The following is a 70,859-nucleotide window of genomic DNA, read 5'->3' as shown; positions in this document are numbered from 1 at the left end:
GAATCACAGACACACAGACACAGGTCAAAGGGGGGAAGGACATTCCCCTGGCAGCCTCAGCCACGGCTCCTGCTCTGCTGGCACAAGGGGCTGTGCTCTCATGGATGGACTCCACAGCATCCAGGACAACAGGAGCTGGTTCTCACATGCTGTCACAGACACATTTTATGAGAAATCCTTTCATTAGGATCTTTTCTCTTGAGAAGCTGGGAAGCTTCACCTTCCCCATGTTTCGCTGCTATAGAATGATTTGGAGAATTGTTTGCCCAGTGTGTGAAATTGTTTTTACTTGATGACCAATGACAGCCACCTGTGTCGAGGCTGTGAGCAGCCACAAGATTTTATCATTCCTTTCCTTTCTATTCCTTTCAAGCCTTCTGACGTCTCCTTTCTTCTATTCTTTAGTGTAGTTTTAATATATAATTTTCTTTTAATACCATATATATCATAAAATAATAAATCAACCTTCTGAAACATCGAGTGAAGATTCTCATCTCTTCCCTTGTCCTGAGACCCTTGCAAACACCACCACACATGCCCAGCTCCAGACTGGCTGGGATTGAGGAGCTAAATCCACTGCCCTCAGCACTGCATGAGACTGCAAGTGCAGAGCCCTGCAGAGTTCTGACAAGAAGTTCCTGCCCTGCATTTCCAAATGGCCATCAGGCACAGCCAGTGCCCTGCCCTGCAGGGAAAACCAGCTGCTTCCAGGGAAAACACAGGGCACAAATGTTCTGCTGTGGCCCTCTGTCCCAGACTCTCAGCCATGCAGAGCCCTGGACCTCACAGCAGCACTCCTGGGAATGGAAGGAACAACCACTGACCCTCATCTGGGAGAGAACAGCTCAGATTAATGCAAATATTTCCCAATTATGTGAAAGGGCTCAGTGCCTCGGACACTCGGCTGCAATTCCTGAAAGAATCCAAGCAAGGCGAGATCAAGGAGTCCTGGTCTGTTGGGCAACATCAGCCAGAGAACAAACCCAAGGAGTCACTGAGGGGCACCAGGGCACTGGGAGGCACTCAGGACATCCTGGTGGAGCAGCTTAACTGTGCCCAAGGGTGATGGTGGCAGAGAGGAAGCTGTGGAATGGCCTTGCACACACTTCCCACAGCTTTGTGCTCCTCTGTTTCCTGATCCCCACCTTCACCTGCACGAGGATGCACGTGCCCAAGCCAGCTGAGATGGTTTTGGTTCAGCCAGGCTCTCCCAACATCCCCTCTGCTAAAATTCACTTGATATTTTTGCTGTTTATTTGCCATCTGGGGGCTTTTAATGTCCCCTGAAACAGTCTGCAAATGTAAATCCCGCTGTTAGGATTGTTGAAAGAAATCAAAATATAGGATTGTTGAAAGAAATCAAAATAAAAAAGAAAAAAAAAATAATAATAAAGAAAAATCAGAAGGAAAGCATAAAAAGTGAGAGGCAACGAAATATCTCCCAGACGGAAAAGGAAGAGTAAAACTGCAACAGTGGGTTGCAAAAGCAAAATCCATTGAACTTCACAATCCTAGCAACACATCCCTTTGTTTATGAACCATTTGAAGCAAGTTCTACCCTGCAAACTCCATGGGGAACCTTGATTTCTCTAGCCAAATTAACTAATTTTCCTAACACACACTAAAATCTGCCCATTTGATCTGTCACTCAAAGCCTGTCCTCCAAGTACATAAAAACACCCCGGAGTTTTGATGCCACAGCAGCCCATAAGGATAGTGACAGCATCCCCAGCAAACTGGGCTGTACCAGGTGTGTTCCCCACCTCTCTTCCAGGAGGGGCACCAAGACCTCAACTGTGCAGGAAATTAAAAATTAAATACATTAAAATATACATTTAATTACAGTAAATACAATGAAATACATTAAAATATTCAAATTAAAATATAAAAAATTAAATAAATTTAAAATCACATAAACAAACCCATTTTTATATATTAAACAGATTATATATTTATACCATGTATAAAATAATGGTCATTTAAAGTCCTGAGTAGACTGAGGGAACCCCTGGCACCCAGGTGCTGTTTCTTCCTCTGCCCCCAGGTACTGAATAACTTCAGCTACAGCTGGAAAAACCCACACAGATGATCCATGAACACAGGCTGGGCCAGGGCTTTACATGGAGCAAAATCTGGCTGTAAATAAATGGAATCACAGATTCATTTAGGCTGGAAAAGACCTTTAAGGTCATCGAGTCCAGCTGTAAATCCAAGAGGCACAGGAGCCCCACAGCTCTCACAGGATAAGGTCAAATCAAAGATTTTTTTCTACCCCATTTTTCCTATGCAATGTCTATTTACTAACCTTTGAGAATTTCATTTCTTTGATTCCAGATAAATGTCTGTGCATCCCTGAGCTGCTCCAAACTGCCTCAAACAGCCCTGGAACCCACACTGGGGCAAGAGCTGCTATGGGCAGGAGGTAACCTCCATCCTCTGCCCCAAAGGGGAAAACCCTGTGCTGTTCCTGCTCCACAGACTCAGAGCAGTCTTCATCCAGCTCCTCCCTGGAGCTACAGGGTGTCCTCTATCCCCTCATGAGGGAGAGATTCAGAATTTCAATTTGATGCCCCACTGGGTAGGCTCCATCCCATTGCTTTACAAAAAATAAGGGAAAAAACCTGGAGAAAGAAGAAATGATGCTTTGAGTGGTCCAGTGCAGTAGACTGACTTTGTGACAGGAGAATTATGGTCCAATTTGTGTTTTATGGGATGTGAAACCCAACAGGTTCAGAGCTGCTTTCCCATCTTCACATGAGACCCCCAGCAGCTTCGAAGCTGTTTGCTTTCTCTAGGAAAGCTTTTGTCCACCAGGACCAGATGGGGATCTCAAACCTCATTTGCAGTGAAGATAAAATGCCAGAGACAACATGAAGCAATAACCTAAATGGAAATGCTGATGATGGTTTGGGTGTTAAATATTCACAATATCACTGCTGTCACTTCATTGTCAAAGTCTGCAGGCCCAGACAGACAGACAGACAGGGAGTACACAGAGCTGTAAGACAGCCTGGCAAACTTTTTCTTTTATAATTTCCATTTGGGTTTATAATGTTCCAATTGTTCATGAATTATTTTTATACCAGTGTTTTCCCCAGCTCCTAAGACATGACTAACTACAGAAGAGGCCTGATAAAAGCTGAATTATTTTGATATTAGGAAAAATTAATCCCTGTAAGAGTGGTTAGAGGCCCTGGCACAGAGAATCTGTGATCCCTGGAAGTGCCAAGGCCAGGCTGGACAGGGCTTGGAGCACCCTGGGACAGTGGAAGGTGTCCCTGCCATGGCAGGAGTACTGGAATCAGTTGATTTTAAGGTTCCTTCCACCCTAAACCATTCCATGATTCTGGTGAAATGCTCTGCTGCATTCACCTGTCTTTGGGTGCTCTGAAATTTTGGATTAAATGAAATTTTGGATTAAATCTACATAGATTTAATCCAAAAAAATGCACAAAAAGTTCTGCCAGCTTTCAAGAGCAGTTCCCAGTGGCAGCTCTGCCTCTCACAGGGTGCAGCTCAGCACAGCTCCCCTCTCCAGAGTCTGGGTGGGACACTCCCTAATACATTTTACAGCTTCATGATTTTTTAATGATGATTATTTTATGGGCTCTCAGGTAAAGCTGCTGCTCACCTGTTGGAAAGCCCAGGTGCCTGCTGGCAGAACCTTGCAGGCACTGAGTGCCACCAGCCCAGACAGTGTCCCCTGCTCCTGGCTGAGCACCACAGCAGGGAAAATCCCCCAGGCACAACTCCTGGGAGAGCTGCTCTGCTCCCTGCTTGTGGGGCCCCTGCTGCACAAACACACGGGCTGAACAAAGAGATCATTAAGAAGAAGAGGAGGGGAGCAGGCTCCTGCTTGTACAGCCAAAAGGAGCAGCCTGGGGAGGGCAGGTGCTGCCCTTCACAGCCACCCCAGCCTGGCTGAGCTCAACAGGCACAGAGGAGAAGGGGAGGCTGCAAATCCCTTCCAGTTCTGAATGGTCAGGAATATAAATTCTCATTTATACTAAAGGCTTCTTAGCTTGGCAAAGTGATTTAAAAGGGTGGTGGTGGAAGGGGGGATCATGCTCATACTGATCATGGTCATGCTGATCAGAGCAGGTGAGCTCATACCAGGTTATTTCTCTGCAGGACTGTGATCCTGCCCAGGCCACCAAAGTTCAATGCTGGGAGCTGCCAACCTTGTTCTGTTAATTCTCTGGTGTTGGAGTTCTGGTTACTGAGAATTTCAGACTCTCTGTGCTGCCAGGCTCTGACCCCATGAGAACACTGCATTGACCTGAGGCTGTGGAGAAGCTTCCAGAATGGAATGGCAGAACTGGGATTGTGGGTGTGGAGTTTGGATAGAACTGTGTGATAGCTCAGGGTGGAAAACTCAGAGTTTAAGAATATAATAAAGATGGAGGTTTTAGGGCAGAGGCTGGTCCTTCTTCTTCACCTTCTTCTTCACCTTCTTCTCCATGGGTTTGGGTGGTTTTGTGTAATTGGATAAAAATCCCCATTGCAGGCACAGGTGGTTGGTTATTGGGTTAAAAGTAAAAATAATTGAGGTGTCATTTCTTAATTGGACAGTTTATGCTTAAAAGGCCTCGTAGAGAGAGAGACAGGGCTCCATTTTTAGTTTGTTAGGGTGAAGTGCTGCAGAACTCAGGGTTTGTGAGGCTGTGACAGAGATAAGAACTGAGAAACATCTGAGTCCCAACAAGAAATACCCTCCAGCACATTTAATCCTGACCTTGGCATAAAGAAGCAAAGAATCCTCACTCTGGGAGCCACAGCCAAGGCAGGATGCAGGTGGCTCCTTACAGGAGCAGCACCCTCCCAGAGCTGTGGGCAGAGCAATCCTCACTCTGCTCTTCTCCAAACAAGGGGAATGGATCATTTACTTCAGTACTGGGCACTTGCTCCAGTTACTCCCTTTTATTCTATACAAGCAAAATTGTTTTCCTCAGTTCTCCTGGTGCACCTGTGCTCTGCTGTCCCCACCCTGTGTCACACCTGGCTCTGCTCTCTCTTCTCCCCCTGCCTTTCTCTCCAGGTGTCCCAGGGGCTCCTCTCCTGTGTGACATGGGGACCACCAAGGGCAATGTGCACTTCTGCTGATCCAGGACACTCAGAGCAGGGAGCTGCTGCTGTGCAGGTTGAAAAGGCAAAGGAGCAGTGCTGGTGGTGCAGACACAGCTCAGAGCAGGGAATCACAGCTCCAAAGCCAACAGCACTGATCCAGCACAGCCCCAAGAGCAGCTCCTGCTCCCTCACTGCACCCACAGCCCCTTCCCTGCAGAGCCAGAGGGATCAGCTGAGAGCAGGGATACATTTCCAAAGGCAGCATCTCCCTGGGCAGGGGACAGCCCAAAGTGGGTGACACTCGTGGCCAGGAGCTTGGGAAGCCATGGCCAGCTCCAGAACAGCAAACAGAACCTGGGCATCCTGGGCACCAAGGAGTTTCACTGATGAAAACAGGCATTATCTGCCTCAGCTTCTGCATCCTTGCCACACAAACAATTGCACTTTCTCCCACTCCCAGCAGAGCTCCAATGAGCCCCTCAGAGCAGCTCCTGTTCAATTCCAGTATCACCTCCCAGTCTCATCCTCATTCCCTCTGAGCAACATTCAGGCACACAGTGCCCCAGCTTGTTCCCCTGCAATGCAATTTTATTTAAAAGCTGCAGGTTCTGGTGCTCCCACCAGTGCCCATCCCATGTGTTTCACCTTGCCCTGGAGCAGGGACAAGCTGAGGTTCTGTCCCATCATTATCCCCAGCTTTCCTCAGGGGCCATGCACATCCCTCTCCCTCCCATGGGCATGGATTTGGGAATTTTGCAGCAGGAATGAAAAAAAAAAAAAAATTTGGATTTTCCTTTGCAAAGTCTCCTTCTCACCCTGCCTTTGCCAGGATCTGCTGAGATTCAGCCTCTGAGTTTTTCTTGGGGAAGGCAGGGGGGAAGCATTTGTTTCCCAGTTCCAGATTTTCTCCTGCACTTACATGTTTGTCCATGAAAAAAAAAAAAAGTCCTCTATTGTAAAACTTGTCAAATGAGACCACCCAAGTGGCCAGAGGGAGGGAATTGGGAAGGAGGAAGAAATGCCTTGAAAACCATTTTCTTTTTGATGGTTTAGAAAGGGAATTGAATGTTATTGTCTCACTTTAAATATGTTCTTTATGAGGAGGTCATGTAGCAGGCACATAATTTTCTAATTACAACCATGCAGATAACATGGAAACAAAATATATGGAGATTTTCCAAAACAGAGGACGCCTTTTCAAACAATATACTGTACAGTTCATCTTCCAAGGCCCAAAATAAAGCAGAGAGCTTTGCTCAGGAGGAACTAGATCCAGTTGTAAGCTGCTAATCACTTCCTTTTACCCACTGTTTTATTGTCAGCAGAAAACCTAGACTCAGTCAGCCACCAGATAATAACTGGAAAGTGCTGTCTGAGCTTTGGTGGAGGTTTCTCAGGTGCCATCCTGGAGGAGCCTCCCTAAACCCACTGACAGCACAGGAGGAATTCATCCCCACTGTAACCCCTCCAAAATCCAAGGAGCTTTCCCAGCAAAACTTGCATGAAGGGAATTGCAGGATCACACCCCATTAAATGGGCAGGAAATGAGGCTTAAGTGAAAATTACTGTTCCTTTTCAAATATCTCTGGGAAAGGGGGGACCAGGTGGGATCAGCAGCTCCTGCAATCCCCTCGCTCCAGCTGCAGCACAGCCCCAGCTTGGTGTCTCCCAGCTTCTCCCAGGGGTGCTGAGATTTCTGGCCCTAGCTTGGGGTGAGGTGGCTCTGACAAAGTGATTTCAGCATTTATTATAAAAAAGAAAAGCTGCAATCAAGGGGGCTCTGGGCTGAGCAGGAGCGCTCCTGTCGAGGATGGAGCAGTGCCAGCAATGGCCCCGATGTCCCAGGTGGAGCAGCACAGCTTCCCTGGGTCAGAATCCCCTTTTTATCCTGGTTTTTGTCCCTTTGGATTGGTTTCTGTTTGGATCCTTCATTTGCATGGAGGTTTAAAGCCCTTGATTGGCCATTACAGCTCTGTCCAGGCTGGCTCGTCTCGCTTGGGGGCTGCTGCACTTTACCGAGGTGCAATTTCTTATAATTGCTCTTTTAACCCCTTTTACAATATGATAACCAAACTAACAGTACATGCTTCACTATTTTACAACAGTTTCTAACCTGTTTTTAACAGCTCCAGCATCTTCCCAGCTGAATCAAGGTGGGGATGAGGAGGGGTCACTGTCACTCTGATATTTTATGAAAAATCCCTTTGCCAGGAATTTTCTCCTGAGGAGCTGAGAAGCCTCAGCAAAGCAATGTAAACAATAATTATCTGATTGCTCAGAATGTGGTTTGGAGGTTGCTCACCAACAGGTGCATCTTTGATTGGTTCCATGTGAATTGTTTTTTATTAATGACCAATCCCAGTCCAGCTGTGTCAGACTCTCTGGTCAGTCTCAGGTTTTTTATTATCTTTCTTTTCTAGCCTTCTGATGTCTCCTTTCTCTTTCTTTAGTATAGTATTATTTTAATATAATATATCATAATGTAATATATCAGCCTTCTGAGAACTTGGAGTCAATTCTCATCTCTCATCTTATCCTGGGGACCACAACAACACCACAACAATTAGTAACCACAGGTCCCAGCAGGGAAACCCTCCACATCCCCTCTCCCACACACCTGGGGTGGAGTTTGTGCAGCAGCAGCCAGGGGTGGCTGCCTTCCCACCAGTTTTGCTGGGATTGACTTTCCCCACTGTCTGTCTGGTGTTCCAGCTGCCCAGACTGGGTCAGAGAGGTGTCCCCCTGCAGGGTCACAGCCATCATCCTGGCTGGCAGGGTCACAGCCATCATCCTGGCTGGCAGGCTCAGTGTGCCCTGGGCAGGATCCCAGGATTGTGTCACTGCAGTGCCAATTCCTTCGTGGGGATGGAAAACTGTGGGGAAAGGGGGGTCTCAAGGTGCCCTTCCTGGTCTTCTCCACCTGCTGAGGATGGAGGAGGGATGAGGATGCATTTGGGTGCAAAATGGGCTCATAAATTATCTCTGGGGTTTTATCCCTTCCCACTAAGAAAAGCACCCTGGGGTGCACATCCATCTCTGGGAGGAACAGCAGAGTCTCACCTCACCAGCAGTCCCTGAACGCCAGGAAGGAGCAGGACAGCTGCTGACCAGCCCGGGGCTGCAGCATCCCCAGGACACACCGGGTTTGTCATTCACAGCTCTCCAGAACACATTTTCCCAGCAGACAAAACCCTTCAAGTGCCACTCTGGCTCCATCCAGCTGGATTTGACCATAATGAGTGATCAGGGTTTTGCAAAGAGGGTAATTTAAATGTGTTTACACTGCCACCAACCCCCCTGCTCTGTTTGCCCAAGATGCTGGGGATAAGGGGATGTGTCTCTGCTCTCTTTGTAGTTGAAGTAACACAGTAGCAGATAATTGAGTGGATCACTTCTGGCCTAAACTGTCCAGCTTGCAGTCCTGGATAACGAGAAATTAGCATGGAGTGAAAGGGATGAGGGTGGCCTGGATTTCCAGCTCCCTACACTGGAAAAAATCTCATTTTGGGAGATGCCTCTCAGTTTCTTTACTGTGTAAAAAGCAAATCCATCCTTCTCCTTGCCCACATCTGTTCCTGATGCTCAGGACTGCAAATTTAATATACACAACAGTTGAAGCAGCTGGGGACCAAGTACAAAATAACCCTTTATGGCCTGTAGTAACCAACCTACCTGGAGCAACCAATGCCCCACGGCTCTTGCTGGTTCCAGTTACAGCCCTGAGTCAAGTCCAAGCCACCTGAGTTTCCTTGTGGCCTTTTCTTTTCTTTAGAAATTTTCAGCAGGAATATGATTTCATAAGTTTGCTCCAGGGTGAAAAATTTAAAAAACAAATGAACAAATAAAAAAAAAAAGGGGGGGGGGGGGGAAACCACACTGAAGGAAGTAAAAGGAACCCACGTGGAATAAGGAAATAAAAAGAGCAGCAAAGGACAGAGGGGGAAAGGCAGGAGTGACCCCAAAGCAAACCACTCCTTTTGTTGAATTGTTTTCTGTCCCAGCCTGCCCAGCAAGAAATGTCCCTTTTGAAAGGAGCAGGGCTGGAATTCACACCTGGGAGCTGGACCTGCTGCTCCTGCCCTGGGGAAGGCCACAAAGGCCGAGTCAGCTCGGATCAGTGTCAGTGCAGAGGGGCAATAAAGGGACCTGAGCCCTTCCCTTTCCACTGCACTGCTCCAGAAGAAAGCTGTGTTTGTTCGAGGTGGGCTGGATGGGATTTGGGGGGAGTGGTTTCTTTGTTTTGGGGTTTTGGGTTCTTTTGTGGCTTTTTAATGTTTTGGGGGATTTTGTTTCTGTTGTGGTTTTTGTTTGTTTTTGTTTTGGGTTTTGTTGGGGGTTTTTTTAAGTATCCACTTTGTATCTATTTCTATCCCCAAAAGGGGGAGGAATTCTGCAAATCCACATGAAAGCTTCCCTGGGAAGCTGCGAGGAGCTGTGCTGGGAGGGGGGGCTCAGCCCCCTTGGGCAGGAGCACAACCCACCAGGATGCTCCAGCAAACCCATGCCCAAAAATCACCTTCACAGCTCAAGGGGCTCAGCTGCTGCCTGGCTCAGTGATCCCTCCCAGACACCACCAAACCTGCTGCCTAACCCAGGAGTGGAACCATGCCTGATGCTCCACTGAACATTTCACTGCCCTTTTTGGGCTCAGCCCTGCTGCCCATCTCAAGTTCAGAGCCAGGCACACAGAGAAAACAGGTGATTTTCAGGGATCCACCGAGCTGGAACCCCTCCAGGGTGAATTATCAGGTGCACCCCACGGCAGGATGTGTCTCAGGATCCATCATTTCCTCCTGATCCTGTACAGAAAACAACAAGACCCCCCCAAATCCCATCCAGAGGCAGCACTTGGAGTGGAGTCATTGTCCCAGCCCTAATCAGCTGCAGGAATTAATGACCCATCGATGCTGTAATGCCTGTCCTTAGCTTGGGACATTTGAAGCCCAGCATCTTCCTCATTCTGCACATTTCCTTCCACCACCAGCAATTCTAATGAGGTCAAAAATTATTTTCCTTCCTCTGCTCTAATCTCCTCGAAGAACAAAAAGAAGTATGAAAAGAAAACACAATATTTATTGTAAATCAGTGACTTCTGCATTAAAATGATCAAAGTGTGTTTGCTGCACACTTGAAGTTCAGATGCAAAGGGATTTCCAACTTAAATAAATAAAAGATTGTTTTTCTGTAATGCAAATTGTGAGGCACAGAGTCGTCAGACACGCTCTGCACAAGGCCTGGCCCGCTCCTGCACCCCACATATTTTGCATGGATGATGCTCTTCATCTTTTCAAAAGCTCCACCAGGGCATGCTAATGTGAGCCAAGGGGGAAACTGGACTCTACTTGATGTCTGATTACAATGTGCAGCTTAATAATATAATTTCTCAGCTCAGATATTGATCCTTGGGAGCGAAGCAGTGTTGGGAATAGAGCAGAGCAGGGGGTGGAGAAATCTCTGCTGCCTGTTTTCTCATCTAACAACTCCCCAAAGAGACAGAGCCTTGCCCATCCCACGTAGCCAGGCATGACAAGAGATCAAAACCCGCTGGGGACACGCTCTGTGCCTTTCAGGTAACTTATACTATTATTAATGATCATAAAAGAAGCTATCAAGGTATTTTACATTCCTTTCATCTGGCAAGCCTGTGAGCACGTTTATTAATTGAGGAAGCCTCACTTTTCTGCAAGGTAGACTTTAATATTTCTTCAGTACAAGCAGGAAGCAGCAGCACGGGGGTGGCTCTGCCCCCAGGCAGGGCACGGCAGAGCCACCACAGGGTGACATCAGCCTCCTGGAGCAGGGACAGGGACTGTCCTGCCCCCCAAATCGGGGACAACACCCTGCTCTGCACAGCCAAAGCCCAGGCAGGAGAGCACACCTGAACCCAGCCTGCTCAGGCGCCAGGCTGGGCTGGTGAGAGCTGAACAGAGCTGCTGGAATGTGGAAAATAATCCTTATTCCTGAATAAAAGAGGCCTTGTGCCACCTGGCAGTGCCCTCCCTCAGGTGCCACCCTGCCACTGCCAGCAGCCAAGGCACAGGGATGCAGCTCCCCGGGGCTGTTCACTTCTCAGGGACAGCCAGCCCCAGCTGGGAATGCTTCCCACGTGGCACTGGCACTCCAGCCAAGGTGATGTTTTCCCTCTGTGTGTTTTCAGAAGTTGTTCTGGTTAACCCCACGACCAACACAGCTACTTGTGTGTCAGGAGCACTCACTCATCTCCAGGAGACATCTGGACCCTGGAATCGCCAGGGAAAATCCCCACTGGAGATTAGGGACATTCACAAATCCATGTGTCCAAGGGCAGGAAGGGGATTAGAGCATCAAAGTGAATAATTAGGGCAGTTTCTGGAAAAAGAGCAGCTCCAATTCAAGGGATGTGAAAATGGAAGTTGAACCTGAAATATTTGCGGCGGCCTCTTGGATGCTGTGAGAAGCAGCACATGTTTGGCTGTGTGTGAGTGAGCACTCCTGCTAAGTGTGGGAGGCAAAACGTGTGCTTGAGTGTTTGCAGAATGCAGAACTCAATCTAAAGCTGCTGGGTAACAGGGGGGTCAAAATCTGAGGGGAGTAAGTTCACTCACCCTGCACAGCTTCAAGTGAACCAGTGAACCAAGAGCCACCAAGAAAAGGCAAAGTTCAGCCACAACACAGCTCAAGCTCACTTGTACAAGCCCAAACTTTGTCAGAACTACACCAGGCTTTTTGTTCCTTGCCAAAACCAGGAGCAGCCAGCACAGCTCCAGCCCTGGCCAAGGAACTCTCTGCAGAACTTGGATCCAGACTAAAACTGCTCCAGATTTCAGGAGTCCTCTGTGGTTCAGAGCCCCACAGCAGCCTTGCACTGACCTGCACAGTCTGTGACAGCCTCGAGGTGTGCTGTGTGCTCCCTTTTTAGGTGACCACCTCAAGCTGAGCATTTTTAAGTCAGCTACAGCATCACCTGCTGAGTTCCAGCTGGCAGGATCAGCATGGACTCGGCTCAGCAGGATGCTGTTTGTTTAGCTGGAAGTCCAGAAAACATCTTCTCCTTATGCATCTGGGTAAATGGCTGTATTAAAGTTTAATTTTTCTCAAACAGAACAAAAATAGACACTCATATACAAATTAGCCCTTGCTTTATGTATATTGTATACCCTGTAATTAGCAGGTAACATTCACTCTTTAAGAAAAAAAAAAAATTGTTATGCTAAATAGGAGGATTTTTGCTTAATTACAGGCTAATCCTATTTCCTCAGAACATGTGATATTTTCTTATCTCCCCAGCTGGAAAAGGCATAGTTGAATGGGGGTATGCTTGTGTTCCATCCCATGTCATACAGATTCCAAGGGATCTCCATTTTCTGTGGGGCTGGAAAACAGGAGGGCAAGCTCCAAATCCTTCCAGCTCCTGGGGAAAAGAGGCACCTTGGCTTGGCCAGTTGTGTCCCCTCTGAGGCACCAAAGGTTGGCATCTTCAGTCCAGGCACACACAGCGAGTTTGGGCAGCCACAGAGGATTTTCATGGACACCTCCACGACACTTCAAGGTTAAACAAACATCCTACTCCATGTCCTTTATTGCTCCAAAGGCACTGGGAATTCTAACTAAACCTGACAAAGTGAGGCTGGGAGTGCCAAATAATGGAAGAGAGGAAGCAAGGCCCAGAGAAGCCAAGCACCAAACCCCGTGCAGGATCAGCAGAGGGGCTGCAAACAACGCCCAGCCCCGGCTGCCACCACTGGACTCGGTGGCTTTTGTGTTTCTCTTTCCATTATGCATACCCTTCCCTTTTCCCTTAATGATTTAGTGATGTTTGTTCCCTCACACTGCGTGCAGACCTTGCAGATCAAAATAGCCAGTCATCTAAAAAAAATTCCTTCTCCTTTGTTCTTCAAAGAAACCAAATAATCTCAATCCTTTGAGAGAACTCAAAGGGTGAAGGCAAAGCATCAGGACTGATGAGAACAATAGCAGAGCATCCCCCGACGGACCAGCATCTCCAGTGCTGTGTGGTTATTAAAAAAAAAAATCATAATTCCTTGTAGTGAAAATTCCTGGGTCAATTACTTGTTGCCACAGGGAGATTTCCTAGGAATTTTATTGTTATTATCAGCGTTGGGTGATTATCTGTAGCAAAACAAAGGTGAATTTTGATGTGAGGAGATGCAAGGTTTGGTAAATCTTAAACAACAGAAAGTAGAAGGGGGTGGAGTGATGGCAGATCAAAGTCCCTGTGATTCCTGAAAGGTTTTGGGGCCAGTGCTGGACATCCACTGCTGCTTTCAGGGGTCTGAAGTGTTTTTTCCTCACTTTGGAAGGTTAAACAGTGGGAAAAGAGCAATTGGTCTTATAGCCACAACATGTAATGAAGGTGCAGGGTCTCACTGCCCCTTCCTCACTCCTGGAGGAATTCCTCACTCCTTTCCCTGGTGGGAAAGGAAAACCCTTCAGTGCCCAGGGGACATGAAAATCATGGTTTTCCAAAGCACACCCCAGACTGTCATTTTGGGAAGGACACACATCTCTCTGGCTCTGCACCCCATTCCAAAGCATCACTTTCCTCCAGTTTGGCTTTTGCCCACCACATTTTGGACCCCTTCACCCTCCAGTGATGGGAGAGGCTGTGCCCACACCTCAGACCTCAGCTCCAGCTCCCAGAAAAAACAGGAACAAGTGCAAAGTGAAGTGAGAGATGCTCCTGCAGATCGATTCCCCCTCCACAGAGAGCCTTTGGATCCAAATACAAACCACCTATAATTAATTCCCTTTTCCTACAGGTTTGCACACAGGGAGCAGCTTCCTCCAGGATGTGGCAGGGGCAGAGGCTGATTTGCTTTTTCTTTGTGACCAAAGGCAAAAGGAAATGTCAGAGAGGGACAAGGCTGAAGCACTTCCCACACGCTGGACTGGTGCCTTCCTTTGACAAAAGTAGAACAGTAATTCCATTTGTCTTTAAAAAAAATGAACAACAATATAAAACACACTATCTTCCCCCCTCTGGTGTGAATTGCTGTGGATTTTCTGAATTGCTGTGGATTTTCTGAATTGCTGTGGGTTTCCCAAGAAGCTGCAGCAGAAATGCTCCAGTTCACACCTGAGATGTGCAGGAGGGGCCATGCCTGCACTCAGAGCATTTTCTCAGGCTCTGACAACCCCACTGAAGGGTTTGAGGGTCCCAACCCCCCTGGTCTGAGGGACAGCCCAGCCTGTTCAGCTCCTCTGCTGGGCCAGCTGCCCCACCACACAGGGATGGACAATTTTGGAGTTTGGGCTTTGGCTCTGTTGGTGCTGCCACCACACAGGACTAACACTTTTCCCAGCAACTCCATCCTAATCCCCCACTCCTGCTCAGAACAGAATTTACACATCTGAGTGACATCCCAGGGGATCCTGGGGTGCCTGCAGTTACTCACAGAAGCAGAGGCAAGCTGGAGGAAGGAATGGCTCCCACTGAACTGGCTGCCTGGAGAGAATTAATCCAGTAAATGCATGTTCTGGAAAAGATACCCTGGGATATGAGGGCTGATAGGAAATGCTACCTGGGTGTCCAACAGGAGGCTGAAATGTGTCTATCAAGCCAGTGGCTTTTGATCACCAGCAGTCACTGGTCATTTACACATCACAGGAGGATGCTCAACTCCACAAGGTGCAGTCAGCCCAAAAGGAAGGAGGATCAGCTGAGTATTTGTGTCTTAAATATGTGCAGTGATTAAATAAACACCAGAAAATAGCCCAGTCAGCCTCCCAAGGGCAGCAGCACCTTACACTCAGACAAGTCACAGATTTCACACAGCTTTCAGCCCCACTGCTCACCAGAGCTGTTTTCATCCCTCCTGTCAGAGCAATCTCACTCCCAAACCCATCCTGCAGGATCTCCCCTGTGCTGTTCACAGCTGGGCAGTGCTGTGGGGACACATTTAGGGTCTAGGGATGGCATCCTCACCCTTCAGCCCACACTTCAGCAGCACAAGCACCTGCAGCTCACAGAGCAGGACCCAGACTGGGGCTGTGGGGAGGAGGAGAAGCTTTCCTGCCCCTCCCCAGTGCCAGGACAGCCAGGGAAGGGTGTGAAACACAGATTTGCTTTGCTTACACACCCAGAACTCAGTGCCACGGGAGGGATTTTTAGAGTGTGTGGTTAAAAGCAGCCTCAGAGCAACATAATTTAAGGTTCAATCAGGGAGCAGGTGACTCAGAGGAAGGCAGAGCCCTCGGGCTGCTCTTGCACCAGCGCCTGGCACCGCAGCTGCTCTGGGCACACAACCAGGGGACGGGCTGGGCTGGGAGGGACCTTGAGAGGTCATTTAGACACCTTCCACTGTCCCAGGCTGCTCCAAACCTGGCCTTGGGCACTGCCAGGGACCCATGGCAGCCACAGCTGCTCTGGGCACCCTGTGCCAGGGCCTGCCCACCCTCCCAGGGAAGGATTTCTCCCTAAAATCCCATCCAAACCCACACTCTGTCAGTTTGAAGCCATTCCCCTTGTCCTGTCTCTTGCACAAAATCCCTCCCCATCTCTCTCAGAGCCCCTTTATGTGTTGGGAAATGTCCAATATGAAATCCTGGGCTCTCTTGGATCCTTGCAAGTCCAGAGCTCAGCTGAGCTGTTCCCAAAACCTTTTGTTTAAGTTTTCAACCTGGTCCCAATTTTGAGTCGAACTCTGTTTGAGCTGATTTATAGTTCAGCATTAAACAACAACAACAACAACAACAACGACAACAACAACAACAACTGTTCTTTAAAATGGCAAAGTTGGCCATAATTTATGTGAGGCCAGATGGAACTTGTTGTTTTCAATTAAGTTTCAGCTGGATTTTGTAATTTTAGGGGTTTTTTTGTTCGGAGCAAAACATGAAAGAAGGAATGGAAAGCATCAATTAATTCACACCAAATTTAATGGGAGGGTAGTTATACAAATGTCTGGGAGCAGAGCAGTGTCCTTCCAGGTACATCCAGCTGCAAATGGAAGACAACAGTCCCTGGATTTCTCTCCCAGTGCCAGACCTGACTCTGTGGTCCCTTGGATCGAGTGTGCCATACACAAAGCTGCATCCAAGACATTTTAACACCATCTTGTAGCTACTTTCCTTGAGATCCTGGTATTTTAATAGCCAGGATTAGCTCACAGCAAAAGCTGAACCTTTGACATTTCTTCCTTGCAAGCAACTCACAAATTGATGCTAATATTTGGCTGTGCTCAGCAGAGACCCAGTCAATACTTACAAAACTCCCTCCTCCCTGAGGTTCCAAGGCTGGGTATTTTGGTTTGGTGTTTTTTTTTGGTTTTTTGTTGTTTTTTTGTTTTTTTTTTTTTACAGGGGAGAATATCTGGAACCTTTTAATGGATTAAAAATAAGTTGCAGTTGATCATTTGTTTGCGAGACAGAAAAGGCTTCAAAGATGCACAAGCGGATTAGGCGGGAGCGGCGGGATGATTCACAAGCTGATCCAGGCCACCAGGCAGGAAGCGTCTCAAATGACTTGTTCCTTTGTGCCCGCTTCAAAGCACCCCCGAATGACTGGCAGCCCCTCTCCGGGGACACGGAGGTGGCAGCAGTGACAGTGCCAGCAGCGAGGTGTGTGTGGTTTGGGCAGGGAGAAGGGAGTTTGCGCTGTGCCTGCAGTTCATGGGGAAACTCGTGCCAAAATGTGTTTTACAGCCATAACCTTCCCCTCGTGCTGTTTTCCTGCCTTGCTTTTCTTTCTTTGTCTTCTCATCCCTGCTTTATCTTCTCTTTTTTTGGGCTGGGCAGAGGAAGAGTCTGTGTGTCAGAGCCTGCAGCCTGACCGAGTGTCCCCTCTTGTCCCTGCCCTGTGCCCAGGCTCCTGAGCCAAGGAATGCCATCCCACAGGGACCAGGGGTGCCTGGTGCTGAGGGAGGGGGCAGCTGGGGGTCACCTGCAGGATTTATGGCCCACTAAAGACAATGGGAAGAACAACCCTGACAGAACTGGGCTGTGCATGAAGCCTTGGGCTGACCCATGCAGGAAATTCTGAGTAAAGGGTGGGAAGAGACAATTGTGAGTTGTAAAATTGCAGCTGGACCCACAGTTGCTCCCCTTTTCTACCTTTTTACTCTTATTCTGAAGATTCTGGGGGTAAAAAGGAGCTGTCTGCAGCACCAGTCCTCCAAACCTGGGTGGGGCTGAGCAATAGTGAAGGTCTGGGGTGGTTCCCAATTGCAGCTGCCCAAGGGGCTGTGGCTCAGGAGAGGGTCCTGCCCCTCCAAGGGGCACCTCCTGCCTCAGTGCTGGCATTTCAAAACCTGAAGGCAGGTCAAACTTCCCATCACTTGAATTTTCCCAAAGACATCACATCCCTGGAAATATTCAAGGCCAGGCTGGATGGGACTCTGGGCAGCCTGATCGAGTGGAAGATGTCATGGGGGTGGAACAAATGATCTTTAAGGCCACCCCAACCCAAACCAGGCTGTAATGCTGTGAAACTTGTACTCAAAGGCTGCCAAGGAAAAGATGGACCACAGGTCAAGAGGCAGAGAGCTCAGTAGATCCTGGAGGCCAAGGATTAAGCCCATTGATCTTTGCAGAAAGGCTGCAGGAGATGAAGGCTGCCCACATTAATTCCAGGCAGATGCACAGGCAGCAGCCACATGCACCATGTGGCAGCAAAACCTCCAGAGTTCATGGCAAAGGATGGCAAGGATTTAAGGGAGTAAACGGTGAAATTAGCTGGGGAAACTCTGCATAAAGAGAGGAGAGATACTGCATATTCACGTGTGGGATCATTATACTACAGAGATTTTCAATGCCATCTCATAAGGAACACTGAAAAAGACCTTACAAGAGACTAAAAAAAAATCCCACACCTCTTAATATCCTGCACTTTTAACCAAAGGCTTAACTTGCACAGAAAGCAATGCTTTTCATATTTAAATCCCATCAGCACGATGGCAGGCCAGGAGGAAATGTATCCAGGCTTTGGAGCCCAGCTCTGAAGGGGGAACATATGAAAATGGGGTCAGCTGGGAAAAGAGGCTGACAGACATCCCAGGGTGGCCACCAGTTGAGTGTCTGGCTGTGAAAGGCAGAAGTCACTCTGCTTTGCTGAGTCTCCTTCCTCCTGACCTGGGGCTGGTGCTCCAGATGCCCCAGGAAAGAGCAGGAGCTGCTCCTCCATCCCCAGGAGAGCCAGACCCGAGCCCTGGGCTTTCAGATGGTTTGTGGCACAGCTGGGTGCAGCTTCAAAAGCGATGGGAGGTCCTGGAGGGCCAGGAATGTTGTTTCCTGTGCCATCCCAAGGGATTTCTGCCCCAGACAGGGCACACAGGGGGCTGTGGTCCCAGCCTGGCCCTCCTGCTGCCCTGGTGAAGGTGCCCATGCAAAGCCAGCACAGGAGCCAGCAGGTCCCTGTGCCTGCCCCTCTTGGATCCCTATCCCAGTGTTCTCCTGCATTTTGGACTCCATCCCTGCCCCTCTTGGATCCTTATTCCAAGTGCTCTCCTGAATTTTGGCACTCCATCCCTGCTTGGATCCTTGCTCTCAGTGATCCCTCCTGCATTTTGGCACTCCATCCCTGCTCCTCTTGGATCCTTATCCCAAATGCTCTCCTGAATTTTGGACTCCATCCCTGCCCCTCTTGGATCCTTATCCCAAGTGCTCTCCTGAATTTTGGCACTCCATCCCTGCCCCTCTTGGATCCTTATCCCAAATGCTCTCCTGAATTTTGGCACTCCATCCCTGCTTGGATCCTTGCTCTCAGTGATCCCTCCTGCATTTTGGCACTCCATCCCTGCCCCTCTTGGATCCTTATCCCAAATGCTCTCCTGAATTTTGGCACTCCATCCCTGCCCCTCATGGATCCTTATCCCAAATGCTCTCCTGAATTTTGGCACTCCATCCCTGCCCCTCTTGGATCCTTATCCCAAATGCTCTCCTGAGTTTTGGCACTCCATCCCTGCTTGGATCCCTGCTCTCAGTGATCCCTCCTGCATTTTGGCACTCCATCCCTGCTCCTCTTGGATTTTTATCCCAATGCTCTCCTGTATTTTGGCACTCCATCCCTGCTCCTCTTGGATTTTTATCCCAGTGCTCTCTCCTGTATTTTGGCACTCCATCCCTGCTCCTCTTGGATTTTTATCCCAATGCTCTCCTGTGTTTTGGCACTCCAGCACACAGGCAGCTTCCAGCTACTGGAGCTGTGGCTGCTTTCATTTGCTGCCAGAGAAAACTCTGAGCCCGCAGCCCTGACCAACCATCAGGCCTGCAGCTCCCAGCCCTCAGAGGCCTTTCAAAGCAGCTCTTTCTTTTGAGTTTGGGGAAACCACTGGCTCTGGTGAGATCTGCTGCTTCCCTTTGGGTCTGGGGTGTTTCCTCACGTGTGCACACCCCCTCTGCTCGTGCAGATGGACTCACACGTCACCCCTTGGCAGGGAGTTGGCAGAGGGCTGTCCCACCCCCCAGCCCTGCTTTGGGACCCTCCTCAGCAGATTTGTCACAGCCAGGAGGATGGCCAGGCTGGAGATGGACACATGGTCACATCCTGCCTCAGCTCACACACAGACTGACACACACCTCCCTCCCCCAGCCACGGGTCAGCAAGGGGACCTGTCTCTGACGTGTCTCCAAAGTTTACCTTTCCTACCAAGGCTGAAAGCATGGCATCTTAATTAGATGGGAAAAGTACATCAAGCTCATTAACTAATTATGAGGGAAAGTCCCTACAGCAGATGCCTGGATTGCCTAAAGTACTGCTTACTCTTAACTGCTAACTTTGAAAAGGATTCTGCTATTAAAGCATTATTTTGTTCCAAAAGCACAACAAAGTCATTTATTTTTTATCATGCCTCTCCAATCTAATCCCTTACAGCTTTTACAAAGCATTGTGTGGGAGAGGCAGGGGCTGGGGGCACAGGAAACCATGCTCAGAGATTGCTGGGACCCTCCCCAGTGGCACCAGCTGCCTTTGGAGGGACAATCCTGTGCCTGACACTTCAGCTGCCTTCCACTGGTGCCTCTACAGCCCTGTCAGGAGCAAAATATTAAATGACCAGAGGGATGAGGGCTGGACTTACCAAGCACCAAGAAGAAACTCAGCCAATAACCTGCCTGTGATCAGCAGGAGACTGTCCTCCTTTCCTTTCTAGTGGGAGCTGATAAAGCAGGGGAAGGAGATGGATCTTGTGGCTACTCCTCATTGCACCAGATAAGGACATGGAGCAGAAATGCCCTTTCTATCTCTGAGCACCCATCCCTGCTCCTGCAGCAGCTGGGAGGCACTGCTGGGGTGCTGGGCTGCACTTAGAGGTGGGATACAGGGGAGAAATCCTTCCCTGGCAGGGTGGGAGGCCCTGGTTCAGGTGCCCAGAGCAGCTGGGGCTGCCATAGATCCCTGGCAGGCTGGACAGGGCTGGGAGCACCCTGGGACAGTGGGAGGTGTCCCTGCCATGGATCTTTAATGTCCCCTCCATCTCAAACCCTTCACCCCAATAACATTTCCTCCCCACTAACTCCCAATGCGAACCAAAGAAATTTCAGAGAACTGCAAAAAAGGACACAAATCTTGCAACAGCCCAACCCAAGCTTCCCAAAGCCTGAGGAACCCCAAATTCCCCCTGAGGAGCAGCAGCTGGAGCTCACCAGTACCCCTTAGGAAGGAGGCAGTGCTCTCCATGATCACCCCTACACAGGAGAGCTCTCCAGGTGTCTGTTCCCCAAACTACAGACAGCAAACCCTAAATAACTTTCCCCCTCCCCTCTCGAGGCTGAAGGAATGCCCCAAAATATTTCTAATTGTGCAATCTCAGCTGTCAGACGACCTCAGCAACAGAACATGGCCAGATTCAGAGGAAATTCTTTGCCTAAACCTATCATTAACTCTTCCCCCCACACCCCCCGACCCATTTTAAACAAACAAACAAACAAACAAATGAAAGACCCTACGACCCTGTAGGGGTGTTGCTGTTGTTTTCCTTTCCCTGGAAAGGATTTTCCTTTCCCTGGAGGATTTCATGGCTGGGGGAGCCCAGCTCTCTGAGGGTGCTGTGGAAGCCACCCTGCCCATCCCTGCGCTCCCTCCCGGGAGCATTGTCAGCCTGCAGAGCCATAAATCGCCTGCAGGACAGGAACCTGGAGAGCAAAGCCGTGTAACTCAAACAGGCTCAAAGCAAAGGAGTCCCTTTAGTGTGAGGGTGGTCTGTGTAAAGTTAGGAGACACCTGCTAGCAAGCCCTGAGACACAAGCATCTGTGTAAACTTGCCCCCTCCCTGTGCCCGCAGCCCTTCGAAGGTGTTGAATGAAGGAGTTCTCATGAAAAAGGCTCTGTTTGGGGCGGCTCTGAGGCTCCCATGCACCTCAGCAAAACAGAGGCAGGGCTGTGCAGCCCTGGGATGGATTACCAGGGAGCACAGGGAGGCCCATTAATTCTGGTGACACGCTGATCTGGGGCTTGGGCTGGGTGTTGGGGTGATAAGAGCCCGCTCTGTGCGAGGGGCTGGGGCAGCACAACAAAACCCAGGGGATCTGGGGGAACCAGAGAGGGAGGGGGAGCCCCAGTGAGCAGATCCTGAGGGCTCAGAGCTTGGGGGGGGATCAGCCTCACATCCCTGCGCATCCCTGGGACAGGAGTGGGTTGGCAGCAGAGATTTTTACCATCCCAGCTGTGGTCCTTCACCCCCTCGGATCAGCAGCCAGCAGGATTTGAGCACTGATTTATTTTTAATTGGGAAGTAAAAGCTAAACAGTGAACCCTCTATACACAAGGCCATCACACCTTCTTATGAATTAAACAGTGGAAATGCTTGAGCGCTGGCAAAGCTGAAATCTGGAAATACCAATATTTCACCAAAGAGGTTTTTAATATGCAGAAGTGTCATACACATTGCTCTGAAGTTCCTAGCTGTAGGTGAAATCTTCTCATCATCAACTCTCAATATAATATGTGCTTATCTTAAAGGACATTTACTTTCCTGTGCTTACGGCCTGTATTTGAATTGTCAAATGACACTTTGCTGAAATTATTAAAACCTAGAGGTCACAGGGAGCCCAACTTGAAAGCAGGAACACACATTCTTTGGTCTGAGCAAAAGTGCATATTTGGAATTTTAAATGCAAATTTTTTTTGGAGGAAGAATCGCTTTTCTGGCAGCCTAGCACAGATGGAACATTTGAAAGAAGGTTCTGCTTTAATTTTTGACAAGTGCTGTGAATAGACACCCTGCTCTGCTGGGAGAGGGGAGGGATGGGGCAGAGCCCCAGCCCCAACAGGAGCCTGGTGGGGGTGAGTGGGGGTCTCACCCTCACCCAGCCCTCTCTGGTGGGCGTTTTACAGCAGGTTAGAGCACACCAGACTGCAGCTGAGCTGGCAGCTTGGTGCCTTGGGGAGAGAGGCACGACAGGGAGGGCTCTGGGGGTGCTGGGTGCTGTCCCCCCCAGCCTCCAACCTCTGGCTCTTGTCCCTACCCCAGCAGAGAGCAAGGCTCTGGCTGCTGGGATACCCAGGCTCTGGATTCTGGGCTCTGGATTCTGGGGTACCCAGGCTCTGGATTCTGGGGTACCCAGGCTCTGGATTTTGGGATATCCAGGCTCTGATTTCTGGGCTCTGGATTCTGTGGTACCCAGGCTCTGGATTCTGTGGTACCCAGGCTCTGGATTCTGGGGTACCCAGGCTCTGGCTCCTGGGGTACCCAGGCTCTGGATTCTGGGGTACCCAGGCTCTGGATTCTGGGATATCCAGGCTCTGGATTTTGGGATACCCGGGCTCTGGCTGCTGGGATCCCTGCACAGTTCAAGCTGAAGGAAGGCAGGCAGTGTCTGGCTAATATACCCTGACTCCAGGAATGTTTTGTTTCTGAGGGATAAGGCTTATCTCTTCCCCTTGCTCCTACTTCCTTTTAGAGTTCTCAGTGAACAGAGAGGGAAGTAAAGATGTTCAACATCTCTCTCCAAAAAATCCCCCAGTCAAGCACCTCACGTGTTTTGCAGAGTAACCATAACCTCCCTGTTGTGTAAGGCTCTCCTGAGGATGAGCCATGGTGCACTCCAGGACATGCCTCCCTGTGAGGCCAGGCCATGCCAAAAACACTCAGACAAGGAGCAGGGAGGTGGCAGCTTGGGAGGGGAAGAGAAGCCACCGTGCCCAGGTGCAGAGCCAGGTGGGTGCCTCTGTGGGGAGCTCATCCTGCCCGAGCTGTGAGGATCTGGAAACAAAATCCCCTGGGGCTTTGCAGGGCAGAGCTTTCCTGACACCTCTCAGCTACCCCTGGGCTGTTTTTTGGCCCATATTGCACCAAAGCTTCAGAAAATGCTTTTATTCTGCAGAGCTGCAGGGAAGAACAGGAGCAGTACCACAGGAATGATGCTGCCCCTCCAGCCTCCTGCCCATCCTGGAGCTCCCTTTGCACAGAGGGAACACTGGGGTGGGAAGAGCTTCCACAGGGCAGCCCATCAAGGGCTTGGCCCGTGGTCACCAGCTGGGAGCAGCAAACAAACAGCAGGGGCCAGCAGCCCCCTGAAGCCTGAAGTGCCTCCCTGCCTGATCAACCAGATCCCATCTGCAGGGTCATCCCTGCTTGTCCTCTCCTGGGTGAAGGGGTTGGAATTTGAGCTGAGCTTTGCTAAACACCTGATGAAAAGGTAGAAGACTCAGCTTCCTACAGCCCTGAGATGAGTCTGGTGCTTCTGCTCCTCACTGACAGGATCCATGAGGGGAGCTCAGTGACAAAAACCTGCTGCAACCCCAACCCCAGCACCTGCAGGTGAACAGCAACAATGCAGAGGTCACTCTGAGGAGGAGGGGGTGGAGGAAACTGCACCTGCTGGCAGAGCAAGGCTGGGAAGAAATCTCCTCCCATGAAGTTTTCCCCTTCCAGCACAAGCAGAGGTTTGAGGTGTGCAGGCTCACAGCTGGTGGCAGAGGGCAGTGACACCATCATCACTGCACTTTCCAGAGCAAACAGAGCCCACACTGACAGCCAGGTTGCTCACCTCTGCCCAGGTATTTCACCTAGCCAGCCTGAACCCTTTCACACAGAAGTGCTCACAGCCTCCCCTTCATTTCCCTGGGAGTCCAAACTCTTCTCCTCTGACCTGACTTAACTATGCCATGCTCCATCCTGGTGCCTGCCCAGAGAGGGGGACACTGCCTGGCAGCTCCTCACCCCCCTCTCCATCAGCACAGCTCCTCAGCCCCTTCCCATCCCTCCTGGAGAGCTCCTTGGTGCTGATCTGAAGTTTGGATGCAGTGTTGTTTTTATATATAAATGACATTATGACAAATGATGAAGGATTAAATTACACTTCAATCAAATCATGCCAAACCAGTAGGGATTGAGGTCCCAGTGGAAAGTATACATGGAGTTCCTCAGCTTCCTGATTTGAATGACTTTGTTCTTCTTCCAGAGAAAAGGGGAGGGGGGGGGGGACGAAGGAGAAGAGAGGGAAAAGGGAGAGGAAGGGGGGATTTGGCCTAAAATGAAACATTTTCCTTTTAAGTTGAACATTTGAAAATGGCTGGGAGGAAAGAGCTGAAACACTGTAATGGCTGATACTGAAGAACAGCCTGGGACTTTTGCTTTTCGAGAACAGAAGGCAGGGAGAGAGCTGTGGTGTGAAAAAGGCAACGCTGTGTGCCTTGAAGGGGAAGGTGTTTGCAGCAGCCCACCTCCTGCAGACACTGAGAGCCCCCTGCAAGGCACTAACCCAATTAGCTTTGCTAGAGCTGTGCCGTGCAAAGGCAAAGGACTGACAGTGGTTTTGGTAAAGGCTAAAGACAGCTTCCCTCTGCCTTGCACTCCATCGGAGGCGCTTTGTTATCTTTGTGCTACCACATCTTGCAAAGGTTGGCTCCAGAGCCTCCAGCTCTGCAGCTCTGTCCAGCCAGAACCTCTCTGCTCACTCTCTGCACTGTTGTGAAGAAATCCTGCAGGAGCAGCCACTCCAAGGATGAGCTTGGAGAGAGACAGACAGACAGATGGACAGCCAGGCAGACACTGCGCTCTAGGGTTTGCTTTAAGCACTTTGCCCTGAAAGCTGTATTCAATACAAGCCACCTCGAGCTGATTTCTGGGTGCAAATTCACAGAATTCACACCAATCTTGGGTGTTGTGTCCAACAGAGCCTGTCAGTGATCAGGCATGAGGGTATCAGGCTCAGGGAAGTGGTGGAGCCACCACAGAAGTGCTCAAGAGGCATCTGGGTGCACCTGGGGTTATGGCTGAGGTGCTGGATGATGGTGGGACTGGATGATCCTGAAGGTCTCTTCCCACTGTGATGATTCTGTGATAGTGGAAGCCCAAAGAAGTCAAGCAGAAGACACCAGAGTCCCCCGTGGATTGATAGTTGCCACTGAGGAACAATGGGGTTGATTCAGGTGTGGCACAGTCCAAGCTGGCATCAGTCTGATGAGCTCAGGGCAGCTCAAAGCCTCCCCAGCAGAGGAGAACAACATTCCTGTGAGTGCTGAGGGCTGTGGCTCCACGCCTCCACAGCTCCAGAGCCTATGAACCACAGGGCCAGAGAGGGTACAAGACCTTTCCCCACCTCCCCATTGGATTATTTCTGTCCTCAAACAACACACACGACCTGCATGTGGTGTCTGTGATGGACAATTCCTCTCTGGTCACATTATTACATTATTGCAATAATCTAATCTTGCCAAAATTAAAGGCAAAGGGAGAACTCCAGCAGGTCTAAAATGCCACTCTGAGGGCAGGACAAGGCAAATTCCACAGAGAAAAGAGCAGAGCCCACAAAAACACACATGTGCACACTTCTACAAGCATGCTCAGGCACACACTCCTGCACCTGAACAGGATAAAATCAGATCATCCCTTTCCCAAAATCCTTTTGCTACAATTTTTTTCCTCATAGTAAAAGGCTTTGCAAAGTATTTTAAAGAACAATCCAGCAATAATTCCCAGGAAATCATTTGTTACCTGTGTTTAACGTCCGATCTGCTCACATGGCAGCTCAACTTTCTGACACAGAAATCCAGGAGAACACTTGGAGAAATCAAGACCCAAATTGGTTCAGCCTCTGAGGATAATAACGACTTAGAAATATGTATAAATTTAAGTGGTTTTGAATAAGGACAGCGTTTCAAAAAGCACTCGAATTGTTACTTTGAAATAAGCCATTATTTTCTGCTTTTTTAAATTCCAGTCTTTAATAGGGGATGAGACCCAGACTGCCAAGAACCAAGGAGAGGTTTTGATGCAAATGAAAAGCGGCATTTAAGAAGTGCAAGTATCCCATAATAGAGCCCACACCACATTGCCAGCTCCCAGGCCTGCCTGGAGCATCCAGGGATCCATCCAGCCTGGGACACCAGAGCAGGGGGATTTAGAGGCCCCCTGACCTGGTTTGTGCTGGTGAGGCCTCAGGGCTCACACCACAGCCCCACATTCAACTGTTTCCAGTCAAAAAACACAGAAATTCCAACCTGGAGTCAGATGCAGACATTCATGGGCAGATGTGGCCATGCAGGGAAGGGATGAGCTCCTGAAGGCTCCTTGAACTGGATTTATTGATCCTACTCCTGCCCAACGTGGGTAGGCTCTGTGTTTCAGTGGGAATGATAGGAAGGGCCAAACTTGGAGAAAAAATCCTCTGGCAAAGAATGATCTGGAACCATCACTGGGATGAACACAAGTGATTCACACACCCACCAAGGAGCTGGGGATCTCCACACTCAAACCCTCCATGGACACCCACTCCTGGCAGTGCCAGAGCTCCCCAAGCCACTGCTTGGTGGGTAAGAGGGGAAGAAGCAGTTCTTGGAGAAGGCAGCAGCAGGAGCCAGGCGCTCCCTGTCCTCCCCACGCAGAGGGAAAGGAGCAGGACGTGCCTTCCTCAGCCCCAGCCATGCCAGAGGCTCCTCCTGGGTGCCCAGGACACAGCTCTGCCCTGGCAGGAGCTGAGGTGCTGGGGATGAGCTGGCAGGCAGGGGGTGAACCATGGAACCATGCAGGTTGGAGAGAACTTCAGGATCATCGAGTCCAACCAGGACCCAGAACCACCACTAACCAGGTGCCATATCCACCTGATTTTTGAACACTTCCAGGAGTGGTGACTCCATCAGTGACTCTGTGGTGACTCTACCTCCAGGGGTGGTTGCTATCTACCTTGGGTTCCAGGCTGTTCCATGCTTTACAACCCTTCCCATGAATAATTTTTTGTAAATCTCCAACCCTGGTGCATCCCCAGAGGATGAGGCTGCCCCTCATGCCAGGGGCAAGTGGGAGGGGGGAAGGTGGGAGCAGGGAGGGGCCTGGCACAACAGGGGAGTGACAGAGCAGGAGCTGGCCCTGGACAAAAGGCCCAATTAAAGTGTCCTCCTGCAAACAAACATCCCCACAGCCCAACTTTTTCAAAGATGGCTCAGGAAAGAAAAGGGCCACGGGATCGGCGGGATCAGCCTAAGTCATGTACATCTATTTAACAAGAAAACTCATTGATAAGCAAACCACCTGATGCTTGCACAGCAGAAAAGAAAACACCTGGTTCTGCCTGTGGGTTGATAAGCCAATATCTTTAATCTTTTTTTTTTCTCTTGATGACTGAAGTACACACTCTGTGCGGCCCTATGCTCCAGCCACATTGGTAATAGTAACAAAGCTTTGATGTCCCCCTCATTCAACAGAATGTTGTTTAGTTCAAAGCGAAGAACAGAGGCAATTCTTTGCTTTTAAATTATTAGCTCCCTAAGTCTTCTGTAATGATATAGTTTGACTGAAGTGTGCAGTTTATTAACTACATAAAGACGATATTATTAGAGCGGAGAAAGGCAGCCGAAAGTTTTGCCTTTCAGCTCAGCAGCAGGGGTTTTTGATACTTTGATCTCAATCAATGCTAAATGTCTTTGTGAGATAGAGGGAGCAGCAGAAATTACCTTTGGCACCATGACTACATCAATTATTTAGTTCTTTTTCTTATAAATTAAAGTGTTCTTCAACTTTTACCCCAATTTTTTCTTCCTCTTCCTCCTCTTCTTTTTTTTTTTTTCTTTTCCCTTCAGTTATTGGGAGGGGGGGGAAGCTGACTGGGGAGAAGTCTGGCTGTGAGTATTAATAAAAATTCCACTGACCTTTCCCAGTCCTGGTCTGGGAGGGTCTTCTCTGTGTGAGGAGGTGGATTAATGGGAACAACAACAGCAGAAGGGGGGCTCAGGGTAATGTGCTGTTTAATCAAATGACTGTGTAGGCTCTTATTCCAAATTTGTCTATATTTCCTTTTTTTATTTTGTTTTCCCCTCGGTCTTTTCCAGTATTGCTATGGAAAAATGGGACACCTGACAAGAAAGATGGAGGGAGACTATTTACAAGAGCAAGTGGTAACAGGACAAAGGGAATGGCTTCCCACTGCCAGAGGGCAGGGTTAGATGGATATTGGGAAAATGTCCTTCCCTGTGAGGGTGGGGACGCCTTGGCACAGGTTTTCCAGAGAAGCTGAGGCTGCCCCATCCCTGGAAGTGCCCAAGGCCAGGTTGGAGCACCCTGGGACAGTGGAAGGTGTCCCTGTGGGACTGGATGGGCTTTAAGGTCCCTTCCAACCCAAACCATTCCATGATTCCAGGACTCCTGAGGCTGAAAGCAGAGCTTGCAGAGAGGCAGACCTCAGCCCTGGGGCTGCAGCAGCTGCCTGCACTCTGGTGCTGGATGCAGGAGCTCTCATTAAGGCCACTGGTGTCAGGTGATCCCACCCAGAGCTGTCACCAAACCCTACCCACACAGAACTCTCGTCCAGCCTGGAGCTCATCCCCTAAAGCCAAAAATAAACCATTCCCACAGCTGATTCATCCCATCCCAAGAGGAGTGACAGACTCCTTCCCTGGGACAGAGGGAATCCAGCATGATGGGACTGGAGGTGAGCGAGGATAACGTAGCTCAGTGCTTCCCTTGGATAACAACAACAGAGTGGATGTTTCAGTGGGATTTGTGCTCTTTTGGTACTTCAGGGCAGAGGTTGGAGCAGAGCCAAGGGAGGAGGGTATCCCTGCAATCTTGGGGACAGCAGCTGGTGGCTAGGCTCAGTGCTGTGGTGCACCAGAGTGTGTTAGAAACCACTGGAACCAGAACCTTGGCTGGGAATATGAGCAGCAGGACCACAGAGGTGCAGAGGAGATGCCTTTAAACCAAGATTTAAAACACTGACCTCTGGCCAGAGAAATTCTTTGTGAGCAAGAAATAAAAGAGGTCTTTGCAGAGGTGTTGAGGCATGAACTATGGGAACTTCAACATATTTATGTATAGAATGTGTTGGAGAACAACATAATTCTGTTTTCATGGTGATCAAAGTTTTGCAAGAAGAAGGACTTGAGACAGTGTGCTGAGCTGCTATGGCAACATGAATTTTAAAAAATAAACTGACTTGCAAGAGCTTATCTTTTCCTCTTTAGTGTGGTGCAGAACAGACCTGGGAACCCTCTACCTGAAAGGGATCCTGTGAGGTGCTCACCTCTGCTTCTGGGTCACGTGTATTGCAAAATGCATAAAACATATCCCTCGTGGCAAGGGGAAAATTATTCCATGACTGGGCTTGCACCCCAAAGAGCCAAGTCACGGTGATTCTGTCACTGTGTGTTTATCACAGCTCAGATACTCAGATGTTGGGGTGGATGCAGCACGAAGCACTTGGGCTGTGCTGGCATCCTATTCTGGGAGCAGGGTGGGCTGCCAGGCGCTGCTCAGGGGTGAATTCCACCCACGGCAGGCGTTTCCAAGAGCGCCATGACGTGGGCTCGGCTTACAGCTCGGCTTTCAAGCCACCCGCACAAAATGTAGAGGCAGCGGTGTCAGGAACCCTCCCTGACAGCTCCTTTCAGGAGGGGATGCTGTGAGGAGCTGTCACGCTCTGAGTCAGCTGTTCTTCCAGGGCTGGCATTCCAGGCAGGAAGAGCCTGCTTGAAGAACCATCCCAACCACGCCGCCTGCCAAAACCACACTGGGAATCCCATGGGAACCAGCCCTCTCCCGAGCCAGCTGGTACTTCCTGCTCCCGAGGCCTGATCCTGCTGGATGCTGAGCATTCTTTGTTCCATTTTTAAATTAATGAGGCTCAAGCAATGCACGGTCCCAGAGCCTGGGGAAGAAACAGCCCCTCGGTGTGTTTTCAGCACTTTGGTCGTGTGGCCCAGCTGGACAGGAGAGGGAAGTCAGGCTTGAAGGGAGATATGAGAGATGCCTGGGGAACAGATCCATAACCTGGAGATTTTAGCCAGGTTCTCTGAGCTGGACATGCTCCCACACACAGCTCTCCTCCCCAGCACAGGCTGTGACTCCCAAAACTGGCGGCCCCATCTCTCCAGAGAAGGATGAGGATCACCAGCGTGGGACTCGCTCCCATCCTATCCCAACAGTGTCCCCTTGAGGCTGGTGGCTGAGGCAGCCTGGGAAGAGCTCTGTGGAGGTGCAGGGGAACCCCAGAAGCTGCTCCAAACAACAAATCCCAGCAGCTGTGGATCAGCCTGAGGGAAGGATCTGGAGGAGCCCACCCACAGTGGGTGTGGGACCTCCACACTAGGGAGTGGAGCACTTGGAGAACCACTCAGGTAAGAATCTCCTTCCAGCTTCATGCTGTGGGTATCCAAAGCTGGACCACTGCAGCCCATCCAGCAGCACCTGGGGTGTGGGAGCTCCTCCAGCACTGAGGAGACAGAGTGGGAGGGTCTGTGCAGCCATGGGAGGCTGGAGAGAGGAGCCTCTGCAGAGGACATGAGGCTCCCTCGCCACCACCGCCGCCGCTGCTGCTGCTGGAATCTCCTTTCTTCTGGCAGGCAAGCAGCAGGGAGTTTTCTGAGAAACTGCCCACAGGGAGCGATCACTTTTTCCAGTCATTAACCTTCCACATCCCTCACATTACAGGAATACCTTGGATGTCTAAGTTGCTGCAGCGAGCTAATTCCTCCAGGTGACTCCAGGCAGCGATAAGTGGGCTCTTGCACAGCGAGGGGTTTGAAGTGCCAGAGCTGAAAGCGCTCCCAACTCCGGCACGCCAGGCCTCCAGCAGGGGACACAGCCTCAGATGTCACAGCACGGGGGCAGGAGGGGCCCAGAGCCTCTGGAGCTGTCATTTCCAACCTGCATTTCCAACCAGGGGAGCCGAGGCAAAGGGAGGAGGACCAGGCACAGGCTTGAGATGCCCAGTGCCCCCAGGGAAAAGGGCTCTGGTTGAAGGATATTGGGGGAAAAGATAATTAGAAGATATTGGGGAATAAAAATCAGTGCCCTGAAGGGATAAATGTTGGGAACTGCCAGTGCTGGCCTCTGGGATAGGTGTGTACCTGGCTGCACTGCGTGTCCCAGCCCTGGCAGAGCAGCAGATTTGCATCTGAACTCCTTCCTCTGGTGTGGAAGACGAGCACGAGGAGTATTCAAAGGCAAGGAGGTGCCCAAGAGAAGCCTGAAACCAATGAGGAAAGTATTTACAGTGGGATGGCTCTTATCATATGTACATAATATTAAATATAATATTCTTTTCTCTGACAAATCACAATGTGTTCCTGTTGTGTTTCCTGGATTACACATCACCAGCATCCTGCCAGGAGGGGCCGAGTAACAATACTCAGACAAAAAATTGCAGAAGACACCAGATTTATCTCTCATCAATAACAGATGTCCCTGTCGGTGGCAGCAGAGCAGGACCAGGTCCCTCTGACAGAGCAAAGCCACCGAGAGCCAACATGTGTTTGTACAAGAGGAGCACCATGGCAGTGAGGGCCAGCAGCCTGGGAAAGACTTTTTGGAGACAGAAGCAGCCTTCTGATTTTCCCAAATTGCCCTGTGATGGGAAGTGTCAGCCCAGACCTGGGGGTAACAGGGAGCACTGAGTGTGTGTGAGGGCAGATTTAAATCCCACAGCAGGACTGAGCGTGTGGAACCACATCAGCCAGACAGGAAAGACTCCATTTATAATCAGAAAGTACAAAACAGCAACATCAGAAGTCACAGGTCATGGTCAAGGTACAAAATAGGGACCTACAGCAGACACACACACTAAGGAAACTCATCCAGGGAATAAAACAACAACCTTCAAACACTGACACAGGGAAGGCAACAATCCAACACTCAGTATCAGCACTGCCTGTGGCAACACATCAATCCCAGCTTGGAGGGGCCCAAAACACCAACAGGGATTTGGCTTGGATCTCCCCAGGTGCTCCCAGGTCGAGCCGTGGTTTCAAACCCATGCACTGGGAAGCTGGAGCTAATGCAGGAGGGCTCTGCACTCCTTGATGCCTCTGGGATTATGTTCGGTTTGGATGAAGGAATGATGCTTTGCCACTCAGCACACAGCATCTCATGAGAGGCACTCAATTTTCCCCAGCACACTTTCAAATTTAAAAATTGTGATTAATAGGAGGTGGGCCCAGGCTGGGGACACAAACACACCCCAGTTTTGGCACAGAAACCTGAGTCCTGCCCTGCCAGCCCCCTCCAGCCCTGCTCCAGCTGTGCTGTGTTCAGTGTGCTGACACCTCATGGCCAAGGCAGAAACTCCGATAAGAGCCCGTTTCCCAGGACATCACCCACACATCCTCCATCTGCTCCAAGGCATGAAACCAGGCTCGTTTATCGACGAGTTTGTCGTGAGCAGAACTGAACATGCCAAAGACAGGAAAGAAAGCCAGTCCAGAGAGGCTTGGAGCTCTTGGATCACAGACAGCTGGGCACACCAGGGGCTGGGCTGTCATCCGGAGCTGTGGTGGTCTGGGTGTCCCTGGTGCTGGACGGCTCCAACACTTCTCCAACATGTGCTGAGCCATGCATGGCAAACACGGCGGTCTCAGGCCTGGCAGGAGCGTCCGTGTCGGGGTTATCGCACTCTGCCCTGCCCCGTGGGGGTCTCCCAGGGGCAGATCAGCTCCTTTGCAGAGTCCTTCCGAGCCCGGGGCTGCCTGTCCTCTCCCTGCCCGGAGCCCCCGGGGCAGGCCGGGCTCTCCGGAGGCGCGGCCGTTCTGACTTGGAAGAAGCTGCGTTGGGAAACACAAACTCATCACACACACACGGCGCTTTTTGATGTGCTCCGAGGCGGCGAGCGAGCTCGGCTTTGAGATTTCCACCGTTCCAGCCCCAAATCCCAAAGCAAAACTCCTGGGCACGAGCCCACGGAGAGGGAGGACGAAGGGAATGTGCGCTGCCGCTGCTTTGAAGCTGCAAGGCCGTGTGACAGAGCTCCGGAGCGCGGAGCCAGGTAGAGCAGGAGCCCTCAGGTTTGCGCTTTGGAATTTATAATGTGGACTCATCCACTCGGCCAGCAGCAGAGCTGGGTTAACGGGATCAGGGACATGCTGCTCCTGGTGAGGGACATGGCCAGGCTTTGGTTCCTGCAGGGACAGCCTTCCCAGGCAAAAATCCCCCATCTCTGCCCTGGGATGACAAACACTTAGCAACTCTCAAGATTTCCCCTCCCTTGTCACTTCTCATTCTCCTCTGACTTGAAATCACTACACCAAACCTGAGTCAGTGCTCAAGAACACTGAGGTTTTCCAAATTCAGGGATTAAAAGTAAAACCTGGGGTTTTGCACCCTGAACAGGAGGTGTGACAATAGGAGAGGCACTGCCAGCACGGGCACCTGGCATGCTCCCTTGGGAAAACTGCAGGAACGGAGACAGGGAAGAGCCTGGGGTTGGGGGCAAGGGTGGCAAGGTGACTCTCAGACAGGTTCTCGGGGACCTCTCCCTTTGCCTAATGCCAAACCGAACCGGCCCCGGAGCTGAGCCCTCTCCGTGCGGGTGTCCGTGTGTCCGTGCGCTGCTCACCTGCTGACCGTCCTGCTGTCCGGCCGCAGCCGCCGCTCCCGCCCGCCCAGCGGCTGCACCTTGCCGTGGGGCACGGCCGGGCACCGGGCCGGCAGCGAGGCCAGGCTGCCCGAGCTCCGGCAGCCCCTCCGGAGGAAGCGCGCCCAGGCCCGGGCGGCCAGGCGGGATCTCCGGCCGCCGGACGGGAAGGGGCCGGGGCCGGGGCCGGCCGCCCGCGGGTCCGGCCGGGTGCCCGCGGCGCTGCCCAGGGCCCGGCCGGTGGGTGAGGGACAGGCGGGGCCCCGGGGCAGGGCCGGCGGCCCGGGGAACACGGGAGGCACGGCCTGGGGCGGTGCCGGGGTGCCGGGGCCAGCCTGGGCAGCCGGGCCAGGGGAGCAGGAGGCGAGGTGGGCTGGCTGTGGGGAGGAAAAGGAGAGAGGCTCGGTCAGGTCTGGGGGTGACTGACACCCAGGCTTCTTCATGAGGAGAACCCCTCTCCTTTGGTGCTGCCAGGAGAGAAGGGCTCAGCTGGGAGGCAGCTCCAGCCACCCCAGCCATGCCTGTGCCCATGTCCCTCTGTCCTGCAGATCCAGCCATGCCTGTGCCCATGTCCCTCTGTCCTGCAGATCCAGCCATGCCTGTGCCCGTGTCCCCCTGTCCTGCAGCTCTGTCCCCCCCAGCCATGCCTGTGCCCATGTCCCCCTGTCCTGCAGCTCATGTCCTGCAGCTCTGTCCCCTTCCTTGCCCTCCCACTGCCAGAGCACTGGGGTGTCACAACTTCCCTGCAGGGTCACAGCCCCAGTGGGTGCTGACAGATCCAGCCCCACACCCACCGGGATGCTGGAGGAGACACGAGCCTGTGTCATTCCTCACCACGATTAGCTGCAGGCACGGAGGAGGCTGCCATGCTGGGAATGTGATCTTGGTTATGAACAGCACAACCATGTCACACCCAGGGCACCACCGGGGCTGGGAACAGACCCCTGGTACCAATGACATCTCCTGCAGGAACCCCAGTGTCCCTGGCTGGGGCTGGGGAGGCTCCAGCACAGCTCAGTCAGCCCTCAGGACAAGCCCAAGCACAGACTGGACAGGACAAGGACAGCACATGCTGCATGCCAGGTCCCCTCCCATTTCTCAAGGACTTAGTCCCAGCAAAATGAAATGCAGCTCAAGTGTCCAGGGAGAGGAGCTGAGAGCAGAGTTACACGCACGACATGCACACACACATGCAGAGATGGCACAAAGAAGGATGAACACACTGAGGCACGACAGAGAAGGATGAACTCGGCTCTTTTTCTGTTTTCTACATTTATTTTTATTAGACAGATGAATGCATGGAAGCCATGGCCAAAAAAAATTAAACAACACATGGAAACAAACAATTTCTTAGCTGGCACAAAGTGAAGTTCAGCTTGTACCAAGCAACTTTCCTCTTCGGGGACTGAGCAGCAGAGGATGAGGAGCAGAAGGCTGGGCTGTGACAGCTCCATCAGCCTGTGGCAGGGCAAAGACAGCTCCTGCATGGGTGTGAAGGATGGCTGCTTGTTCCACAAGCATGGACTGGTGTTCTACACACAGTAACTGGTGTTCCATGAGCACTAACTGGTGTTCTACACACAGTAACTGGTGTTCCACAAGCACTGACTGGTGTTCTACACACAGTAACTGGTGTTCCACAAGCACTGACTGGTGTTCTACACACAGTAACTGGTGTTCCATGAGCACTAACTGGTGTTCTACACCAGTTTGTGGTGTAACTGGTGTTCCACAGTTGACTCTGGAGCATGCAGCACAACCCATGGCAGGGGAGCAGCGATGCCAAGCAGAGATGATAAAAAATCAGAGAAAGGAATGGATGCAGAGAACATAACAAGCAAAGCAGCAGACAAAATAGAAGTAGAATCAGAGGGACTGACGGGAACACACAGATTTGTTATTTATTATTTATACCCTGACTTGATCTTCCACATGTTCCTACATACTGGCAATCCCAACATGCTCAGTGCTCCATGTTGCACAAACTCTGCAGAGACTCTAGAGCTCATCACTGCCCAGAGGCTTTGGGCCAACCCTGCCAGGTTCTGGAGAGTCTTCCAGTGCTCTGATGTCCAAGGATGCTGAGGGTGCTCAGCACCTGATGTAACAAAGCTTTGGGGTTTAAATTTTAAAAAAGGCAGCCTGAGCCTACTCCCCTGTCCAGCAGTGCAGAATGTGCCTGTGCTTCCAGCAGGAGTGAGAGCAGACTCAGCACAGACATCACAGGGAAGGCCCGGGGTGACTCAGTTTGAATTCCTCTGAGGAGGTTTATCACTGATGGGGTAAGGAAGGGCAGGACAACCTCCCTGGCTCAGCCACGCCAGATCAGAGTGTCCAGCCCTGATCCTGCCATGGGGAGGGCCAGAATCACGACTGGGGACACAGTGACATCATGACTGTCCCCTGTTCACAGAGAGTTGCCCTGCAAGGAGCCCAGGGCTCCAGGGGCCTGCATGCCCTCCACTATCTGAGGGCTCCCACTCCCTGCCAGCTCTCTCCAGAAGCTGCCCCATCCCTGGGGGCGTCCAAGGCCAGGCTGGATGTGGCTCTGAGCACCCTGGGACAGTGGAAGGTGTCCCTGCCCGTGACAGGGGGTAGAATGAGATGAGCTTTAAAATCCCTTCCAATCCAAACCATTCTGGGATTCTATGATCTCCCATTTTATGTAAAGTCCTACCACTATTAAAAAGGGATGAACAATGTGAACTGGGGAGAGGCAGCTTCCCAGACCTCAGTGCTTCCACCCAGTTTCTTTGCTTCCCCAAAATTTTAACAAACAAGGAAGCTTTTCTGTCCCTTCAATTCCCTTTACTGGGCTTTGCAGGTATCCTCACACTTCTGGTAACCATTGGCCTGGTCCAGGCATGCTGGGCTTTTCCAGCAAGGCCCAGAATCTCCCTGAGCTCTTTAGCAGTAATGTGGTATTTCAGCGTGCCTTATTCTACAGAGCAAAAGAGACAGAGCAAATGAAAAATGAAATACTACCTAAAGTTGAAATCTGCTCTTAACACCTCTACCCTGGTCTCCCTTGCCTCTGGGCTACACGCCAGTGACAACTGCAGCTACCTCCTGCTGGATTTTTAACAACAGAAAATAGAAGAGCAGGAAAAAGACAAGACAAGAGGTGGGAAGGATTGGATAAAATCTCTCTTGGCTCTGGCAAGGGGCAGCTCTCTGCACCTGCACACCCAGCTCACAGCACAGGAGTCACAGGGAGAGCAGAGCAGAGCTTCCTGCTGATCATCTCCAGCGTGCCAGGGGATGTGGGAGTGTCTTTCAAATTCAGAAGGTCAGCTAAACCTTCAGAAATGCTCCTGCTACTGCTCCCACAAGCAGCTCTTCTGCCTGTGGTGCTGGCTGGAGGTGCAGGACTCTTGGAGTGGGGGTGTGCTCCTCTCAGGGGTGCCAGATGCAGCCCCTGGGAGGGTGCAGAGCCCCCCGAGGGGATGGAGGCCAGCAGGGACACTCTGGGCTGGGTCCCCTCCCCCTGCTCCCCACGGGCTCAACCCCCTTGGACCAGGGCAGGCTGGTCTGAACCTGCAGCACTGGGGCACAGCTCTGCCCTGTGCCACCCCACTCCGGAGCAGCAGGGACAGGCATCAAGGCTCTGCAGCCTCCCGGGGCTGTGGGGCAGCAGAAGGCATCTCCCCTCCGAGGTGTGCGGGGTGCTGCCCCCCGAGCCTGGCACAGCAGCAGCCTGGCACTGCCCGGGAAGGGACATCTGCTCTCCAGCAGCCATGGCAACGTGCGGGAGCTGGCGGAGGCAGAGCCGGCCTGGGAAACCTAAAGCAGCACTGACACCTTCAGGAAGGGGAGACGAAGCTCAACACCAGCCTCGCCTTGTCTTTTCCCTGCGGGGCTCAGAGCCTACTTGGGAGGAGCTTCCTTCTGGAGCTGGTTCCTGCGATCCAGCTTGCTCATGACCTGCGTGATGTCCACGGTGTTGGCGGCTTCCCTGGCTTTGGCCTCTTCCTCCTGCTGCCTCAGGATGATGGGGCTGGGGCTGGAGCGGAGGTGGCGGCGTCCGAACAAACCCGTGCTGGGCAGAGAGAGGGGAAGGACAGGGTTACTGAGGAGAAGGGCACCAAAACCTCCCCCTGGCAAGCAAAGTGACCCAGCAGGACAAGCTCAGACACAGAGATGGCCAAAGGAGTGCAAAGTGCTTTAAACAGCACTGGGTGAGTCAGTGTCACACACAAGCTACAGGACTGCTAAAAGTGTCAAAGTCCTGCTGCTGAGGGACTCCAGGGCACACCTGTATCACTCCTTTGTGGTGTTTGCACATAACTCACACTCAGGGTGAAGCCAAACTCCCATCCGTGGAGTTTTCTTCAGTGCCCTCGGGAAGATCAAGGCAGGGACCAGTGTGGGTGTTCCTGGTGTCTGTGATGCCCCCAAAAAACACCTACTGCCTGCTTCAGCAGCACCCAGCAGTGGGAACAGGTGCTAACCCACCTCAGCTCCTTTTAATGGGATGCTGAGGTTTGGGGGGTCCAGAACAGGCAGTGACAAACACAAAGGCAGGATCACCTGGATCAGGCAGCATCTGCCAGTGACCTCGGGATGTGTGGCTCAGGGAACAACTGACCTAACCCCAGGCCAGGCAGCAGCAGGGCTTTTCCCACTGACTTAAAACAGGCTTTAGATCAAACAACAGTGTGAAAGTCCACAACTCCTCTTTCTTGTCTGCTAGGTTGATGAGTGGAACAGAGAAAGAAAGGCTACACAGTCTGGCACTGCACGCTCAGATTTAGGAGCAGCTGCAGCTCAAACAGCCTGAATTTGCTGTATAACCTTCATCTTGCTGGGAAAAAGCCACTCCCAAGGCCATCCACCTTGTGCCAGCTGTCACTCACAAGGTGCTGCTTGTTCCCAAATGCCACCTTCCCTGACACCAGGGGTGAGCTTTGGCCAGGCAGAGATGAGCAGATCCTCTGGATTATCCCAAACCCTGGGTCTGTCTCTGCTCTGGCAGCCAATGTTTGGTGGGCAGAAGTTTTCCCATGCTCAGGACACCAGTGCTGTCTCTTTCCAGGAAAGGAGCCCTGAATTAATTCAATAATCCCAGCCCTTCTCAGCAGACCCAGCAGAGAAGGCAGCTGAGCAATCAGCAGCTCCACTCCTGTACACAAGCCTTTTCCAAAGGGCTCATGAATAAACAGCACCATCAGTCTCAAAGCAAAGCATCTTCTCAGTGCAAAATTTTATTTAATTAAGAGAACAGCTAAATCATAGTAATTTTGCTGCAACTTGGGCTTTTTCTACCCTTGCTACAACAAGAAAAACAAACCCCACAATTACAGCCAGTTTCACTTGCCTTTTTTTGACACCCTCTTGTGGCACAACAGCCTTGGCCAGCATTTCCTTATATATTGGAGACTTTAAATATCGGCCATAGGAGTCCTACTAGGAGAAAAAAGAGACACTGGTAGTTATGGGCTGCAAACACCCTTATTAAAATCACCACCAAATACAGCTGCTCAGGAGCCAGGGAGGCTGGGAACTGGATAATCTCCCCCAGCAGCTCAAGGGACTTTGCCTCTTTCAGGCAAGTGTAGCTATTTAAACCAATATCCTTTCATCTGGGTGTAGAATTCCCAGGATTTTCCATCTCACAGTAAAGCTTCACAGGTAAGACCCAGATCAAAAGATCTGAACGAAGCTTAGCCTGGGCCAGCAGGGTCCAGAGTCACTGCGAGGTGAGGAGCTTGTGTTCCAAGAGCCAAACTTTTCATCAGTGGGTGAAAATCAGTCCAGGTCTGCTGCTTTCAGTGCATGAGCTGGTGCCCAAACTGGAATTGAAAGTAGGACTTGCAGCAGCCACCTGACCCCCACCACCTTGGGGAGAGGCTGAGAGGGAAGGAGGAGCAGCAAAATCCCAATGCCTTAGGCAGCACTTGCTTCACTCATCAAATTGGAGGGATTTTCAAACAAAGGCCCCTTGAAAGGGACAGCTGATAGCACACAAAGGCACTGGAAGGCCCAGAGGGCTGGGATCCCCCTCAGGCTCTGGCAGCAAATAACAAACCTTTTTCATCAGCATGTAAATGTGGGTCTGAGCAGCATCTAGAACATAACGGTGAGGGTGCTCCAGGCCTTTGACTGTGATGCCCATTGTTTTGCCATCGATGTTAATCCAGCGCCTTGCTCCTGGAGCCAGGAAGAGCCTGCCAGGAGGAGGAATCAACAGTGCCATTAGCAGCTGGAGAATTCACAGACTCCTGTCTATGCATGAAAGGAAACGTGCCTTCAGCTCCCTGCCGCAATTTGCTGTCCTGATCTTGGGCAATCAATGTTCTCTTCATCAGAGACTCAGTGCACTCACTTCCTCTTGCACATAACATAAGCCAAACTTTAGCTCACTGGAAGCAAAAAGCCTCTCCCCACTTTGCTTGTGGCAGCCTCAAGAACTTTGCTATTCCACACCGATATTTAAATTACATCCTAAGACTGAAATGTAACAGAAAACAGAAAGGAAATGTAAATATATATATTAAAAAAACCACTTCTACTTTCATGTCCAAAGGCTCCTTTCCTGTGTGGGGTCAAAAGACAGCCACATCTGATAACAGCCTACACAAAAAAATCTTAGGAATAAATCACTTGGAGAATGAGAACCTGTGGAAGTTGATGGGACTCATGAACAAAGAGTTAAAGAGTGGAAAATTTTCACACTCACTTGTAGATTTCTTCTGCTTTTTCTTTGACTTTGGATTGGTCTCCATACTTGAGATCCTCACAGGCTTCCCAGAAACCCAGATTCTCTCCTGCATGACAAGGACACAGTCGGCAGAGAGTGAGATGGAGGAACACACAATCCCATTCCACTCCTGGATTTGTGTGGCACAATTTGCTGGCCCCGAACCAGTCCCTCCAATTGACTGAAAGAGGAAAACATCTTTCCCCTGTCCTCTGCCCACTAACACCTCTAAGAACTCGTGAGCTCAGCCAGTTCCAGCTTCTCTGGGAGCAGTCAGAGAATCATGGAATGCTCTGGGGTGGAAAGGACCTGAAAGTCCATCTCAGTCCCATGGGCAGGGACACCTTCCACCACCCCAGGCTGCTCCAAGCCTGTCTGACCTGGCCTTGGACACCTCCAGGGATCCAGGGGCAGCCACAGCTTCTCTGTGCCAGGTCCTCCCCACCCTGACAGGGAAGAATTCCTTCCTAAAATGCAATCCCAGCGCTCCCAGGCTGTCCCCGCGGTGGGGACATGCCGGGCTGTACCGTGTGTCCCGTGCCACTAGATGGTACCGCCTGCCCTGGCTGCACAGCCTGCAGTGTGCCATGTCACCTCAGCCTGGGGACACGGGGACACTGCCACCCACCGCTGAACTCCTTCTTCAGGAAGATCTGGAAGTTCTGGCGGCCCTTGGGGTCCCGGATCAGCTCGCTGAAGTTGAAGGCCCATCGCTCCACGCGCATCCTGGTGGGCACCTCCACCCTGCGGGGGAGAGCACACACAGCACCGCTGCTTCCTCTAATTAGCAGATTAATTAAAACCAAAATGCCCTTTGCTGCAGTGCCAAGGGACTTCTCAGCATTCTCTTGTTTTCCAGAGTGGTGTAATGAGCTCCTGAAGTCAACCCACTAAGTAAGTTGTAATTAGACAACTCGGGCCACAGCGGGATGAGGATTTAACTGGGATTTATGCAGCTCCCAGTGTGACAGCCCAGCCTTGCCCTGAGGTTTGACTCAGCCCCATCCTGGAGGAGACACTTCTTGCTGCCCAGAGCTTTGCTTCTCATATAGGCTCTCAGTGCAGGCATCCCCTGGGGATGTGTGATGGGACACAATGAGTCCAGGATTGCTGCTCAGAACCACTGAGATGTTGGATGCTCCAAGCCACGAGATGCCACCGTGTAATTAGCAAACCCTATCCAAAGGGAAAGCCAAGGGAGGCCTCAGAGAAGGGATGGACCACCAGATGGACCTCCAACCCAAAGCCTCTCCTAAGGAAGCAGCCTGAGGGGTGAGCAAAGAGCCAGGGGAGCAGCTGAGGCCTGAGCTGGTCCTGTTCCATTCCAGTGCTGGTCAAGGTGGGCTTCACTCACCCAGGGAGGATCAGACCCACCCAGCAGGGGCTGAGTGCACACTCCCATCATCAGCTCAGGAATTTCTGAGATGTTATGGAAGGCTGCACTTGAAGAAGGCAGTGCAGAAAGTTCAGCATGGAGTACTCCCAATTTCAAACTAAGTCTGAAAGGAAATGCTTCTCTGCTCATGAGCAGAGATCAGATACCACAGTGAAAATCAGTGGTTCCCTTTCCTGATTTCTATCAGTATAAAGGTCACTGTAAACCACAGGTTGGCAAAACAACAGAAATACATACAGCTTTGCATTGAGATCCCAAAAGTCAGGGTCATCTGATATCCAAGGGTTGCTGGGGAGACATCCAGACAGGATGGGATCATTGGAGAGGAACTGCTCAGAGTACTTCACAAGCCTGCAACAAATCCAAAATCAAAATATGAATGTGGAAGCCAGAATTACAGCCAGCCCCATTATAGCCAAATAACAGACTACAGATCTCCTCAGAGGGGCAGGGATCTGGAAGGCGGCCCCTGCCTTCCCAGAAAAATCAATTCATTACCTCAGGTAATCTTCTCAATTTCCCAGCAGAAGTCTCCTTTTGAAGCAGTGAATTTGTCAATTCAAATACAAGGAGGTACAAGACTCTCTTCCATTACCTCCTTCTGCCTTTTCATTTTAAGGAAGAGACATTTAGGACTCTAAGAAGAGTGTCTGTCTCCTTCTGTTCTCAGCTGGCCACTGATCCTGCACTGCTCTGGGTGGAAAGTGTCAGGAAAAGGAACATAGGGGTTGTGCTCACCCAGGTGGGCTCTCTACAGCCTTCCCATGGGCCATGGGAGAATTCAGGGAGCTCTGGGAAAGTGAGGGAATGCTGAGGGCTCATCCCAGCTTCTCCTTTCTCCATCACCTACCACAGGGCTCATTCCTCTGCGAGTGGCTCTGAGGGCTTGGCACAAAGCAGAGCTGTCTCTCTCCCATCAGGAACCAGACAAACACTTCTCCTACCTTCTAACTTGGCCAGACTTCTAATTACAACTGATTTCACTAATGTCCTGGAATTTTAGCTCCCGCCTCCCTTTTTCATTCTGGGAAAAAAAAAATAAAAATCCTCTGGTTTCTGCATTTAAAATTCCTCCCAGGCCAAAGTGCTTTCATGTGCTCAGAGCTGGGAGTGCAGTGTCCAGGAGCCCGTTGCCAACAGGCACCTTGGCACTCATCCTGCAGTTCTACAACGCTCCCGCACAGAGCAAACCACAGGGCTGGCACACAGCTGCTCCATCCTGCCCTCCCACTGGGAATGCCAAGGCATCCAGCACCTGCATCAGGCACTCCAGCCCATGACCAAGCAAATCTAAACCTGCCAGCTCAGGTAGCACTGCTGTGTGGTCTTGAAGTGCTTTGCAGCTTCTCCCAAATCCCTGCAATGCTCTGAAGCGTGCACACTGCCCAGTTGCTGTTCATATCCTCATTGATAATAATTTGATTTGGACCCAACCCTGCAGCTGACACTTTGGAGTTCCAAAGTTCCTGAGCTTTTTCATCTAGGTGATAAGCATCATCCCACCAGAACTAATGAGAGAAAAGCCCCATTGCCAAACAGTGAAACACCACAAAATTCCTGGAAAGCAGCCAGGGTCCCCAGCTCCAGCTCACAGTCTGGAGGACTGAGGCAGCAGAGTTTTAATTGACCTGGAAGTCAGTGACAAAAGGAGCAGAGCTGCTGGTGCCCTGCAGGTTGCAGCCTTCAGAAGACTCTCTTCTACCCATTCTATTCATCCAAGACTCTTCTCCAGGGAACTGGCCTGAGCACCCTGTTTGTGCCAGATGTGACAGGAATCCCTGGTGGCAATGGCAGTGCAAAGCAGGCAGGGGCTCTGGGCTGCACCTCAAGGAGCCCGGTCAGCAAGGCAGCTCTGGCAAACACACCAGTGCCTAATGCCAGGGCTGGAGGCTTCATCAAGAATGTGATCAGGAAACACTCCCACTGGGAAGGGGAATTGCTAATTAATTGCTTGGATGCTCATGGGGAGGCTGTTTCCCTCTGCAGTGCAGAATAACCAGCATTACACAGCCAGAGGTGAGCACCACCATGGGGCAGGGACACTCGTGGGGGTGAATCCAGCCCAGGCTGGGGACCAGTGACAGGAGGGTCAGTCTGTCCTGCTGGTTGCTCCTCCTGAAGGACAGACACACTGCTGGATCCTCCCCTGGCTGCAGGGCTGTGCCCAGGCATCACAACTGACCAGAGCAGTGTCAGCATCTCCTGATTTCAGTGGGATTCTCAGCCCAGGGGCTGGTGCTGCTCTGCAGCAAAGCTCCCAGAGAGCCTCTTCATCCTCCAGGGACTCTGATCCCTCCTCAGCCTCCTCCTGCCAGACAGCCCAGACAGCACTGGGCCACCACATGGATACCCTGGCTGAGTCACCAGCTGCCAGAGCAGACAGCTTCATCAGCTCATTAGGAGATAAGCACTGAAGACTAATTAATGTGTGGACAGAAGGAAATCAGGACTTACCCTCCAAGAGAGACAGAAGATTTCACTCTGGTCTTCATGATGGCCTGCTGATAGTACATGATCTGAGGGGATCAGACATGGCCATGGTTAGGAGCACAGAGGTTTGAAGATAAGGCCTATCTAAACCTCAGATGGGCTCTCTCCCAGGTAGTGGGGCTAATTACAGCTTCCTCCCTAATTACTGGATGTCCAAGGAACCCGAGGATCCCTGAATTGTCTCAGTAAAATGTCTGTTTTCACTGAGCTCACTGCAAACATCAGAAACGCACTTTGCAATGTGCAAGTAATTAAAAAGCACTCCCCATGTTATATAAAAATTGAATAATAGCTACCATCCTCAGCACCTACAAATGCTCTGGATGATTTAGCATGTAATTATCACTGATTCCTGGCTGTCTCTGTGCTGGCGCCACCGTGATTTCCCCACCACTAATTTGGATCTATTGCATTTCAGCCCTGGTGTCTGTCCTTGCCTGAGCCTTCCCGTCACTGGGAGAGCTGCAGTGGGAGGGAATGTCCTGAAATTACATTGATAAAAGCTCCATGAGGCAGGGATTCTGCTTTTCCAAGAGCCCATCCCCTGCACAGAGGGCTTTGAGCCACACTGGTATAAGCAACTCACACAGGATCAACACTGAGAAGGGAGGGAAGCACCACTCACCTCTCTCCTATAGAATTCCATAGTATTTTTCTGTAAAATATAAAAAAAAATAGAATCATTAAATTGGGATGGGTGCTTACACTTGCTTTTTTTTTTTTTTTGAGCCATGGAAACACCGTTGCAGGGCTGCCGTTGTGCAGAGCTCTCCAATTAATTCTGATTACAATTAAAATCAAACACAGCAGCTGAGCTAATCAGGGTATCATCAAAGCTAAGAGCATCCCCACACGGTAAATTGTCCCATTAGCTGTATTTACTGTTTAGCATTGCTTCTCCCATCACAGGCTGCCTGTATGCCTTCAATTAAGGGGTTATTCTAATGGAGCTAAAATAGATTCATTTACGAGACACAGATTAGATCATTCAATATTAGCTCAAGGAGACAGGAACCAACACATTGCAAAATATAAACACCACAATTAAAAGCCTCAGAAGCAGTATCTGCTGTGCAAAGGGTGTTTAGGTTGTGATTTGAATAACTCAGCCTATGTTACATGTCATCCACAAATGAGCAGGCAATCGAAGGCAAGGAATTAACTGCAGGGTGGTTATTCACACAGCTTCCTTTGAAGCACAGTTATTTGTGTGGAATAAACTGCAGAAGGGAGAAGGAAAGACAGGCTAAGTCAGGGATGCTCCCAGCAAGCCTTTAAAGGCTCAGGCAGGGTTTCAGTTGCTCAGCTCTTGTTTCAGTCGAGACCTGCATCCCAAAATTATTCTGTCAGACAAGCCCTGTGGCAGGTGGGGTCTGCAGAGTGCCTTGGAGAAGTGCAGTTTGTGAGGGATGAGGGATGAAGATGCAGGTACTGAATGCCACAGGCAGCTCTGCTCTCCCCTCACCTCCCCAGAGACCCTGCACCCCAAACTGCCCCTGTTTTGGGAAAGGCAAGATGCTCCCCCAGGGCTGCTCTGCGAGGACACCAATCTGCTTTTGCACTTTAACCATCACCAGTCCTGCTCAGGAGGGAGAAACTCTTCTCCACAAGGCAGAAAAACACCCCCATTTTGCTTCTGAGAGGCCCACTCACCATTTCAGCAGCAGAGCCCAATCCCTACAGCACCACCATGGAGCCAGCCCTGACCCTGACCCAGCCTGGCCAGTGGGACACCAAAAAAGTCCTCACAGTGGTGTTGTGAGGGGAGGAAGCTTTTCCTGCTGGGAATACCATGAGCAGCTGTGAGGGGCAGCACAGACCATCTCAGCTGGGACAAACAGGGCAGCAAAAGCCAGCAGTGATGCTGTGCTGGCTCCTGTGGGACAGGGAGAAAGGACTGACACATCAAGGGACAGAAGAAGCTCTAGGACAGCAGGATCCTTGCTCACAGGGCTGTACAACCTCCCCTGCTGATTCACAAGCTCCTGGGACACCCTGATAATGATGGAGGAACTGAGGAACAGCTTTTCAGCCTCTCAGCTGCATCCCTGATTCCAGACCACCTTCCATACAGACACCATTTCTTCCCCTCATTTCTAGAGTGTCATTGTTCCAGACAGACTGCAGAAATGGAAGGGAAAAATCACCTGCTTGCACAGAGAAATTAATTGTATTTACTGCCCTAAAGTTTCCTGTTTAGAGACCTGTGTTTCTGCTCTCCTGCACAAGAGGAGTTCACTGTCTCCCTGGGGAATGTGAGATACAAACCAGGCCTCATCAGATTTACAAGTGCCAGCTGAAGGGCTCCATTTGATGGAACTTGTGGCTAGAGAAGTGATTTCAACATGTTAAAATAATTTTAAAACCCCTATTTTCTTCCACTTTTTCCCTCAACTGGGGCCTCAGACAGGCCTGGTGCAGTGGGGAAGGAGAAGTGGGTGCTGGCACAGTGGCTTGAAGGCAGCTCACGTGGCAGGAAAGTGGTGTTATCTTCTAGAGGGGCCTGAGAGGCTGGCAGCACAGCACACAGACAAGAGACAAACAGCTGTGGGAAAGAGAAAGAGAACACAGTGAGTCAAATGTTATACAGAGACAAAAAGGGATCAATTAAAATGCCATCACAACAGGAAAATTATATGTGGGTGAAGAAAAATCAGCAAACAAGGGATTTTTTTTTTTTTTTTTTTTAAGTGCCCCACACACCAAGGATGCCCTCCTGGCACAGTCTGTGTGGAGGTCAGTGTGGTGGGCAGCTGCTCCTGGGAAAACAAGGGGGGATTTGCTGGGGTGCTCCAGGTGGGGAGGGGATTTGCCAAAGCTCCCCCAGAAAAGGGCTGAGCATCTCTGAGCAGTGCCACAAACTGACGGGCAGCAAATCCAAGGGGAGCCCTGCTGAACACCTTGGGAGCCTGCAGGTGCTGCCTGTGCTCAGCCCCTTCCAGTTCTCAAATCAGCAGTAACTGGGAGGAATCTCAGCTATTTCACCCCAGAGCTGCTCATAATTTCATTTCCCTTTCTCCCACAGTGCCCCCAGTTCCTGTTGAGAGCTGCTCAAGTGGCCCTGGGCACTCTCCACGTCCCACTGAGCACTGCCAGCTGTGCCCACCACCCTCCCTCCCTCCCTGACCCCCACCACTGACTGCAGCAGTGCCAAAGTGCCCTGCACCACCCACCCACCCACCCTGCCTCATTTGGAAGGAAATCATCTTTGGAACAAAAGAGTGGTTTCTCATAATGAGATTAATTTTGCAATGCCCTTAACGAGTGACTTATCGCAATTACCGCGGCTCAGCTCCAGCCCTGCAGCCTCCAAACCAACGTGGCAATTACTGCAAGGCCTCAGTCTGTCCCAAGTGAGTGCCACGAGCTGCTCCACATCCTGTGACACCCCCGAGAGAGACACCCCCTGGCACTGGGACACCCTGAGTGCCCTGGGCACACCCCGTGCCACCAGCTCTGAGCTCCCTGGGCACTGCAGGGCCCGGCTGGGAGCCAGCCAGGAGCTGCTCAGAGCCCTGCTGGAGCTGATCCCCGGGGCTGAGGCCACCAGCTCCTACAAGAGCCCGGAGCTCTGCTCATCCCAGCTGCCTGTCTGCTCCTCTGCCCAGTGGGACGCTTCCTGACCACACTGGGGAGAAGATGGTCAGGGTGTTTTGGCCTCGCTGTTTACAGAGCTCATAAAGACCTGGAAACAGCTTTGGGTGCATGCCTGGAAGGAGCTGGCAGTGAAGAAGGTTGTGCAGAGCTTGTTTGGGACCAGGACACTGCAGTTCCACCCTCAATCTGCCCCTAGTGCTCCATGCACAGAGCTTGGCAGGCTGAGGCCGATCCCTGGAACCCTCTACAGGGAATTGGCCACTGAGCATGGGCAGGGCCAGCCCAGCCTCCCTCCAGAGCTCTGGGCAGGAAGATCTGCCTCTCCAACCCTGCCAAGTGCACCCCAGCTGCCTCTGCCCACCCCACGAGCCCACTCAGTGCACCCCTGCTCCCTGCACTCAGCCAGCTGAGAGCCTGCAGAGGCAAAGCCTGGCTCTGGCATCAGATCATCCCAACACTCATCTCCACTGTGCTGCTGCACCCAGCCCTGCAGCTGGAAATCAAATCTGCCCCAGCTTTGTTCAAATGGCCATCTGCTCCCTGTTTATCTGCCCCTGACCCTGTGCTTTCCAAACTTGTGATGATGCAGCAGAACTTTATCAGGGAAGCCGGCAGGGATTTATGAAATTAAAGGCCAGCAATGACTCGTTCATCTGGGGCACACAACAAACCAGGGCACTTCATTCAGCAGCCCCTGAGGGCAACACAGAGATTTTTGGGGGAGCTAAAGCTCTTTCAGAAAGGCTCTGGTTCCAGAGGCAGAGGCTGTGCAGGTTCCTGCAGGCACTCAGGGGCCATTGGTGGGGCTTGGTGTGAGCCTGAGAGACAGCAACAAAAGGCTAAAGTAAATCTTAATTAGCTGTTCAATGGGTGGCTACTTCTGCCTGACTCCTCCTGCCCATCCACAACCCCTAACTCACAACCACGAGGTTTGCCCATGGATCAGCAATAAAAGTCCCCTTCTAAGGAGTTTGAGCACCTGTTTATCCCCAGAGGACTCTATCTTTGAGGGAGAAGCAGCCCACCAAAGGGTCTGAGCAAGAGAAGGAGAGATGTTTGTGCTCATGTCAGCTTCAAAGAAATCAGGAATTCATTCTTTTCTTTCCTTCTCAACTGCCAAGACAAAAAACTCCATAATTCGGCCAACAAAGTGAAGGTAGATTGAGCAGGAACAGGGACACAAATCAGAGCTTGGCCCATTATTTCTGCTCACCAAAGGCTGCTGAGACACAGGTGTTGGTGAGAGCAGCTTGCAGAGGACAAAAAGAAAGTCCAAAGGCAGCTCCATGAGGGCTCCTGGCTGCCTCATGCATTCTCAATCACTCTTCCAAAAGCAAAAGGAGGAGCAAGGAAAACCTTCCCTCTTCAGCTCAGCCTCCAGAGGGGAGGCACAGCTCAAAGGAGAGGGGCAGGGAAGTCCCCCCAAAGCTGGTGTCCCTGGGCTTCTGCCCTCCTTGGAGCCTCCCCTGATGGGGGGAGCTGCCCCTGCCTCTTACGGCCAGGGGGAAAGTGGGCAGAGATCCCTCAGCTCCCTCCCACCCTCTACCAGGGTGCTACCAGGCAGCTGGCAGCTCTTCAGACCGTTTGCAAACCTAAAATCCCTTCCATGTCAGCTGTAAAACTGTGGGTGAGAAGTTGGCTCACTCCTCTTTCTATCCCTCTCCCTTTCCACTACTTCTTTACTCTTAAAAAAAGATAGGAAAAAAATCCCAGGCTTTTCAGCAGCTGCTACTTACAGCAAGAAAAAAAATAAAATACATCCCAACCCTACACTTTGCTCCTTTTCAGTCTCTATAGCAACAGAACACAGCTGGCCAAAGCAATTATCCTGCCTGGGCTGGAGATGTTTAAAGGCTGCTACTGGAATGGGAAGTTGTGGGAGCACTGTGAGTGTGATGGCAGAAACATTTGCCTTGAATTGCTGAGAGATGTTCTGACTTTGCTTCCAAATGAACACTGCTAAGGGCACAAAGGATCATCTCAGAGGGCTGATGGGGAAAGGGAACAGCAGCTCCAGCTCCTCATCCACCGACTGGATCTGTGTGATTTCAGACCAGCTCACCCAGTTACAGCCCTCACCCTCTCCATTCACTGATTCTGTCTCTTTATGGTCTACAAGATGCAGTTTTGGCAACATTTTTGTGTCTCCTATCCAGCACACCAACTTAATCTTCTTACCACACATTAATTACCCTCTGGGAGGTGTTCTGTAATTTGATTTTAAACCTGGATCTCTGCACTGACCCTTTACACCCCACAAAGTTCATTCAGCACTCGTACAAAGGCACTCATACCTGGAGATAGAGATTCCTTAGTTCAGCTTCACCAGCAAAGAAAACATGTCCTGCAGCCAGGCACTCACACTAACTGGTGTGGCAAGAGAGCTGACAAAGTCTTTTCAAGGCAGAAGAAGCTGCCAAAGCCTATTCTGAGGGCCTCACCTCCTGGGTGAGAGAGCCTCAACCTCTGGCATGTTCAGCTGTTAGAGCTGAGCTGACCCACTCAGCCTGCAGTGCCCAAAAAGTGACAACCCCAGGGACATTTTCTGGTCCTGCCAGACCAGTTCAGTAGGTGTGTAAATAAAAACCAGCCCCGTCTCACCTGGTTTACCTTATTTTCATTGGGATCTGTGACACGGTCTAATCCATACTCGAGGGCGTTCAGCATGCCTGGCTGTGGTGAACAACAAACAGAGCTTTGGAACTCATTTGGTTTAAAGGCACAAATGCAGGAGGAGACCCCCAGGCCTCCCCTGGCAGCAGCTCCCAGCCAGCAGTGCCTTGGGAACCCCCAGATGTGGGAATGCCCCTCTTCAAGCTGCAGCTGGACCTCTGTCCCTTGCAGCTTTGACCAAGGAAAGGTGGTGGGGACTCAGGGCAGGTCTGGGCTGGCCCTTCCCTGGCACACAGCCCGGAGGCTGTGCCCTCTCCACATGGGAGCTTGTCCCAGATGGCTGCAGGGAGTCACTGAAGTCACCCTGTCACCCTCTACTCACAGGAGTTCTGTTCACAAGCCAGTAGGCTCTCTCCTGGCAGTCCAGGGCATACCTGTCCTCCTTCTTCCGCTCCTTCCCTGCCCTGCAAAGCCAAGAACAGAGGGAATTCAGGAATTTTGCCCTCCTAAAACCCATGGGATGAGAAGCAGGGCACACCTCCAGCCCGCAGTGCCCCGTGGGTCCCGGCCTGACTGTGCTGTCACTGCCCTGATGCCACCCCTGCCCACATCCTGTCCTGGCTAATTCTGGGCTGCACATCATCTTCACATGGCCACACATGACTGGTTTTGAGAAATCATCATCTTCCTGAGCTGAGCTGGGAGCAGACACATCCCCTTTGCTCAGGCACACAGCCCTCTGGGAGCTCCCTGCTGACTTGCCCTCTGTCCTGCTGCTGCACCTTTGTCCCTGTCCCATGTCCCCAAGGACTGCCATCCTGGACATGTCTCATCCCTGTCTCTCAGTAAAGCAGAGGCATTTCTCAGAGAAACTGCTTGGAAATGGTTCTGAGGAGGGTTCCCAGGCACTCAAACCCAAATCACCTCCACAATTAAACAGAAGAGGCACTAGCATGGTTTGGGCTAGGACCAACTAATTCTTTCCCAGAAAAGTCCTGAGCACAATTTGGGACTTAGCATGGGGAAGGGAACACTCCCAACAGGCTGTTTGCATGTGGCCTCCCTGCTGTGGCCACGGGGTGGGTGCTCTGCACCAGTCTGCCCCAGCAGCACCATCAAACAGCCTCAGACAAGTTTAATCCACTGCTTCAGACACAGGCTGGGGATCTAACTTTGAAACTGCATTTGGCATCTCTTAGCCCAAGTCTGACCTCAATTTACAAGAACAACAGTCTCGTGTTTAATGAGAGTTATCTGATGAGCTGCACTCTGAGGACTTGGCTGCCAGCCCAGGGAACACAGAGGCTGCTGAGCAGCAGAGGCACTGCCTGCCCTGCCACGAGGTAAAGGAAGGTAAGAGGAGTCCACAGAAGCAGCAAAGATCTCTACAAGAATATTCCCATCTCATGTTCACCAAGTTTCCTGGGAATTTGAAGGTTTCAGCTCCTAAAATCAAGTTATTTTCGCTGGGTACAGAATTATGCACTTCAGTTTTCTCCAGAAGTCCCTGCTGGGACCATTTACTGCTCCTTGATTCTCCACTCAGCTGAGAGATGTGCCAGAAACTCCTGACCCAGACCAGCAACAGGCCCAGAGTCCAGGGCCCGATCCACAAACACTCATGGAGAACACTGAACTAAATGAAGTTGTTTCCAATTAGGGCTTGCAGCAGCAGAACCCATCTTCTTCACAGAACCACATCAAGTACAAAATCTCAACCTCCACTCCAAGCCATTTTAAAGCCATTTTGGTGTTTTTAATGTGTGATTGGACTGTGCACTAAGCCAGCCAAGCTCTGCTCCTCACACCCTCCCCAGTGATGCAAACAAGGGAATGCAATTCAACTCACTTATACTGCTCCTTGGCCTGCATAATGACAAAATCCCACTTGTAGTTTATTTTTTGATTGAGCATGTTGTAATGTTCCTGGAATAAAAATAAAAAAGCAGTTAGTGTGAAAATTCTGACCAGGGCACTCCCATGCTGGGGTTTTCTTGACTCTCCATAGTTCAACGAGGCCAGGCTGGCCAGTGAGCCAAGAAATCTGGATTGTTCTGCACGTAATTACAAGAATTGCAACAGTTCAAAAATACCATTGCAAGGAGAGCAATTACCCCTGCTAAAATTATAATTGACTTCACAGGAGTTTTCTGTACTGGTCTTTTTTTTCACTTGCAAAATGTTGGCTTTTGATACTGCTGGAGGAACACCTCATGCAATGGAAGAGGTGATTTTTTTGCTGTGTCCCACTCATTAGCAACAAAGGGCTTAAGATGCAGCAAATGAGGGTCTTGTAATGGAACAAGTGCAGTGTCTCCTCACCTTTTCATATTCTTCCAAAATCCCTTTCCTTTTAATGTTCTTCTTTGCTAGATAAATTGCTGTGAAGGTAGAAGCAAATTAGCAGTCAGTTCTACTTAGACCAACAAGTCCAAGAATAATTAAAAATTTACCCACATTACAAACACAGGAGCCTTTGTCTGCTACAATATCTTCCCAGGCATGAGCTCCAAGCTCACAAAAGCTCAGTGAAAAGGATTTGGTGCTTTTGGGATGTCACTGATGCCCAGGCAGGACAGGCAGCGTGTGCCTTCTGCCACCCTCCCCTGGGGAACTCTGCCAGGCTTCCATGGGTCAGGGCACACTGGACCAAACCTTCCAGCTGTTGAGGCTCCTCAGAGTTTGACCTCCAAGTTTTCTGAAGCACAGGCCAGTGTTTTTTGCTCAAGTTCTAATAAAAACATTCCAATCTAATCCAGGTTTTTATATTTCCTCGGGAGATCTACAGCATAATGCAGATAAAAGCAACAGAGGACAAATCAGCCTGTGACCTGCACAGACCACAGGAGCAAACCCAGCTGATCAGCCCAAGATTCATGATCAGCTCTACAACAAAAAGCACCATAAAGGCAAGAGATTTATGTGGAAAAAACCATCAGGAGATATTGGAAGTCGCTGTGCTTTCTACAAAGAAAGAACCATCTCTGAATGCAGGGCTTGATCCAAATCTACAGGAAGACAGCTTTGGGCTCAGATCCAGGAACACACTTAACTGCTCAGGGAAATCTAATCTGGTGTTTAAAGTCTCCCCTCCCCAGCAAGGTAATTCAGATGTGTTCCTGTGTGCTGGATCTTAGTGGAACATGAGAGCTTGAGCACTTTCTCTCATCGAGGCCACCACAAGATGGTCACACCCTCAATTCACCATTACTGAGAATTATTCACAAAACAGCATGAAAAAAACCGCCAGGGCTGGTCAGTGTGAGTGGAGACACAGCACAAGGGCAGGAAGAGCAGGTGTGGAGCAGGACTGGGTGACAAACCCACAGCCCTGGGCAGCCCTGGGCTGGGTGACAAACCCACACCCCTGGAATGTGTGACAAACCCACAGCCCTGGACTGGGTGACAAACCCACACCCCTGGGCACACACAGTGCCACCACTCACCATAGTCTGTGTCATCAGCAGCCCAGCCCTGCACTGGCCAGAAATAAGGGGTCTGCAAGGAAAGGAGCCTCCTGTTAGTGCACACAGGCCCTGAACTCATGGAGTCCTCATTCCAAGTAGCAGGAATATCCTGATTTCCCAGTGATAGCAGTGGAAAGAGTCCAGCCATGAATCTCAATGCCATCCTGTTCTTATTGTGCTTTTTGAATATTCATTATTCAGTGCCCCCACATCATCTATGTCCAACCAGCAATTCCATTTGCTGCTTTAAGATCTGGAAGGGAACACTCTTTAGAGGAAAGCACAGCTATTTTTAGGCTGAACAAGTACACTAATTTCACTAAAGAAACCATCACAGTCTCCCTGTAAATTGCAATCTCAGTCTTCTCTGTGCAGACTTCTCTGAGTCTTCTCTTCCTCCTGCACCGCAGCACAGCTCCTGGGAAGTGCCCCAGCTGCCTGCTTTTAATAAAAACTAGTGCTGAACTCCCTCTTAACAGCTTAGAGGAGCTGCAACTCACTTGAAACCTGTAGAGGCTGCCATCTGCCCTCAGGGTGAGGTTCTTTGGCTCCTGAAGAGGGTAGATATATCCATATTTGACAAACTGGTCTCCCAGGTGGAGTGCCTCTGAAAATGGAGAATGCAGATGTTTTCATTGCACAGAAACACTTCACTGGAATTAAAAGTGAGCTCTTATGCAGGGGAGAATTCAACTAAAAGGTTTTGCTGTTTGAGAGCTTAGTTTTATGACTGGGAGGTGAGAAAGGCTCAATTTTCACATTTTCACCCACCTTCTGCAGTGATCTGCAAGCGCTGAAGGATCCACTGCATTATATCATTACCTGCAAGGCAAAGCAAAGGTCAACACTGAAATCAGGAGTGTGCCCAAATCCACAGGGGGAAAGGAGACTCTCCAGTCCTCACCCCTCACTGTGCTCTGGATCCATCAGGACACAGCCCCCTTTTCTGTAAATGTGCTTCCAAATGCAAGGAGGCCCAGGTAAAACGCACTGCTGGGCCCCCACTGGCCATGCTGGCACCCCCAGGGCAGCAGGCAGTGACCTTGGGATGGCACAGAGACAGTGGCACCAGCTCAAGGGCCTCAGCAGCACCCAAACCCCCATCAGGGGCTTAGAAAGGGCTTAAGGATACACCAGGGAAGGGCAGGTTTGGCTCCACCCTGCCTGGGAAGATTCACTGCACAGAGGCTCCAGAGTCACAGAGCACTGTCATGTCTCAGTTTTGTAGAAGATCAGTGCCTGACCCTCTAAGAAGGGATGTCCAAATCTCAGATCCAAGCTGCAGTGGTTACAGGATTTATCAAATTCACACCCATTTTATCTCTCCCAGTTCTTTTGTTGGACTGTGAGCAGTTGTACCCACCACATGCAGCATAAACCTCCAGCAGTTTTAGTTTTATGTTCTGGGGGGCAAGTTTCAGAACCTCCTTCCATTTAAAGAGGGCAAAAAGGCACTTGTTCCCTGAGCAGTTACTGGCCTTTTCCTCCAAACCTCCCCTAGGACTGCAGACTGAGGTGCTGACCTTTCTTGACATTGCAATGATGACTTAACTTTCTAATAGGGGCTCAGAGCTCTTATCCTACTGCCTGCTTCCTGAAATAGATGAAATTAAAGGATTATCTCATCACTCATTTCTAGACAGCTCCCTCTGTAAGCACTTTCCCCCAAAGGTGCACATCTAACATCGAGGTTTATTTGTGAGCTGTTTTACTGACTTTCACTGAATTTAACTGTCACCATGATATCTTCTGAAAAATCCCTTTGCCAGGATTTTTCTCCTGAGAAGCTGAGAAGCCTCAGAAAAGCAATGTAAACAATAAATATCTGATTGCTGGGAATGTGGTCTGGAGGTTGCTCACCAACAGCTGCATCTTTGATTGGTTCCATGTGATTAGTTTTTAATTAATGACCAATCCCAGTCCAGCTGTGTCAGACTCTCTGGTCAGTCGGCAGTTTTTATTATTCACTCTTTTCTAAGCTTTCTGATGTATTCTTTTCTCTATAGTTTAGAATAGTTTTAGTATATAATTTCTTTAATATAATATCATAAAATAATAAAACAGCCTTCTGAGAAGTTGAAGTCAGATTCTCATCTCTCACCTCATCCTAGAAACCCAACAACACCACATTTAACTAGTTAGCTTCCTGCACAGGCAGAGCCAGGCTCTCTCCAATGGATCTGTGTCCCCTGCTCCAGTATCTTCACCACACCCTCATCAGAATGAATCAATCTCTTTTGCAACACCCAGGAGCCAGTCAGTACCCATGCAGCACTAAAAATACCAGTTTAGAGAGGGATGACCAGCCCACAGGGGGAGTGCAAGTCACTTGCCTCTCAGAGGTGGACAGAATTTATGACTTGTGCAAGAAGGAACTTGGAACAACTCGAGTTAAGGAAGCAGAGTAAAGCAGACAGCACACAATGAGGGTGAGTGCCAAGACATCAGACACCCAAGGACTTTTAGGAAGTGGGGCTTTAGGCTGGGCAGACATCAAGAGAAGTTCTCCTTCCCCTGTGAGATGTCATCCTCAGCACAGGGAATCTCCTCCTTGTGCTGCCTTAACCGTTCCCTGACAGCTCTGGGAAGCTCCTCTGGCCAGGCAAAGCCTGCAGCTGCATCACAGCAGTGTGAGCCAGGCTGTGGTCTGACTGCAGGGCATGGAGGGTGCTGCTGGAGCAGCCTGACACATTTCACATGTGTCCAAGCTCTCCTGACCCTTCCACTACTGCCTCTTCCCATGGGCAAGTGACTTCAGTGCCCCTGCAGCCTCTTTAAAAAAAAAAAATTGGGGCAAACAACACACTGAGCCAACCAGGCTTTGCAAACACAGTGGGGGAACTCTCTTGACTTGCCTGGAGCAAACTCACTCTGTTTCAGTGGGAGTTTTTGTTCTGAATTTCCAAGTGCTGGAGAAAGATCGAAGCAGGAGGAGGATATGGAGTGTGTGTGAATATTTATAGCAGAGGATTCCTCACAAGAGCTTTTGTGGAGGCTTGGAGAGCAGGGAAGCAGAGTGCTGCTAGTGCCTGGTGAAAGGAGTAGCAGGCACAAGGAGGCTGTGATAAGAGCTGCCTGGAACACTGCACATGACACAGCTCAGCTCCTGCCTGATGCTCCTCCAGCCTCCTTGAGGGAGGCAAAGCTGTCATTTACAGGCACAGAAGTGGGTTGAATATTTTGCTCTTTTCCTGCCTACTCAAGAAAAAATTATTACTAGCAGTAAACATTAAAAGGAAGACTAATTGTTAATTGCTCATTTCTGAAGTACCATCTTTCAGTCTGCCTCCAGGCTGCTTGTTTTAATTGGATTTTAATATTTATCTTGATTTGGGATCCAGCCTCACGAGAGGTCTGGAGGCTGCAGCATGTCCTCACCTCTGTGCTAAGGCAAGGTCACTTGAGTTAACCCCCAGGAGACAGCTGGAAGTGCCTGGGGATCAACTTTTGTCTGATTCAAAGAGTAGGAATTAAATGAGACACCAGTGAGAAGGAGATCAAGGCAGCAGGTACATTTCAAATGATGGTATTTACTGGGAGCAGAGCTCCAGCACACAGGCAGGCACTGGCAGCCCTGGCCAGGGGGGCACAGGCAGATTTTCTGTGCTCACCTGGGCCCAGCCCCTTCCCCCAGGGCAGCTCTTACCTGTCACAGCGTGGGGGATGCTGGCGACCATCACTGTCTGTGTCTGGGTCTTGATTCCTGTGCCAGGGCTCTGCATCTCCATCATCAGAGCTTCAATCTGCAAAGCAGGGCAGGGGACAGGATGGGATGGGATGTGCAGCCACATTTCTCTTCCCAGAGAAAAGCAAGGCACAGCTCTTCCCAAGGATATTCCTGAGATTCACATTCTCTGAACCTCAGAGAAAGGAAAAACAATTCTTATCATTTGCTGTGCCCATGTTTGTGCCAAAGTAGAATGCAATGTGGAGATTGTTTACCCAGAGTGATGGGGTTTGTGTGTCAGGACTGTGGGCATGAGATTCAGAGCAGGGTGTGCAGAGTTGAGTGCTTGGCAGATTCAGTTTAGATGCAATGTAATATAGAATAATAAATAAAATATAATTTATACTTTTATATGATAGAATTTATATAATAAAGTAATTAATTAGCCTTCTGATAAGATGGAGTCAGATGAATCATTCCTTCCTTCCTCGAGGTATTCCCTGCAAATTTGACAGGGATGGATGTCAGGAGTGGGCAGGAGGGCAGCCAGCACTCCAGAGGGTGGGCACTGGGGTGCCACAGCCCTCTCTGAACCCCCCCTTGGCACCAGAGGTGCCACCTCCAGCCCATGGCAGCTCACACTGGACACACACAGAGCCAGGGCCAGCACAGGAGGGACAGGATGGAACCACTCCATGAGAGCTAAGGAAAAGAAAATAAATAAAATCTCTGCTCCCCAGACCCCACTACACCCAGAAAGGTTCTTCTCTGGCTCACTGGGCACTTGGAAAGAAAAATGGGGATGGAATTAAACCTGTGCTTCTGTTAGGAGGTGCACAGGAGGTGTGTGAGGGGCTCTCTGACCATTCCTGTGCAGGGCTGCACTCCCCCACCCAGGTCCCAGCCCCTCCAGGGACGGGGCAGGCACATCCTGCTCTCTGGGGGATGCACATCCCCTCCCACCTGGGACTCCTCGGGGATCCTGGTGACTCATTTTTAACACAGGATGAGCCTCACACTCAGGGCCAGACAACTTTTATTCCTCATTCCCAATTATCTTTATTTCTTTTTTAAAAGATAAAGATTTTCAAAGGTATTTTCCTCCTCTTTGACTTCCTACCAGCACCATCCCAAAGCACAAAGCTTTTCTTTCACTTGGGATCTGTGCTCAGGTGGATGAGGAGGGCACCCTCCTCATCTCCTCATTTCTGATTATCTGAGTGCCAGGAGAGCTTTGGGCAAGATGTTCTTCTTTTTGTCTTCTGCTTCCAGGGCTATTAAATCAAAACTGGTCCAACAGGACCAATTTGGTCTCTCCACACATTTGTTTTGGGTGAGGCTGTAGCTTTTTAACTGAGAGCAGAGGATTTAACAGTGTGAGCTGATGACACACACACATAATGGAGGGTATTGTCTTCACAGGCACCACAGTGACTTTGGTCCCAAGTCTTGCCAAGTTCTGTGAGGATTTAAGCTGTAGTGACAGGATACACTCTGGGCTTGTCAGTAAAACTGGATTTTCAACTGCTTTTAAAGGCACTGACAAATTAATGCTAAAATGGAAAAGCCTGGTAAAATTTAACATAAATATTTGTATAAAATATTTTAAAAGAGCAAAACCAAAGCAGAAGTGATGGAATAGGAAGATTTTTTTTTTTAGGTCTTTTAACAGAACTCACAATTTCAACCTCAGAAAGTTTAGCTGTGTTCAGGGATGAGGTGAGGCAGGCAGGGCACTCTTTAGGAAACTGGGATTCGAAGCAAACCCAGGCACCTTGGGAAGTCACCCTCTGGGACTGCACAGCCCCTGCCCACAGAACAGAGATCCTGGGGGCAAACACAGCCCTGCTCATCCCCCTGTCCCTGTGCAGAGAGCGCCTGGCAGACCCAGGCAGGATCTGACTTCTGGGCAGGCAGCACAGCACATCCTGCTCCAGCATGCAGCTGCTGCTCTCCAGGTGGGCTCCAGAGACACATCTTCAACCAGCTGAGAGCAGGGAATTGGCTCAGAAACCCCCAGAGCACAGCATGTTCCCTTCCTTTAACCAGCAACTCTTCAACTCTCCTGGTGTTCGCACTCTGCCACACTCCCTCTTGTCACTGGAGAAATGACAAATACATTAAAAAGCAAGGAGCTGCCTAGCTCTGGCTGCAAACCATCCACCTTGCTGATCAAACCTCAGCCTGTCTGTGTCTCTTCTCCCAAGGGAGCAGTGGATTACAGGATCAGGAGCTGCTATCAGCACCAGGCTGCCAGAGGGAGGCCAGGAGGGCTGCTTCACACACAGCAGGAACACTTCCTTGCTTTGCTAAGGGCTCTAGTACATTTTGTCACGCTTTCAGCCAGGAAAGAGCTGTCTGGTTTGAATTTTGCAGAGCCAGAAGCCACTTCCTGACTGGTTGATGGGTGGAGATCACACAGAGGTAAATACCAGGACTGCTGAAGGAGCCAGGCTCCAGGGAGAGCTCATCTCATACAAGGCAGGAGCCCCCTGGAGATTTCCCTTCAGATCAGCTGGGAATCCTTCAGATTCCTTCACTCTGCCTGCAAGTGAAGTCACCCTGAAAATCACAGAGGAGACAACAGGAAAACTGTCTGTGCCCTCTCTGCACAAAGTCACAGGGCTCAGCTCACTGAGTGCAAAGCAGAACTCAAACTCCCATAAAGCGAGAAAAACCATCACTGGATTCAGGAGCCCCTGGGAAGCCCCAGGAGTGTCTTGGATTACCAAGCAAATTGTATTCTATTCACCATCTGGATGGCAGTTTCCTTATCTCTTCCACAAATGGGGACACATCTGCTGATAAGAGGCCATTGAATGTCCCTGCAGGGCTGATAAGAGCTACAGCATCCCACTGGGAGATGTGAGCCCAGGGGGAGGAGCCAAACATTCCAACCTGGATATAATCTGGAGATTCTGGAACACCAGCACGGCTTCTCCCCTGCATTCCCAGAGGAACAGCAGCTGCCTCTGCCCCTGGATCTTCAGAGGATTCTGCACCTTTCTCCAGGATCCCTGCTCCAGCAGAACCACCCCTGGCACTGCAGGAGGGCTGAGCCACAATTCCAATGGCCCTGCTGCCAGCACCCTGACCCACAGGGTGCCAGGCTGTGCTCTGGCTCTGGCAGTGTTGGTTTGGTTCACTGCATTGTTCATTTTATCCTTTTATTTTCTTTCCTATTAAAGAACTGTTATTCCTGCTCCCATATTTTTTACCTGAGAGCCCCTTAATTTCAAATTTATAGCAATTTGATAAAAGGGGGGGGGGTTTACATTTTCCATTTCAGGGGAGGCCCCTGCCTTCCTCAGCAAACACCTGGCTTCTGAAACCAAGACAGAGAGGCCACCAAGTGATGGGGTGCCCATGGCTCTGGAGGAGGAGGATGGATGCTTTGCTGCAGCATGGAGCAGTGGGGCAGTGATGGATTGCTTGGCTGAGTTACCCTGGCTGCAGGTGCCATCCCTGTTACCCTTTGGGCACCCACCAGCTCCCCAGGATCAGGGCATCCACAATGCAGGAAAAGCTAACTCCAGGTGCTGAGACTCAGAAATGCAACAGCACAACACTGCCAAGGTGAGGAGCTCAGCCCTTCTCAGCACCGACCCAGACAGAGGCAGCTTTGCTTCAGACATAAGAAAAATCGATTTTCCCAGCAGGAATTTCCAGTTCCCAGCTGAGTGCACAGTCCTGCTGCTATAATGAAACATCTGCTGCTTTCTCCATCCTATTTGCCTGCTTCTAGCCCCCCTCACTGCCTGCTGCTGTTTGCAAGGATCAGCCCTACCTGCTCTGATTTCCAAGGTAACACCACAGTCTCCTTATCCCCACTCTGGCCTCTGAAGGCTCATTCAATCGTTTTCTAGGTCTACAACTACCAACCTTGCTTTGCACGTTGATGGATGACCAGAAGAAAGAAGACATGAAAAAACCCCATTGTTAACCAGCTAAAACTTCCTGCTTTTTCTTAATTAAAGCTGAGGGGAAGTGGTTTGTTCCCACTGAGTGATGCCTCAGCTAAAGGAAGCAATTCTGTGAGTGGGGAGGGCAGGGCTGTAGCTGGCTCTTCCCAGTCTGGAGGGGATTTTTTCCAGAAAAAGATGTGGCACTGGCATCTCCCAGCCTGGAACAAGGAAAGGGAGGATGGGAGGAGGCTGAGCTTGGCCTAAGGCTCAGTTTCAGCCATACCCAGAGCCTCAGAGAGCAGGAGTCTGCTGGATTCCAGCAAAAACACAATTCAGCTGCTCGCACACTTCTGGAAATGCCCAGGAAGATGAGGCCCAGCAGCTGCTGGAAAGTCTAAGCCTGGAGAAGCAAAGCCAGGCTGGAAAAGCCCCCAGTCACACTGCAGACCCTGGAACAGCCCCTCCCTGGCTGCTGCACAGCTTGGGAGAAGCCACCAGGGACCAGAGTGAGGAGGAGGCAGGGAAGAAGGAGGAGGCAGGGAAGGAGGCATCCATCAGCCCTACCCACAAGGTGTGAGTCACTGTGCAGCTCCTGCAGCTCAGCAAGGGAAAATACCCAGCCCAGGAGCCCCTGGAGAGCACAGCCCAGCTCTGCCAGCTGATGCCCAGCAGAGCCAGACCTGGCTGCTGGAGCAGGCACAGGCACCAAGAGCTTGGGTTCATTCAAGCTCTCACAGCATCCAGCCAAGTGCTTCCAGCCAAAATCCATTTCAGAGGCTTGCTTGCTATCCCAACAGACTTTTGGGTCATTCTTCTTCCAGCCAAGATGGTTTAGAAGGAGAGGAAAAAATAGAATAAAACAACCTAAGTGCAAGCATGATGAGCAGGTGTTACAGGGCCCTCTGATCCCCTCGCAGCTCAGCACAAAGACCAAGCTGCACATCCAGCCTGAGTCATTCAGAGCAGCCTCACAGCAAGAGCAGGGCACTGCCCACCACCCCTACAGCAGCCCCCTGTGCCCTCCCCATGTCCCATGGCAGGATTCTGCTGTGGTCACCATCTTCCCGCTGCAGAGACAGCGCAGGGGGTGCTGGCAGCTGTGAATGCACACAGGGCCCAGGGGCTGGCAGCAGGGCAGGAATGCCTCCCTGCAGCTGCAGCAGCCCAGGCACAGCCTGTGTCAGCTGGGGGCAGAGCGTGAGCACAGGCTTAAGCAATTAACAAAGCTTCTTTCTAGGATTTTGGCTCCTCATGGGCCTAAGCCTGTAAGGTTCTCGCTGGGTGCATGCTGAGCATCTCAGCTCCTGCCATGGGCACCAGTAAAGGTGCCTGGTGTTCCCAGGAGCTCTGAGGATGTGGCTGTCGGCACACAGACCACAGTGCCATGGAGTAGCCAAGGCTCCATGGCTTCTCCAAGGTCTGGAACAAACAGAGCAGGAATGAAAGTGGAGCTGAGAGCCAAGTGCTTTCACTGACCACAGGAGTTTCCCTTCCTGCTGCTAACAGGCCCTGGACTTGCAAAGCACTGGAAGTGCTCAGCCCCCCTGGCTGCTCTCAGTGTGAGTGAGTGGTGCACACTCTGTAACAGCATTCACTGTGTTTTGACTGATCTTCCCACCTGAGGAACTGGGAGTGCTGTGCAGAGCCTGCTGCACTCCCACGGAGCAGCTGAAGCACAGCTGCAGGCAGTTGTTTTCTCAAAGCACAGCTTCTCCTCTGCACCCCCGCACACAACTCCATCGAGTATTACTCAGTACAGGATTTGGCCTGGAGTATTTCCCTTGGCAGGGCTCCCCAGCCAAATTTACCCTGCAAGACATAGCACCACAGAAAATACCCTCTTTACTTCCTCTGGTGTAGTAAGTACTGCCAGGCCCTTAGCATTGACTATCCCCAAATTCCCCTCCCTTCACCCCTGGAATCCTGCTTAGGTTGTGGGCGTTGAGGAAAGCTAACTACAATTCAAACAGCAACTTGCTGGCTGTACTTGTCACTGGAAATTCAGTTAATTCCATCCAACAGGATAAGCCACACTCAGGAGAGGTGGGTGGGAGAAAAGCTAGCTTAACACACTGCTTTTTAAAATCTGCAGTACCAGCTACACTACAACTGACTATGCTTTGAATGAATGCTACAGAAAATGCTACACCAAAATGCTGCACAAAATTATACATTACACCCAAAAGCGTGGGCATGCATCATCCCACTCCTTCTACTGCTTCTGGCCACCCTCATGTCTGAGGAACTGGAAGGAGGCAGAGAGCAGGCTGTAATACACCCTCTGAATGTGGGCATCAGCTGAAAGCACTGGGAACACACACTGGACCGACAGGAGCAGAGCTACACTGAGTGGCCTGGCACTGCAGATGATGGGTTTTTCTCTGAGAACGGACCTGGCTTTGAGGGACTTTGAAAAAAAAATAATGGAAGAGGGAGAAAACGTGTCAGGGCAACCATTCAGCTGAGATGAACTAGATAAACAGCATTACAGATCTATTTTCTCCATCACTTCAGCACACGCTGCCCCTCCAGGCTGCCCCCGAGCCAGCTGCGATCCACGGCGCTCTGCAACAGGTCACGGCTCCAAACTCCCGGGGAGGGGCTGTGCCCGCTCGGACCCCACCCGCCCAGAGGTGTCCGGGGAGCGGTGGCCGAGCAAGATGCTGCGAACGCGCATCACCCCAAGCACCGCCGGCGCTGCCCTGGGCATCGCATCGCATCGCCCCGCCCGGAGCGGCCCCGGCGTGCCCTTAATGGTGCGGCTGTCCCCGGCGCCGCTGAGCCCTCACCTTTTTGAGGAAGGCCATCCGCGGGCGGTAGCGCTGTCCCTGGTCGAGCCGTGTGACGGTCATGGTGGCGGTGGCGGTGGCAGTGGCGGAGCGGAGCGCGGCGCGGAGCGGCCCCGGCCCGGCGCACCTGGCTGCGGACACCGCCAGCCGCCGGGGGCGGCGCCACCGCCGCGCGCCGCAGCCAATCAGCGCCCGCCGCCCCGCGCTCATTTGCATTAAGGGGTGCGGGCCGCTTGGGGGCGCTCGCGGGAGCGCGCGGAGGGGCTGGGATGGAGTGGGGTGGGATGGAATGGAATGGAATGGAATGGAATGGGATGGAATGGGATGGAATGGAATGGAATGGAATGGAATGGAATGGGATGGAATGGAATGGAATGGGATGGAGTGGGATGGGACGGGACGGGATGGGACGGGACAGCATGGGATGGAATGGAATGGAACGGAATGGAATGGAACAAATGGAATGGAACGGGATGGAATGGGACGGGATGGGATGGGACGGGATGGGACGAAATGGAATAGCATGGAATGGAATGGCATGGCATGGAATGGAATGGCATGGCCAGGTTCTTGGGCCTGGGTTTGGAGGCTGATTGCCCATGAAGGGTGATGCAGTGCTCAGGGCAGCACTTCAGGGGGTGATCCATGGTCACAGCATCCTGCTGGACCACGGCTCCCCAGAGTGTGGAGGGTCCAAGGAATGACAGCCCATCCTCCAGAGTTTCGGGTCATGACCTGTTGCAGAGCCCTGTAGACCCCAGCTGGCTCCAGGGGTCAGGCCTAGGGGGCAGCTTGTGCTGAAGTGATGGAGAAAATAAAGGCATAAGTACATTCTGGAATTTGTGAAGTCACGTTAAACAAGCTAAGGCCAAGGTGCTGTGGCTGTGATGTGTGTGTGTGAGGGCTGAGCAGTGCTTTGGGCACATGCCCCTTGGATGCCACCAGCCTTGGACAGCTCAGCTGTGGATGCAGGAGCCAGATGGGCGGTTTGGGGAGTTGTGGCTTCTTCACACGGGGAAATTGTGATGAAGAGTGACCAGAGGAAGACCACGTGGTTAGAGTTCTTCCTCACAGTGGAAATGCCTCATGCCATGGGGCGAGGGGGAACAGTAACCAATTGGCAGCACTGGAAACCAAGAGCTCCAGCAAGATTTTGCCTGGTTCCTCCAGAAAGTGGCAGTTTCCTCTGCTGCCCCCAGCTCAGCTGCCAGCACAGCTGGGCAGGAGGAGAGGCTGAGTCCTCACTCACACAGAACCTGATTGTGCCAGGGTTCAGATGATGCCTTCCCAGGAATTCTTGCCAGCCAAAAGTCACTGCCCTTTGTGTGAGTACCCTCCTACACACCCGGGAGTGTGTGCTCACACCTGTGTGTGCCCAGAGTGCCGCCTGTACACATCCTCAGCAGGCACTCACACCTCTCTCTCTGTGAGCTGATCCAACCCAACACTGCTGGCATTCTCCCTGTGTGCCCAGAACACACAGGAACAGATGGCACAGGCACATTTGTACCCCCAGCCATGTGTGTATGTACAGGAACAGACTGCACAAGCACAGGAAGGATGTTGAGATGCTTGAGCACATCCACAGGAGGGCAACAGGGCTGGTGAGGGGCTTGGAACATAAGCCCTATGAGGAATGTTTGAAGGAGCTGGGGTTGTTTAGCCTGGAGAAGAGGAGGCTCAGAGGGGCCCTTATTGCTCTCTACAGCTTCCTGAAGGGAGGCTGCAGGTGGGGTCTCTTCTACCAGGCAGCAACTGACAGAACCAGAAGACACAGTCTCAGGCTAGGGAAGGTATAAGTTGGATATTAGGAAAAAATTTTTCACCAAAAAAATAATAAAGTACTGGAATACTCTTCCCAGGGAGGTGGTAGAATCACCATCTCTGGATGTGTTTAAAAAAAGACTGGACATGGCCTTTGGTGCTATAGTCTGGTTGAGGTGTTAGGGCATAGGTGGACTCAATGATCTTAGACGTCTCTTCCAACCTCATTATTCTGTGATTCTGTGATTTGTACCCCCAGCCATGTGTGTATGTGCAGGAACAGATTGCATGGGCACATTTGTACCCCCAGCCATGGGGGTGCATCACACACCTCACATCCACGTTGCCAAGTCACACGAGGAGCACTCACACCCCACACGTGTGCAGCTGGTTCTCAGGGCAGTGCCTCCCCCACCGTGGTGTCTGTGACTGCTCTGGATTTAGAATCTGTGCTTCTCACACTTGAGGGGAGCAGGCTGGCTCTGAGCTGGAGCAGAGCTTTTCCCATGAACAGTAATGCCCTGAAGGCACAGGCTGCTTTCCCAATCCCTTTGCTGCACTGTGCAAGTGTTTTATCTTTAGCTCTGTTCTTTCATAGCACCCAGACAAGCCAGTGCTTTGGAAGGCCCTTCCCCTGGGTCTGCTCAGCCCTTCCCGTGTGGAATTCCCCTGTAAGTCACAGCAGCTGCTGATCAGACACTCTGCTCCATGCAGATGATGAGCAACCTGTCATTCCACACTGGTACCCAAGTTATCCTGCCCCATGCTTCAAGGCATCAGCTGATGGCCAAAAGGAGCAGGAGAGGAGTTCCTCATGTTTGCAGTGTCTCATAATTCAGGGTCTGAAGTGCTGTTTTGTCCTGCCAAACCAAGCTTAGATCCTGGTGCCCCTCTGAAAGGCCAAGGGTGACAAACTCCAGTAGCACAGATGGTCCTGGAGGCAAAAGGGAGGAGAAAGGGAGTTCAGAGGGGAGTTAGGAAGCAAGAGAAAGGACAGCAAAGGCATGCAGGCATTTTGATGATGCTAGCGAACTAGAGTGCTTCTGTCTCTTAGAGAGACAGACAGTGGCAGGGATACATGCAAGGAATTCTTTGGGAGATAATATCAGAGTAAGGGGCACATAAAATGATGCAGCTCATTTTCTTGGTTTGATAGGCAAAATAGGAAAACTTGTTATAGTCTACAATGACTCCTCTGAACCATTTCCAGTTTAAAACCAAACAACTTGGTCTGTTACACAAGTGGTGGTGAAAGGACTCAGAAACACTCCAGGTGTGGTGCTAACACTGGCCTAAGTAAAGGATCAACTATACCAACAACTACTCATGTCCCACATACTTAAAGGAATAAAAATGTTCATTTTATCCCAAAATGCTGACTTTACCAGTTCCACTGAGGAATATAAGAGACACATTTGAAATCTGGGTCTTCAAGTGAGTTCAAAAATAAAATGGTCTTGCAGGAGATCCAGGAAAAATAGCCTTGAGAAGGCTTGCTGAGCTCCAAAGATTCTGATAATTTTAAATCCTTCCGATCCCCCAAACACCCCCTCACAGGTCAGGTGTGGGTTTTTTCTATTTCTAGTCTTCTCTGACAAGCTATGATGAAGCTTATGGATATTCTTCTATTATAAAGCTACTTTGTGTAATTTCCAGAATGTGTCCAAGGTAAATTCAGCTTTATTAACATCTGTGAGTGACCCACAGCACCAAACACATGAACTGAGATTTCACCTGTGCCCAGGTGAACCACCCCAGCAGCTAATGCTCTTGGGCAGATCTGCCACATGAAGCACGAGGCATTTAAATCAGATTATAGAGGCTTGTCTAGGGCAGACACTCCTGGGCCTCTAATCACGAAACCCACACTTGTGGAAAGCATAGAATTCTCCAGTCCTTGACACAGCCTGGATGTGTGAATTTGTTGGTCAAGAAAACAAGGGACTTGAACAGCAGGAAGAGTGGTGGAGAGCACCAGCAGCAGCTATGCAGGCTCCCTCCACATTTCTGACTCCCCACATTCACCCTGGCCTTTCTGCCCCCAGATAATGCAGAAAGACATTCCCTGGGGAGTCACCTTAACCTCCTGTTCTGTATGGTAAATGCAGTGGTATTCATGTAGCTGAAAGTTTCCATGGGTGTTCTATCCCACACAGAGGGTGAATGATGCTATAGTGGAAATATACTCATCACATCACAGGGCAATGCTGAGTGTCCATGGGCTCTCCAGAGCCCACAGATCCCTGCCAGCCTCTCACACAGAGTATGTTCAGGCTGGGGAAAGGTCTGCTGAAAGCTGGATTTTATCCCTCTGGTCTCCTTGTGCAGCCCCACAAGCTGTGATTGCTCTCAACAGACCCACCTTCAATTCTCCAGAGTTTCTCTTGTGGAAAGCACCACCGAGGGAATCCCCCCTTGTCTTTAAAAGGTGACATTTCCTACGTGGTTGCCCCTTTTTCACACATCAGAAAGTTGAATCATCCAGCACAAAAGGCATGTGGTGAGTAAGCCACCTTTCTATGTGAGGAAGCCGGGGACGCCCTGAGGGGAAGGAAGGGGTAAGGTAAGTGAAGCAAGTGGGGGCTCGGTTTTAGCACACAGTTCCTTCCAGGAAGATTTCAAAGCAGTTTGCCAAAAAAAAAAAAAAAAAAAAATTGTGTGAACTGTGGCAAAGAGAGAGACGTGACTTAAGCTCAGCTCTGCCAGCAAGGCAATGGTTAAACGAATATCTCCAGAGTCCATTGTCCTGCCTGGTGGGGCACAAGCACTCAAAATGAGAAGTTTCCTTAGCAGCCTCATGGGAAGAGCTGCGAGTACAAACGGGCAGCATTTGTTTCCCGTCATTCCTGGGCTTTCCAGGAAAGCTAAGGAAAGCAGTGGCAAAGAGGAAGGAAAAAAGCCAAGCACAGAAGGACCTTATGCACCCTGCCTTAGAGATGAAGCCTGGCTGTGCGGTGGGAGGATGCAGCTGGCCACACAGCTGAGCTGGGTGGTGCTGAGCCCTCTCCAGGGAACATTGACATGCAGAGCAGGACCTGCACAGGGCAGGAACAGCCCTTCCACAGGGCAGGAACAGCCCTTCCACAGGGCAGCATGCTGAGAGAGAGCCAGGCTGCTGAGCCAGCGCCTGAGCTTTGGAATGAGCTTTGGAAGCGTCACTGCTTCTCCCCAGTGAAGGGGAGGGCAAAGGGGAGGTCAGGGACTCCCCAGCATGGACTGGATTGTAGAAACTCAGGAGTTCTCTGCAGCTAGGGAGGTGAGATAAGGGTTGAGTCAAATATCTTAAAATTTCATTTTAAAACTGAGACCAGAGCTCAGGAATGACTGGCTTCTGCATCTGTACCAAGAACACCAGGACGTGCTCCTTGTATTAATTTTATGAGATGATAACTCACTAGATATCAAAGACTAGGAGATGTAAGGAGAGACAATGTTTAATGCAATCTTTGCACTAAGGTGGTGTAACTGATGGTGAAGTTAATTTATTAAACAAATGACTAAAAGAAAAGCTGCGCTTAGGGCTGGTTGAATGAAGTGTGGGATTTTCAATCCTTGCAGGTCCTTCAGCCCATGAGTTGTTCTACCCCTCACATGCAGGGTTACCATCGAAAATAAGTCTTTGCTCCTTTAACTCAGGGTCAGATAAAGAGTCCCACTCCCTTTTGCTCACTGTGCCTGGTCGGCCCCAGGCTGTTTGCTCAGCTCGGTGCTGCAGCCCTGCAGTAGTGGGGAGCTCTTCTCAGCCAGGCAGAGAGGAAGGACGTGCGGATTTTTCCAAGTGTTTTAACAAAACGGCTCTCTTTCTGCAGCGAGAACAAAACCTGCTTAGCTGGCAAGCACCATCCTGCCCCCCTGACCCAGGGCTGACCTCCCCGGGCCGCCTGCCCGGCAGCTTCCCTGCAGCCACGGGGCTGGCTGAGCCTGGGGCTCGTGTCCATGGAATCCAGATTTGTTAAAATTGGAAGGGACCTCCTAAAATCATCCAGCCCGACCCCTCTGCCTGAGCAGGGTCATCCAGGAACAGGTCCAGGTGTGTTTGGAATGTCTCCTGAGAAGGAGGAGACCCCACAATTTCCCTGGGCAGCTGTTCCAAGGCTCTGCCCCCTCCATGGAAAGAAGTCCTTCCTCATGTTGAGGTGGAACTTCTCATGTTTTAGTGCATGGTCATTGCTCCTCATCCTGTCACTGGGTACCACTGAAGAAGAGTCTGGGACCATCCTCTTGGCGCTCACTTGGAGATATGGATATGCATTAATGAGATCTCATCTCAGTCTTCTCTGCTAAACAAGCCCATGAGAAACCAGGGATGGGGACAGGAAAGGGACAGGGACAGGAGTGGCTGTGTCAGTTCCTGTGTCCAGTTCTGGGCCCCTCAGTTCAGGAAGAAGATCGAAGGGCAGGAGCATGTCTGGAGAAAGGAATGGAGAAGGGAAGGGGCTGGAGCACCAGGAGCTGCTGAGGGAACTCTGGGGGCTCAGCCTGGAGAAAAAAAAGAAGGTTCAGGGGGGACCTTCTCACTCTATAACCCCTGAGAGGAGGGTGCAGCCAGCTGGGGGCCAGGCTCTGCTCCAGGGAACAAGGGACAGGACACGAGGGAACAACCTCAAGCTGCTCCAGGGGAGGATGGGGTTGGATATTATGGAAAACAACTTCATAGGAAAGGTAATGAGACATTGGAAGTGACTGCC

The 70,859-nt window shown here is 50.9% G+C and overlaps 1 protein-coding gene across 2 annotated transcripts; it reads right to left on the bottom strand.

Annotated features, from left to right (window-relative positions):
• Nucleotides 1-32,803: 32,803 nt before the first annotated feature.
• On the bottom strand, nt 32,804-64,470 carry RGS9 (regulator of G protein signaling 9; the record flags this gene model as incomplete). Of its 2 annotated transcripts, XM_084218715.1 has the most annotated exons (19): nt 32,804-32,974; nt 33,766-34,160; nt 37,708-37,822; nt 39,101-39,186; nt 39,812-39,950; nt 40,463-40,550; nt 41,112-41,227; nt 42,117-42,230; nt 44,334-44,395; nt 44,995-45,024; nt 50,577-50,639; nt 50,962-51,043; nt 52,429-52,505; nt 52,902-52,960; nt 54,026-54,077; nt 54,547-54,653; nt 54,818-54,868; nt 57,693-57,789; nt 64,408-64,470. In XM_084218715.1, 19 exons carry the CDS (start codon nt 64,468-64,470, stop codon nt 32,818-32,820), a joined length of 1,953 nt encoding a protein of 650 aa, XP_084074841.1. In that variant the 3' UTR covers nt 32,804-32,817. The 2 variants fall into 2 exon arrangements, with proteins under 2 accessions (XP_084074841.1, XP_084074842.1); XM_084218716.1 differs by lacking the exons at nt 32,804-32,974; nt 33,766-34,160 and having other exon boundaries at nt 37,268-37,822; nt 50,568-50,639.
• Nucleotides 64,471-70,859: the final 6,389 nt, after the last annotated feature.

This window comes from Fringilla coelebs (assembly GCF_963513975.1).
Source record: "Fringilla coelebs genome assembly, chromosome: 19".
Classification (NCBI taxonomy): Eukaryota; Metazoa; Chordata; class Aves; order Passeriformes; family Fringillidae; genus Fringilla; species Fringilla coelebs.
Note: the sequence above shows the minus strand (reverse complement) of the source record. Positions and strands in the feature narration are given on the sequence as shown.